The 72,089-nt window shown below is 36.5% G+C and overlaps 2 long non-coding RNA genes across 2 annotated transcripts; both read right to left on the bottom strand.

The window, feature by feature from the left end:
* Positions 1–18,007: 18,007 nt before the first annotated feature.
* On the bottom strand, positions 18,008–49,396 carry LOC145002035 (uncharacterized). The gene is made up of 2 exons (XR_013661786.1): positions 49,302–49,396; positions 18,008–18,247 (listed from the first exon to the last, which is right to left on the bottom strand). It is a non-coding gene; the product is annotated as an uncharacterized LOC145002035 (long non-coding RNA).
* Positions 29,436–30,602, bottom strand: LOC145002213 (uncharacterized). Its single transcript, XR_013661856.1, has 3 exons — positions 30,011–30,602; positions 29,862–29,945; positions 29,436–29,776 (listed from the first exon to the last, which is right to left on the bottom strand). It is a non-coding gene; the product is annotated as an uncharacterized LOC145002213 (long non-coding RNA).
* Positions 49,397–72,089: the final 22,693 nt, after the last annotated feature.

The following is a 72,089-nucleotide window of genomic DNA, read 5'->3' as shown; positions in this document are numbered from 1 at the left end:
AAGGGGTATTTAGAAGATAATGGTCTTTGTGATAATTATCTTGGTCTGGTTACGTGTTGGTTATGAGGTTTATCTGTGTGGAGGTTATATTGTAAAAGTCGAAATGAGTGTTTGTTAGTTTCACATTTTTAGTTATTTTACTAAGTCAGTTTTATGCGAAGCGTATTGTAATAGAATTAGTATATTTTTTGTACACTCAGGTTCCCAATAAATAGGGACTGGGAATAGAAGTAGAGGATAACTTTTGGAACTCAAATATCCTTTCTGCTTATTCATGTAATCAGTCTTTATCAATATAAGATCTGATTAATATTTAGTCTTCGTGTTCTTACATTTCAATCACTCAAATCATAATTGCTTTAATAATCTCGATAACAATTCTTTTTAATTGGTATCAGAGCAGGATTGAAACTGCATCAATCTGATTTTCGTGTTAGAATCATTTGCTTTTTGAATAGTAACTTTACTCAAAATTTTCCATGCATTTTGGTTTTTGAAAATCAAATTTGATCTTCAGATTTGAATTGATTCTGTCTTTGAATTGTTTAGTCGAGTAATCGATTAGCGATTTGTGATCAATTCAGTTGATCAATTCTGAAATTCATCAAGTTTTTCAAGCTTTCTGAAAATTTATGTGTTCATCAATGGCGAACTTCAACATGGATACTATGACTTCCTTCTCTCACTTTCTTGGTTCCTCAACCAAAATTCCAATGTTAATTCCTGAATACTATGATCAGTGGGCTGATAGAATGGAGGATTACTTAAATGGAATTGATGAAGAACTTTGGAATTGTATCGATGGAATAGTGCAAACTCCTGCTAATGTTCAACCAATTGGACCATCAACTACATCTGCTGAAGTTGCTGAACAACAAAAACGTTTGAAGAATAATGAAAAGAGGTGCATGAGGGAACTAAGAGGTCCTCTACCTCCTGTGGTTTACAATTACATCTGTAGTTGTAAAACAGCCAAGGAAATCTGGAACACTCTAAAAGAGAAGTATCAAGGTAGCGAAAAGACAAAGATCAACTCTGTGAAGAAATGTCTAGATGAACTGAAGGAATTCAAACAAAAGGATGCTGGAACTCTTGAAAATTACTATGATCATCTGAATGAGCTTATGTTTCGCTGCAATAGGTATGGAATCACTAAGTCTCTCACGGAGTTCAATTTAACATTCATCATGGGCCTTCGCAAGTGTAACACCCCAAAACCATGAACGGCGGAAACGTTCTGGGGCGGAGGACGTCATGTAAAGTATCACCACACAGTATAACAGTAAATAAGCAAACAACATCATCCATTGCATTAAATATATAATTTTAATACAAGTGTGTTCTGTACAGTTATAGACACCAAAAATGTAAATCAAAATAATAAGGTGAGTCTTGAATGCACTCCATCTTCTCAAAAGCTGGCCTCGGTACCTGTCTACTGATGACCTGAGAATACAAGTTATTTTGAAAGAGTTTATCAGCATTAAGCTGGTGAGTTGATAAGTATTTTAGTGTCAGTGGTTGTATCAAAATGTTTGAACGTAGTCATAAGTATGAATTTGTAAACGTTTGTAATTGTTTGTAAATGTTTAAATTTCCTAGAAAAACCTATATTTTCTATTTAAAAGTAGCCTTCTACCAAGGCGTAACTGTTTTGTATGCTCGTTTACTATAAAAGTGTGTAATTTAGTCAAGTGTAACTATCATTCTCAAAATATAGTTTGTACATTAATTTTTAAGTGAAAAGATCACTAAATATGTAAAGGGTAAATTAATGTAGTACTGTAGTGTTGTATTATAGGAACTACTGCTGGACTAACTACCTTAAACTGGATTTATGTTAAGGCTTCATGTGATTAGTTGTACCATACTATAGACTAGATAAACAACGACAAATGTAGGTCGTAAAATATTATGACGTTTGGCACCCGCAGACCTGTAGGTCCGACTGTAGCTAGCAGCAAGGTGTAGGATAGTCAATCGAGTATAGATTTATATGAAAACTCACGCTCTCCCTCCAAGAGACTCTGCAACAACTCGGGCCATGACATTTAAGGCATGCTCCAATACAGTGGATCACAATTCTGTCAATGTATATATGTATATGTAATGTATTGTTTACTTGTTCTAGTATCATTTTATATGTTCTCATAGTATAGTTGTATATGTTCTCCTTCTAGTATAGTTGTATATGTTCTCATAGTATAGTTGTATATGTTCTCCTTCTAGTATAGTTGTATATGTTCTCATAGTATAGTTGTATATGTTCTCCTTCTAGTATAGTTGTATATGTTCTCATAGTAATAAGGATTGACTCATGAATGAAGTCACTCATTGATCTAACAATAGTATGTGTATGATCCTGTGTTACCCCGATGGTAACTTACAAATGATGTAACTAGTATGTATTAACATGGAAGAACTTTTATGACCATATATGTACACATGATATATAATTAATATTGAAACAACCTTCGGACGGCTACCCGATATCCCACCAAACCACATCCAAATCGAGGAAAATGAAATAGGGCGTGCAGCCTTCCTAAGCCTTTTAAACATTGATTATATAACTATACATATACGGGCATGCGATTTATAATAAGCATAACAAAGTTTAAGTCAAAGTGTTTGATAAGTAAAATAGTTTGTAAAACAGTTGGAAGTAAAACAACTTTGATAAACAGATTGAATAGTAGTAAAATCATTGGTTTTATAGTTATTAATCACATGTGATTGATGTAATAACTATAAGTATTCAACTTGTATTCCCCCCCCCCCCCCCCCATAAAAGCATTTAAAACATTTAAAAGTATTTCAAGGTTAATTAAAGGGGTATGAACTCACTTGTGGTAAGTGGATTGGATTGAAGTGTCGGTTACGGAGTTAGGTGACAAATGAAGACTTGTACACACACACGAACCTAGTTATCATATAATGAATATATATAACTAATTAGCCTCATTATAACTAATAAAATGATTTGGGACACTTTAGAACATGAAAACACTTTGTTTCAAGTGTTAAAGATCACAAGGATTGCATCCAAGTGCTAGTAGGGCAAAACTAGGGTGTTTGGGGTCCAAGGGTAAACTCCTCGGGAGTTTATGGTCTAAATGACCTTTACCCTAGGAATTTACGGTAGTAAACTAAAGGGTTTACGGTCTAAACTCCATTTCTTGCAACCATGAGTTGTTTGGAGGTTTAATAAGTCCATTGAAGCAATCTTGCTAAGTGGTTTAGCCTTTGGAATGGACTAGGGCCACAAAACATCCTCCTTGACGTGTTTACGGCCTAAGGGTATTTTCCCTTGGGTTTACTACCGTAAACCCTTATGGGAAAGGATATTGCCTTTATTTCAAGTCCTTATCACAACTAGGTAAATGTCTAAGTTAGCTTTTAGGGCTAAGAAAAGAATATGACTCATTTAAACACCTTTTTGGGTGTTTACGGTTTTTGGGATATCATTAGACCGTAAACACCTATAAATGGTGATGTTTGGTGTTTTTCAAAGCTTAAACATATCAATGGAAGGTTTAAATATGTTAAGGTAAGTCTTAAACTTCAAACTAGGGCTAAACATGGGACTTAAGTAAATTTTGGGGGACTTCATGGTGTTTACGGCCCAAGCATCATCTTGGACCGTGAACACCTCAAACATGGTGTTCTTGACCGATTTTATTGGTGATTAATTGATATACTAACTTACAAGCACTCAAGGATGGAAGTACTTACTATAATGATGCTTGATTTGAGCTAAAAGGCCAACAACACTTAGTGTGTGTTCTTGGTGTTTTGGAAAATCTAAACAAAAACCAGAAATGAATGGATGAATAGATGCGAGATTAGATTAAGTGTTTTACTAACTTGAAATGGTTAGAACACTTACAAGTTTGAAGATTTGGAATTAAATCTTGGATGATACTTGAGAGAGTTTTTGGAGTTTACTCTTTTGACTATTGGGGAGTAAACACAATTGACTAGTTTTTGGGGAGTAAACTCATAAATATGTATGAGTTCACGGTTTTTGGGTAAGTTATAAACCCAAAAAATAAAGTTTGGTCGGGTGTTTCTAGTACGTGAAGTGTTTGCGGTTTTCAAAAATCAAAACTCGAGACGACACTTTCTTTCACTCGTTCATTTAAAAATAATATTAAAATAATCAAACGAACTTTATATTTCTTAAAAATAAGAAATAATGATATTAATTTATGATACGAAGTGGTTGACTTTTAGGGTTTGACCAAATGAAAATTTCGGGTTGTCACAGTAAGGAATGGTGAAGTGTGAGTGTGATCATTAAGAATCAACAGAGTTTTGATACAACTCACTTGAATGATCTCTACAATCAGCTGAAAACACATGAAAGTGAAGTTTCAGAAATGTATGAAGAATCAAAACAGAGTATTGGAGGTCCTTTAGCTCTTGTTTCAAAGGTATCGGAAGTTGATGTTAATGAAAAAGATGGTTCAGATAATGAAGGATTTTTGATGAACTCTGATGATGAAGCTGTGGCATTCTATTCAAATAACAGAGTTAAGAAATTTTTCAAAAAGCCTTTTAATACAAAAGGAAAGGCTAGTGATGCGAAGAGTGGAGTCACAAAAACTGGAGAATAGGAGAGGAAGAAAATGGAGAAAGCTTATGAGAAACAAAAAGATGCGAAAGAAGTGAAGAATCTGAAAGGTGACTCGGGAATTTATTGTCACTACTGCAATGGTCTGAATCACTTCGCAGCTGATTGCATGTTGCGAAAGAAAGAAGAAAAGAAGGAAAAAATTAAAGACGAAGAATACTATTCAAAAAAGATTGAAGAGTTGGGCGCTAACAAAAAAGGAGTGTCTCTAGTTGCGAAGGGTGAATCTGATGATGAAGAGAGTGGAACGTATCAGATCTGGTCTTCAGGATCCGATGACAAAGAAATGAGTCATCCTACACATGGAGTTATGTTCGCAAGTTTTGAAGATTGCGAAGAGGATATTTCAGGGAGGTGCTTCGTATACAAATCCACGGACAAATCACCCATGACCACCAAGGTACGTGATATACTTGAATCTTTTAATATTCCTTTATCTTCTTATGATGCTGAAGTCACTTCATTTGATGATATTGTGGCTTATTTTGATTCTGTTATTGTGTCTGCTAGTACTGAAGCTCAAAATTTGAATATGCAACTAGGTGAGACACGAAATGAATTAGAAATAAAAAGGAGCATACTAGAAAAACTTGAATTACAAATCAAAAATGTAAATTGTGATAGGGATAATCTTACAAACGATGTTAGGTTGTTGCTAGCACAAAGGAACATATACTGTAATTCTGCCAAACAAATGTATGCAAAATTAACTGCTTTACATCATTCTTCTAACATTAGCAAAGAACAACATAGGAAACTTTTACCTTTTCTTGAATATGAACGTGAAAAAGTTGATGTTGTTTCTTTTGCTTGCGAAAGCACAATTGCTCATTTTGACAAAATACCTGATGATGGATATGCATATGGTATTGTCAAAATTGATGAATTTTTGAATGCTGATGAGTTGGTTAACATTGTCAATGAAAGTTTGACAACGAGTGAACAAGTGAAAATATTAAAGAAAACCGAAACCTCGACTCTTGATTCTCATCTCAATTATGTTGATGTCAATGACAATTCAGACAGTGTGAGTGAGATCAGTGAAATAGAAGAGGAAGAAGAGGTTCATTGTTCTAAATTGTCAATCATTAAAATCACATCTAAGATCAAAGGTAAATAAATTATAGTTGATTCATAAGTAGAGGATGAAACTAAAAAAAACCCTCTACTTCGCAACATTGTAATTTTGATAATGTGGAAGTTGAAAGCTGGAAATCTGATGACACTAATGAAAACCAAGAAGATGTGAAAGGTTCACATGAAATACCCTCACGAGTTGTGGTTGATCAAGTGTTTGAAAATATAAAAGAATTTAATAAAATTTTAAATGAATAAGGCGCACATTATTTGGAAACCAACACTGTGGTATATCCAAATTTTGTATGCACTGATAAAACAATTTTTCCAAATCAAGTTTTTGTCACTACTGCGAATGCTGAGAAAATTCATCCTGAATTCAACAAAATGATTGAAAAAGATAATCAAAGGTCAACTACTGAAGGTTTTTTCGCAAATCAAAACACAGAAGAAAACAATTTAACTAAAAATCCTTATGTGTTTCAAAAACAAAAATCATCACAAAAATGGGTGGTTAAAGGTGAAAAAGCAAACAAAGTTTTTGAAAAAGTTGAAAAACCAAAGGCTGAAGTGAAATTAAATTCTTATGAATTCAAATTGATGGTTGGAAATTATTCAACAGAAAATAATGTTTCAAAAAGAAAAACAAGAAAAGCAATCTTTTGGCAAGTTGTGTTTAACGATAAACCAAAAGTTGAAAAAGAACAAATTTCAAAAACAACATCATTAAAATTTCAAAGCAAAAATAAACAAATAGATACACGTTTTCACAAACCAATAAATTCTATTGACAAAATTTCAGATATTCGCAAATATGACAACAATCGAAAATTTGAGACTTCGCAAAAATTTGTAAATAATCAAAAGTTTCAAAATGTTGGCAAATTCACGAATACTTCATCAACTTTGAAAAATTTAACCCAAGCAAAAGTGAAATTTTCACCAAAACAACCACATTTTTCAAATCCTTCAGTCTCAAAACCGACTAAAGTTTCGTATACAAAAGGAAAATTTGATGTAAGTACGATAAATCATTGGCTTGAAGGGAAAGGAAGACAATATCAAAGTGGGAAGTTTTCAGAGCAACAAATAAAGAATGCATTTGACAATTTCGTAAATAACTCTTCCACTGCTAGTTCACTATCTCATAATTCGCAAGTTTCAGTTCAAAAACAGAAACCAGTTATCAAAGCTGCGAATGTTGTGAAGAGTGAGATTACAATCAATGGAAATCCAAAACTATTGAATGACTATATTTAAATTTCTAGATCTAATGATGTTGATATAATGGATTCTGCCACAAACAAAGCGAAAACATGGTTTTTAAATTCAAAGAATTTGTTTCATTCTACTAATGTTGGACCCAACAAGTCTTGGGTTCCTAAATTTTTTCAATAAATGCAGGTGAAATGTGACGAGCAATATGATGCGAAATGGTATATTGATAGTGGTTACTCTCGTCATATGACTGGAAGAAAGGAAAACTTGCGAGATTATAGAAGCTTGGAAAATGCAGGAGTAGTCAAATTTGAGAATAATCACAAGTGTCAAGTGAAAGGCTATGGGAAAGTCACCAATGGACAATTCACTGTTAACAGGGTTGCTTATGTTGAAGGACTTCAACATAACTTGATTAGTGTGTCACAACTTGTTGAAGGTACTGGAAACCAGGTTGTCTTTAATGAAGAAGGAAGTATCATTTCAAATGCAAATACAAATGAAGTACTTTCAAATCTAAAAGATATGGTGATATGTTTACACTGGACATCAAACCAATCGTGAGAAAACCTGTTGTGTGTTTACTATCAAAGGCAACTAATGATGTCAGCTGACTTTGGCATCGAAGATTGTCGCACTTGAACTTTCACAATATTAACAAACTTGTCACTAAAGATTTAGTTCGAGGTTTACCTACACTAAAATTTGACAATGATTCTCTGTGTGCAGCTTGCGAACAAGGAAAACAACATCGAAAAGGTCATCCAATTGTGATAGATTCAAAAATTGTGGAACCATTGGAACTTCTTCACATTGACTTATGTGGACCGTCGACTGTTGCTACATTTAATAAAAAGCGGTACATTTTAGTTATTGTGGATGATTTTTCTTGATTCACAAGGGTATTTTTTCTCAGGTTAAAATCTGAAGTTGCTCAGACAATGATTGAATTTATCAAAAAGATTGAGCTTAGTCTGAAAAAGAGTGTTCGCAAAATTAAAAGTGATAATGGTTCTGAGTTTAAAAATCAAATTCTTGATTCTTTTCTCACAAGCAAAGGCATTTCGCATAATTTCTCATCACCATATATTCCTCAACAAAACGGTGTTGTTGAAAGAAGAAATCGATCTCTAAGCGAAGCAGCGAGAACAATGTTAACATATGCGAATCTACCTCAATATCTTTGGGCTGAAGCAGTTTCAACTGCATGCTTTACTCAGAATAGATCATTTATTCATCGCATATTCAATATCACTTCATATGAAATCATCAACAATCAAAAACCTAATGTCAAATTTTTCCATGTTTTTGGTTGTAGGTGCTTCATAATGAATCTCAAAGATAATTTGACAAAGTTCCAAGCTAAAGCTGACGAAGGTATATTCTTAGGATATTCGCAAAATTTAGTAGCATACAGGGTGCTACACAAGCGAAGAAAAAAAGTTGAAGAGACTTTCAACTTAACTTTTGATGACTACTATCGTAAACAAACGGATAGTAAATTTGAACATAAATCAATACTTGTCGATTCAAATACTCAAATTGATAATTCTAAAATACATGGTTTTGATTATGACTTATTTTCGGAACTCCTGACAGGGCAATTGATGCAGACACGAATGTTCCTGATAATCAAACATCAGAATCCTCAAAACATAATGATGATTCAACAATCACTACAACGTCGATAACTTGCGAAAGTGTGACTGGAGTTAATGTGGTAGAGCAAACTTTCGAGGGGGAGAAAGAAAATATGAATCATCAAGTTGAGGGGGAGCTTTTGCAAAATCAACAGGAACATCATTTTGAGGGGGAGCATCATGATGAACATCATGTTGAGGGGCAGCATCATGAAACAGAGACAATTAATCTTGATGAAAATGATGAGTTTCATGAACTAAATGATAATTTTTTTGTTGCAGGATCTGAATATGAAGATATGTATGAAGATGCACCATTAGAATTAAATCCAGATTATCCACCACTTGAGAAATGGACAAGAAATCATCCAAAAGAACAGGTAATTGGAAATCCACAAGATGGTGTGTTAACAAGAGCTTAAATTTGTGCGAAAAATGAGGTACTAAATGTGAACCAAGAACTGTGTATGTTTAATGTCTTTATTTCGAAAATAGAGCCAAAGACAGTAAAGGATGCTATGGAACACTCAGATTGGGTTGTTGCTATGCAATCTGAACTGCCTGAATTTGAACGAAACAAGGTTTTGAGATTAATTCCTAAACATTCTCATGTTTTAATTGTCGGATTAAAATGGATCTTTAAAAATAAAACCGACAAAGATGGCAATATTATTCGAAATAAAGCTAGACTACTGGTTAAAGGATATTCACAACAAGAAGGAATAGACTATGAAGAAACTTTTGCTCCTGTCGCAAGACTCAAAGCAGTTCGCATATTTTTAGCTTATGCAGTTCACGAAGACTTTGATGTTTTTCAAATGGATGTTAAATGTGCATTCTTAAATGGAGAACTTGAAGAAACAGTGTATGTTGAACAACCAATTAGATTCATAAATGAGGTACATCCTGATCATGTCTACATTCTTGACAATGCGGTTTATGGGTTAAAACAAGCACCAACAGCCTGGTATGCAACACTTACAAATTTCTTGAAACAATCTAAATTTAAACAAGGATCAGTTGACCCCACATTATTCCAAAAGAAATTTGGGAATCATCTCATGCTTGTTCAAATTTATGTTGATGATATTATTTTTGGCTCAACTGAACCAGTATTGTCACTTGAATTTGAAAATCTAATGAAAAGTCAATTTGAAATGAGTATGATGGGAAAAATCAATAATTTTCTTGGTTTGAATATAAGACAGAACAGGGATGGAATTTTAATCAATCAAGAAAAATACACAAAGAATTTGCTTGAAAAGTTTGGAATGACTAACAGCACAAAATTGCGAGTACCAATGGTAGTGGGAACAAGACTAACTCCTTCATTAGATACTCCTGCTGTGGATTTAACTCTTTATCGAATATGATAGGGTCCTTATTGTATTTAACTGCAAGTAGACCTGATATTATGTTATCGGTATGTAATTGTGCTAGATATCAAGCTAATCCCATAGAACCTCATTTGATTGCAGCGAAAAATATTTTTCGCTATCTTAAGGGAACAATTTCGTTAGGACTTTGGTATCCTTCGAAAATGGGATTTTTCATTCAAGCTTTTTTAGATTCTGGTCTAGGAGGATGTACTTTGGATAGGAAAAGTATGAGTGGTGGATGTTAATTATTGGATGGGAAGTTGGTAAGTTGGAAATCAAAGAAGCAAACTTGTGTGGTTATATCAACTGCTGAGGCTGAATACATTGTTGTTGCTGCTTGTACTTCGCAAATTATTTGGATTCAGAGTCAACTTCGTGACTATGCAATAAACATGAAAAAGATTCCCTTGTATTGTGATTCGCAAAGTGCAATTCGTATTTTTCATAATCCAGTACAACATTCAAAGACAAAACACATTGCTCTTCGATATCATTTTATCAAAGATCATGTGGAAGATGGGAATATTGAAATTCATTTTGTTAAAACAACTTAACAACTTGCTGATATTTTTACTAAACCTCTTGATGAAAAATCATTTGTAAGAATTTTAGCAAGTTTGGGGATGATTGATGCGACTTCAATTCCAAAATATCAAGCATGGAAGTGTCATTCAGCGGTTATGAGTCGGAATTGTTCAGATGTTACTGTTCATACAGAGGCTTCTCATGGCTTCGCATCCACTTTTCTTCGCGTTTGCGATCATAACAACTAAGGTTAGGTTTAGGAATCATTTTGTAGTTTTTGTTTTTGAAAAATTAAAAATCCAAAAAGATTTTATGATTATTCTTTTTTGTTTTTGAAAAATCAAAAATCCAAAAAGATTTTATTTTGTTATGTTTTAAATTTTGAAAAATTCAAAAATCACAAAAAAAAAAAAATAAATAAATAAATAAAAAAAAATTGTTAACCTTGTTCTTTAAGGATTGTGTGTTTTTAGTTAGTCCAGTGCTTAATGCGAAGAGGTCATGCTTGTATGTTTCTATGGGAAGGTACTATTTCTTTCAACTTTGTATTAGTTAGGATGTCCATAGAAGCATGCTTCAACATGTTGTCTCAAGCCTCATATGACTTTATGTGTACGAAAGGAAAGCCTTAATGAAATTATCACATGAAAATTTCTTCCCAATAAGGCTTATATTCGCATTAGTCAAAAGAGCTACATTACTCTTCTCAAATGAGTTAAGAGTTTTCTGTTTGGTCCACATATAACAGAGGTACATTCGGTCTTATAACCAAGCTTTTTCATCATAAAATTCTTCACACAAATCACACATAAAGACGTATGTCCCAGAGGTCTCTAATCCAACCCATCGAGACTTAGATATACAAAAAAATTATGTGTTAATGATTTGACATCATGAGTCCTTGATGGAAGTGAAACCCAAACATCATAAACCTTGAGGAATTGACGGGGAACATAGTTCCATATTTTAACGAAACTTTTGTTTCAGTACCAAAAATTTCTAAAATCCAAATCATATTCAATTCGCATGAGTGGTCTTGATCAAACATTTGCAACCCACAATGTTTGTTACCCAACAAGATCCACTACAAAAAAAAAAAAATTGAATATGATTTTTGTGTGAGTTTTATTCAGAAATCCTAGTCATGATAGATATTTTCAAAAGCCAACTCGTCACTGACTACACTGGTCATACAAGTAATTTCATTTACAATTTCTCACCCTATGTTAAGGTTGATATGCAATGAAATTTGAAACCAACACAAAATATCTTTTAAAAGAAGCCCTTTGATACTTATCAAAAAGTATTCGATTGTAATTCACGGGAAACTGCACAAGTTGTTGATCATCTCTCTTGATGATTAACGAAGAAACCTATGCGTGGGGTTCAACTGCATTCGTGTCAAATCGAATATTTGACATCATAGAATTCAAAAAAAAATTTGATTTTGTTTCTCATCTTATTTCTTTGGCACAATGCACACACGAAATCCTTGAGGTTCTAAGTAATACCAACTTAGGTTGACGATTTCGCAAATCTGGCATATGATTTCACTTTACATCCCAAAAGTGAAAGAGCATTGCCTCCATGCAAAGGGTTCTAACGGTTACAATTCAACAAAGGAATATTGACAGGCTGTGTATACGTGACGAATGGTATTCGGTCCTGGTTTCAAGGAGATGTGACAATTGTTTTTTCACACATGGCTAACTTTTGTAGTAATAGTCCAATTTTCATGGTGCCACATTGGATAACATTAAATGTATCCCGGTTTAATTTCAAATGGATTTGAGTAACCTATAAAAGGGGGATCCAGATCATTGTATACGGTTACGCGAACAAAACTCTCATACTCCTAAAAAGCTTCAAACTTTTTCAACTTCGTCCCTTTCAAACCCTAACAATGGCTGGCACTTAATCAAACACTGATGAAGTTCTCTCACAGTCACTCCTGAAGATTCAAAGCAACAACTATATGGTTGATCCAAATGTCTCATCCTACCCAGAAGGATTGAAGATGCTAATTATTTCCTTGAAAAGATCTCCTTTGTCTACTTCAATGTTCAAGTTCTTCTCAGTTCCGATGACTTGGTTGTCATTAGCAGCATCATCGGCTTCATACAACCATGCTACTGATGTTCTGACCTTTAGTCTGATAAACAACAAAAAGGTTAAACTTACCAAGAAGTTGTTCATCGATTTCTTGAACATTCCTAACAACCCTCCATTTTTCAAACCCATTAATTCTCAAATTATCCACATGTTCAATGAAATGGGCCATCAACCAACACTTGAGAAGATCAGTGAATTTAGAAAGTCAGGATTACCATGTATGTGGAATTTTCTGTTTGGTATTTTTCTCAGATGCTTAACAGAAAGAACAGTTGGTCTTGATAGGGGGTGTATGGAAGTTTATGCCATGGTAATGGGCTTATACTATGATATTAATGTGGACTATGCAACTCGGTTATGGAAGGAGTTTGTTAAGAGTCTGGAAAAGATGAATTCAGAAAAATGAATTTCATGCGCAAGGTATTGGAGCCTTATTCTGGAAAAGGTATATGAAAAGGAGGGAATTCAAGTTCCAGAGGGTGCTGATGTGGCTGAATTTTCATTATATCAATTTCCTAAAGAAGTGAAGGATGATGAAAATATTTTTACTCATGTTGATCGCATTCCAGATGCGATGCTTCGCAAAGTATCATCCACTCACAAGGTGTTGATACGTTACATGAAGACTTTTGATCCAGCTGTGGAGACTGGAATTTTATTATAAGTTGCTGCCAAAACCCCAAAGAAGAAGAAGGCTACCAAGACTGATGCAACTGCTCAATCTTCGAAACAGGGTCAAGAAGAGGAGGTTCAAACTGAGGAAACCTCGTCAAAATCGAAGAAGGAAACAATACCCTCAAAATCATGGGTATTGAAAAAGTTTCGCAAGACTGAAGTAAGCAGTAAGAGGGTAACAGTTCACGATATTCCAGCTCCTGTCTCTCCAGGATCAAAGAGGCAATGTGCTCAAGATGTTGCGAAACAATTACAACAAACATTGTTGAAAAAGCGGAAGCTGATTATTAGCAATGAGTCTTCAGATGAAGAGGTGGTTCCAGACACTCCACAAATTTCTTCACCGGTAATCACTTCTTTTCCACTTGTGTCAAATATTCGAGTTTCCCAAATTTCTTCACAACCACTTGAAATAGTCACTACCAAATCAGTTTCTAAGGAGGTACCTATTTTTGATACAGTTGTCAACGTATCTGATACGGGGGCACTTATCACAAGTGTTGAAACCACTTTGCCAATCATCCTACCAGTCACCTTACCCAGTTCTTTACCACTTGTATCATTTTCAACTACTACACTATCCACAACCTCATCCATTTTTTATCATCCTCTACAAAACCCATTTACAACCCTATTTCCTTCACAATCACCTTAAACTCCTCAACCTTCGCAACCGATGACTGATAAAGAAACCGAAGGAGGAGCTTTTGGAAGAGTATTTGAAGATATTCACTTTGATTCAGAGGAGGAGGATATACCTGATTATATGTTTATGACAGAAAGCAGTTCAAAATCCTGAATCATAAGTTGAATGCCATTATTCAGTCACAAGCTGATTCTGGCAGAATATCATCTATCTCAGCAATGGAGGTTGATGTTATGCTGAAGGCTGCTGAGAAGAGAATATTGGATAAAGTTGATCAGAATGACAAAAATAATGAGCTTTGCATTACAGCTAAGGAAGTTCATTCAATGGACTTGTAAAAGATTTACAATCTGTTGCAAAAGAACGCCATGTTCTGTTTGTGCAGGATGTAAAGAAAATTCAGGAGGATGTAAACTTCAAGCTTGAAGAGTTAAAGATTGAACTTGCGAAGGAGCTTCAAGATATTCATTCTCAACAGATTGAAGTTCAAAAGAAGGTTGATGCAGTTGTCTCAGACGTCAACAAAATTATTACTGCTCCTATCATTACTGCAAATCATAAAGAAGAAATGACAAAGTTTGATCAGTTGATTCAAATGGTGAATGACTTGAAGGCCTTGATTTCGCAATATTCATCTTCATCTATTCTTACTCCTGAATTCTTGAATCTCAAAGTAAATACTTTGAAACAAGAAATTCAGAAGGCACTGGCTCTGATTGCGAACTTCTCCTCTTTACTACCAACGAGTGCCCCACCTGCTTTCATAGGGTGCAAGGGGAAGAGAAAATTTCAAGTAAAGAGGATGATGTGAAGACAGTGGGAAAAGTAATATCTACTCAGCTCAAATATATTGTTCCAATACTTACGATGCCAATTTCCTCAACAACAATAACCACAAGACCAATTGCCAAGGGAATATCGATTGGGGCAAAAGAAGGAAGTTCAAGTGCGAAACCTCAATCTGAGATTGATATTGTAGGAAGAGGAAAAGGAATTTTGTACAAAAAATCGAAGGAGGAGAGAAAGCTGAAGTAGAGGCTGAGTTGGAAACAATGAGACAAGTCCAAAGCATTATGAGACAAAGGGCAAGTGATCCTCCGACAATGAACAAACGAGATCCTGCGAAGCTGTACTCTTATGAAACTATAGAGTCAAAAATTGTTGGAAAAGAAATGTATGAATTCGAGAAGAAGCCAAAGAGAAGTTATGATATTGCGAATTCAGACAACTCTCAGTTAGATTTTCCAATTAACGAAATGCTCTTCATCATAGCTCAATTCAAGATTAGTGAGAAGTTTGATAATCCTGATGAATACATACACATGAAAATCAGATTTCATGCTGTATTGGGGAAGAATCCAGATGAAGTATGGTATTTAATGAAGATCAAAAAGGTGTTAATGGTCAAGAAAGATACGAAATTTGAAGACATGCTTCAGAATTTTCGTTATTTTGTTATTCGAGCTGATAACAATCAATATGACTTCACAATTGCCGACTTCCCTCTGATGAATTGTAATGATTTGATTCAAGTGGCTCTCATTTTGAAACATATGGAAGAAAATAAGCTCAAAGGGTCTGAGACTGAAGTGTTCAAGATTGGGTTCGCACATGCCAAGACGTATCTTGTCAATTACTTTGATTGTTTGGCTTTAACTGATGTAGAATTGGCAACTACTTTGAAAAGGAAAGTGAACGTTCCTTGGGAAGAAACCTTAACCCAGTCAGCATTATCAAATTATGTTGTTGGGGAAATATGCCTTAAACCTTTCGGCATGGTGTTTTTGGGAAGAGATACAAAGGGAAAGCCCAAGGAATTTTTGTTTAAGGTCTCAGAGGTTGAAAGATATAATTCTTCGCAGTATACGTACTTTATTGTTCGTATCAACAATTACAAAAACAATAATGAAGGAGAGAAGAAGGAGCTCAAGAAGGTGATTACCTAGTATGGAGAAGTGCGAAAGACAATTCACTCAGCTATTCAAAGGCTTAAGGACTGAATAGCTTCGACGGTTTACAAAGGGGGAGATTGTAGAGGTTCAATTGTAAAAGTCAAAATGAGTGTTTGTTTAGTTTCGCATTTTTACTTATTTTACTAAGTCAGTTTTATGCGAAGCGTATTGAAATAGACTTAGTATATTTTTTGTACACTCAGGTTCCCTATAAATAGGGACTAAGGATAGAAGTAGAGGATATTTTTGGAACTCAAATATCCTTTCTGCTTATTCATGTAATCAGTCTTTATCAATATAAGATCTGATTAATATTTACGCTTCGTGGTCATACATTTCAATCACTCAAATCATAATTGCTTTAATAATCTCGATAACAATTCTCTTCAATATGGATGGTATTTTATGTGTATGGTAGGGATTAGTTTCCCTGACAGTGGTCCTTAGGACCCAAGGGTAGGTCAGTACCCGGATATACCTTACTGTATGTTTATACTTGTTGATTGTATGCTAGTGGTAGGGGGTGCAATAGTCCCTAGTTACCGGTTGAAAGATACCGATGACGGATAGAGGTTGAAAGATTCTGATGTTGATTACCGGTTGAAAGATACCAATGATGGTTACCGGTTGAAAGATACCGATGAAGGCTACTGGTTGAAAGATACCGATGAAGGTTATCGGTTGAAAGATACCGACGATATTGTATGGTATGTGGTATGATGGGGTAACTCACTAAGCTTTGTGGTTACAGTTTTGGTTTTAGTTTCAGCTACCTCTTCGTCAAAGGGAAAAGAGTCGGTGGTGTAGCAGCGCATCACACACACACACACATATTTTCGCAAGAAGTTTTTGGGACCGTACTCTGATTTTCAATACTTATGATGTTATGGTTAGAAATACAACATTATGATTTTGTAATGGATGTTTTATTGACAGTGTTTTCGTAAAATGTTTGTTAAATGCGTTAATTCCAAAATGAATTTTTTGGGCCTGAAAATTGGGTCGTTACAACTCGTCGAGTTTCCCTGAAGCTCGTCGAGTTCATGCATGTCCAAATGTTGCGGAAACCCTAGCTGACTCGCCGAGTCCAAGCAGAAGTCCATGCACGAAAATCTTCATTGGACTCGCCGAGTTGGCCATGCAACTCATCAAGTCCCTTCAGTCCTTTCTCCATTCAGATGCTTTTTAAGCCATTCCAAAGCTTAATATTGCAGATTAAGCTCCTATGGCATCTTTATCATGTAAAGTTTCAAACTTTACGCACATGTAAGGTTCTAATGGCCTAGAATGTCAAATCCAAGCTTGTAATGGGGTTTAGCTCACAAGAGAAGGTTCATCCTTGCTTAAGCTGGAGACTTTATAAAGATAGAGACCAAGTTAAGCTTAAATCAAAAGTTGCAACTTCAGATCCTATCCCATACCCAAAATGGCTAACAAAAATATACTAGAAAATCCCTAATATTCAACATAATGAGATCTAGAAGGAAAGAAGGTCAAGGAAACGACTTGTTACCTTCAAACTGATGCCAAGAAACAGAAGTGCCAGATCCACTATCTCCTCTTATACTTAAGGTCTTCTCCTTATAAACCACCTTCCAAGATGAGACTCGGGGTGTTAGAACCTCCTTAGTTGAACCTGAGGAGTTGAAGTCAGAACAAAGCCCTCGATTACGATGATTGCGATGATGTCCAACTTGATTACGTGAAAAATGAAATAAAAGCATACACAAAGCCCTCGATCACGTGAAAAAACGTATTAAAAGCATTCACAAAGCCCTCATTTGCGATGGTGTCGCCGAAAGGTCATACACTACAAGAAGATTAGGCAACAGCGGCAACATGTGTCGCCGCTAAAGGATAGATGGCTCGCCGCTAATACCTTTAGCGGCAACGTGTCGCTGCAAATGCATCGTCGGCATTGTTTCATTGCTAATATGCTTATTGTAGCCGCTAATACTCATAGTCGCAGCTAATACTGGGTTTCGTCGCTAATCTCACCCATCGCCGCTAATAGATTGTCGCCGCTAACACGTGCGTGTCGCCACAAAAGTTGTCGCCGCTAATACTCTTTTGATTTTTTTTATTTTTTTTAGTTTATTTATTTAACATTAAATTTATAATCAATACAAATATTAATCCATATAGCATTTGAATAATCTTATAAGTTTTTATAGAAATATTAATACGTATTATACAATCAATCCAAAATATTAATCCATACCACATTAAGTATTCTTCCAAATTACAAAATGTTTCATAAAATCCTAAAGTAACTACTCGTCCTCATCATCATCTCTTTCATTATTTGGTGGCGGCAATGATCGAAACCACTCTTCCAATGTTGCAGAACAGGCCGGGTCCTATAGTATTGTTTGCAGCATTTGCAACTATAAAGAAAACAAAATATATTAACAACATATCAAAATAACATTATAATTAATTATACCATTCTACAAAATATCAACATATCAAATACACTTAAACATACATCTTGTAGAAACTAGATGTTGTAAAAGTCGAAATGTTTGTTTCTTTAGTTTCGCATGTTAGTTATTTTACTAAGTCTTCATTTGTGTGAAGCTTACAGTTCAGGACTTAGTATATTTTTTGTACACTCAGGTTTCCTATAAATAGGGACTGAGGTTAGAAGTAAAGAGATCGAATGCACGAGTAATTCATTACTCATTCGCAATTTCTCTTTGCTTATTTTGTAATCAGTTCTTCATCAATATAAGATCTAATTAATATTTACTACTTGTGTTCTTACTTTTCATTCATACAATCATGATTGCATTCTAAATCTCGATAACAATTCTCTTCAATTGGTATCAGAGAAGGATTTCAAACTGCATTGATCTGATTTTTGTTTTAGAATCATTTTCTTTTTTAGTAGTAACATTACTCAAAGTTTTCCGTGCATTTTGGTTCAGAAAATCTCTCTTGATCTTCAGATTTGAATCGATCCTGGATTTGAATTGTTTAGTCTAGTGATCGATTAGCAATCGATGCTCAATTTATTTGATCGATTCACAAATACATCAAGTTTTTCAAGCTTTCTATAAATTTCTCGTGTTCATCAATGGCGAACTTCAACATGAACACCATGACTTCTTTCTCTCACTTACTTGGTTCTTCAACCAAAATTCCAATGTTAATCCCTGAATACTATGATCAGTGAGTTGATAGGATGGAGGATTACTTACAAGGAATTGATTAAGAACTCTAGAATTGTATCAGTGGAAAAGTTATACCTCCTGAAAATATACAAACAATCGGATCATCTGCTTCTTCAGTTGATGTTGTTGAACAACAGAATCGCATGAAAAAGAATGAGAAAATATGTATGAGGGAGCTAAGAGGTGCTTTTCCTCCTGGTGGTTTACAATTACATTTGTAGTTGTAAAACAGCCAAGGATATTTGGATCACACTGAAAGAGAAATATCAAGGAAGTGACAAAACAAAGATCAATTCTGTTAAGCAATGTCTTGTTAAACTTAAGGAATTTAGACAAAAGGGTGTTGAAACAATTGAAAACTACTATGATCATCTGAATGAGCTTGTTTATCGTTGCAGCAGGTATGGAATCTCAAGATCTCTTATGGAATTCAATCTGACATTCATTATGGGTCTTCGCAAAGAATGGCGTAGTGTGAGTATGATGATAAAGAACCAGTAAAGTTTTGATACAACCACCTTGAATGATCTCTACAACCAACAAAAAACTCATGAAAGCGAAGTTACATAAATGCTTGAAGAAACGAAACAGAGTCTAGGAGGACCTTTGGCTTTAGTTTCAAAGGTTATTGAAATTGATGATGGTGAGAAAGAAGAATCAGACAATGAAGGTTTCTTAATGAACTCTGATGATGAAGCAGTTGCATCCTATTCAAACAACAGAGTTAAGAAATTTTTCAAAAAGCCTTTCAATCCAAAAGTAAAGTCAAATGATGCGAAGAGTGGTTTCATAAAAGCTGGAGGTGAGGAAAAGAAGAAATTGGAAAAGGTTGAAGAAAAGCTGAAAGATGCGAAGGAAGAGAAGAAACCAAAAGGTGATTCTGGAATCTATTGTCATTACTGCAATGGAGCAAATAACTTCGCAGCTGATTGTATGCTGAGAAAGAAAGAGGAGAAGAAAAGCAAAATCAAGGATAAAGCCTACTACTCAGAAAAGCTTGAGGAGGTGCGCGGGAAGGCAAAAGGCTTGTCATTAGTTGCGAAAGGGGAGTCTGATGATGAAGAAAGTGGAACTTATCAGATTTGGTCTTCAAGATCTGATGATGAAGAAATGAAGCATCCAACTCATGGTGCAATGTTCGCAAGCTATGAAGATAATTGCGAAGAGGAAGTTTATGGACGATGCTTTGTGTCCAAGTCCACTGATAAATCTCCAATGACCACCAAGGTACGTGCTATTGTTGAATCATTTAATATCCCTTTATCTGCTTATGATGCTAAAATAACTTCATTTTATGATATTTTTGCTTATTTTGATTCTGTTATTGTGTCTACTAGTACAGAACCACAAAATCTAAAATTGCAACTAGTTAAAACAAGAAGAGAATTAGAAATAAAACGATGCAGAGTAGATAAACTTGAATTACAAATGGAAAATGTAAATTGTGATAGGAACAGTCTAGACAAAGAAGTTAGGTTGTTGCTAGCATAAAGAAACATATATTCTAACTCTGCTAAATGTTTGTATGCGAAGTTAACTGTTTTACATCATTCATTAGAAATAAGCAAAGAAAAACATAGGAAACTTTTACCTTTTCTTGAATATGAACACGAAAAAGTTGACGTTGTTTCTTATGACTGCGAAAACACAATTGCTCATCTTGACAAAATACCTGATGATAGATTCGCATATGGTATTGTCAAAATTGATGAATTCTTGAATGCTGATGAGTTGGTTGATATTGTCAATGAAAGTTTGACAAAGAATGAACAAGTGAAAATCTTAAAGAAAACTGAAAATTCAACTCTTGATTTTCAACTCAATTATGCTGATGTCGATGACAATTCAGATAATGTGAGTGAAATCAGTGAGATCGAAGAGGAAGAAGAGGTTGATTGTTCTAAATTGTCAATCATTAATATCACATCTAAGGTCAAAGGTAAAGAAATTATAGTTGATTCAATAGTAAAGGATGAAAATGATAAACTCTTTACTTCGCAATATTGTGACTTTGATAATCTTTAAATTGAAAGCTGGAAGACTGATGACACTGATGAAGCCAAAGAAGAAGTGAAGGATTCACATGAAACACCTCAACGAGTTGTTGTTAATCAAGTGTTTGGAGATACAAAAGAATTCAAAAAAATTCTTAATAACAAAGGTGCACATTATTTGGAAACTAACACTGTGGTTTATCCAAATTTTACATGTACAGATAACACAATCTTTCCAAGATGGTGTGTTGACAAGAGCTCAAGTTCGTGCGAAAAACGAGGTACTGAATGCGAACCCAGAGTTATGTATGTTTAATTTTTTTTATTTCCAAAATAGAGACAAAGACAGTAAAGGATGCTATGGAACACTCAGATTGGGTTGTTTCTATGCAATCTGAATTGGCTGAATTTGAACAAAATAAGGTTTGGAGATTAATTACTAAACCTTCTGATGTTTCAATTGTCGGATTAAAATGGATTTTTTAAAAATAAAACTGACAAAGATGGCAATATTATTCGAAATAAAGCTAGACTAGTTGTTAAAGGATATTCGCAACAAGAAGGGATAGACTATGAAGAAACTTTTGCTCCTGTTGCAACACTCGAAGCAGTTCACATATTTTTAGCTTATGCAGCTCACAAAGACTTTGATGTTTTTCAAATGGATGTTAAGTGTGCATTCTTAAATGGAGAATTAGAAGAAACAATCTATGTTGAACAACCACCAGGATTTATAAATGAAGAACATCCTGATCATGTCTACATCCTAGACAAAGCAGTTTATGGGTTAAAACAAGCACCAAGAGCCTGGTACGCAACACTTACAAATTTTTTGAAACAATCAAAATTTAAACAAGGATCAGTTGACCCCACATTATTTTGCAAGAAAGTTGGGAATCATCTTATGCTTGTTCAAATTTATGTTGATGATATTATTTTTGGCTCAACTGACCCAGCATTGTCTACTGAATTTGAAGATCTCATGAAAAGTAAATTTGAAATGAGCATGATGGGAAAAGTTAACAGTTTTCTTGTTTTAAATATAAGACAGAACAGGGATGGAATTTTAATCAACCAAGAAAAATATACAAAGAATCTGCTTGAAAAGGTTGGAATGATAAACAACACGAAGCTTAGAGTACCAATGGTAGTAGGAACAAGACTAACTCCTTCGTTAGATACTCCTGCTGTTGACTTAACACTTTATCGAAGCATGATAGGTTCTTTATTGTATTTAACTGCAAGTAGACCTGATATTTTGTTTTATGTGTGAAATTGTGCTAGGTATCAAGCTAATCCTAGAGAACCTCACTTAACTGTAGTGAAAAATATTTTTCTCTATCTTAAAGGAACAATTTCGTTAGGACTTTCGTATCCTGCGAAATCGGGATTCTTCATTCAAGCTTTTTTAGATTCTGATCTAGGAGGATGCACTTTGTATAGAAAAAGTACAAGTGGTGGGTGTCAACTATTGGATGGAAAATTGGTGAGTTGGCAGTCAAAGAAGCAAACTTGTGTTGCTATATCAACTGCTGAGGCTGAATACATTTCAGCTGCTCCTTGCACTTTGCAAATCATTTGGATTCAAAGTCAACTTTATGATTATGCGATAAACATGAAAAAGATTCCCTTGTATTGTGATTCTCAAAGTGCAGTTTGCATTTGTCATAATCCAGTACAACACTATAAGACAAAACACTTAGCTCTTCGATATCATTTTATCAAAGATCATATGGAAGATGGGAATATTGAAATACATTTTGTTAAAACTACTGAACAACTTGCTGATATTTTTACTAAACCTCTCAATGAAAAATCTTTTGTAATAATTTTAGCAGGTTTGGGAACGATTGATGTGAATTCAGTTTCAAAATCGATAACGCAAGAATGAAAGGTCCATTCAGCAGCTCTGAGACAAAACCATTCAGAAGTTACTGTGCATTAAGAGGCTTCGCATTGCTTCGCATTCTCACATCTGGTAACTAAGGTTCCATTTCATATTTTTTTTTAACAAACTTGAAAAATCAAAAATATTTTCTTTTGTTTTGTTTTTATTTTCTAAAATCCAAAAATCCAAAAAGATTTTATTTTGTTATGTCTTTATTTTCGAAAAAGTCAAAAACCACAAAAATATTTTTTGTTCTTTAAGTTTTGTGTGTTTTTAGTTTTTGTCAAGAGCAGAATGCAAATAGGTCATGCTTGTATATGTTTCTAAGGGAAGGTATCATTTCTTTCAACTTTGTACTAGTTAAGATGTCCCTAGAAGCATGTTGCATCATGTTGACCCAAGCCTCATATGACTCTATGTGTGAGAAATGAAAGCCTTAATGAAATTATCTCATGAAAATTTCTTCCCAATTGGGCTGGTATTCGCATTAGTCAAAAGAGCTACCTTACTCTTCTCATATGAGAAAATACTTTTATGTTTGGTCCACAAATAACAGAGGTACATTCGATCATATAGCCAATCTTTTTCATCACAAAATTCTTAACACAAATCACACACAAAGATGTATGACCGAGAGGTCTCTGATCAAACCAATCGAGACCTAGATATACAAAAATTATGTGTTAATGATCTGACATCATAAGTCCGTGATGAAGGTAAAACCCAAACATCTTACAAATCAAGGAATTGATGAGGAACATTGTTCCAGATATTGATGAAACTTTTGTTTCAGTACCAAAATTCGAAACTCCAAATCATATTCAATTTGCATGCGTGGTCTTGAACAAACATTCGAAACCCACGATGTTTGTTATCCAACAAGATCCAATAAATTAATTTTTTTTATGAATATGATTTCCGTGTGAGTTTCATTCGAATGTCCTAGTTATGATAAACATTATCAAAGCTGACTTGTCACTGACTACACTGGTCATACAAGTAATTTTAGTTACAATTTATCACCTTATGTTTAGGATGACATGTAACGAAATTTTAAATCAACCCAAGAATTCCTTTTAAAACAAGCCCTTTGATACTTATCAAAAAGTATTCAATTGTAATTCACGGGAACATACACAAGTTGTTGATCATCTTTCTTGATGATTAATGAAGCAACCTTTGCTTGGGGTTTACTGCTTTCGTGCCAAATTGCATTTTTGACATCACAAAATTCCAAAAAAAAAATTCTTGCTTCTTATCTTATTTCTTTGGAACACTGCACTCACGAAATCCTTGAGGTTCTAAGTAATACCAACTTAGACTGAAGATTTCACAAGTCTGGCATATGACTTCTCTTTTCATCCCAAAAGTGAAAGTGCCTTGCATCCATGCGAAGGGTTCTAACGGTTACAATTCAATAAAGGGAATATTGATAGGCTGTGTATACGTGATGAATGGTATTCTACTCGGTTTTCTAGGCGATGTAACAGTTGCTTTTTGATACATGGCTAACTTTTCACAATAATGGTCCAATTTTCAAGGTGCCACGTCGGATATCATTAAATGCATCCCGCTTCAAATTCAAATCAATCAGGGTTATGTATAAAAGGGGGTTAAAGAGGGTGTTATACGGTTACGCGATCAAACACAAAAAAAATTCCCAAATTCTCTGATTCTTTCTTCTATTCGAACCCTAACAATGGCTGCTACTCAATCCAACACTGATGAAGTTATTTCACAATCTCTTATGAAGATTCAAAGCACAAACTACCAAGTTGATCCGAATGTTGTTGGGTTTTGAGCATTCTAACACTCCTAAGTGTACATGCAACCCTAAATACCTTGGATCTATGTTTTCTCTATTATAAATGCAAATAAGAACATCCAAGGTATTATCCTAATCTAGCATACAAAACAATGAGTGTAACAAGATAGAATACATACCTCTTTGATGTAGAAAGTCTTCATGAAGCTTGAGTGCCTAGCCCCAATAGTGTGGAAGCCTCAAATGGAATCACAATCATCAAAACACTTAGAATAACTTGAGAGAGTTCTACACTTCATGAAATCGGCTAGCCCTCTTCTTCACTTTCTAATGTGATTCTAGTGTATATTAGTGGCCGATTTTTGTCAAGAATAATATCATTATATAGTGTTACAATTAGGGTAAATCCTTAATTGTCATGGCTTTCCATTTCCTTGGATCCATGGGTTCAAATACACCATGGAGCATCCATGGACCATCCTATGGGTTTTAGCCCAACTTGATTATCCATGGAGCATTAGCCCATTATATAAGTATGGATGATTTACACAATCAACCCATATATTTAATTAGTCTTCTTTTGATCACTTAATTAATCCTAGATTAACTCTTGATCAATACTAATTAAATAATCTTATTATTCGTATTATTAATATACTAGAACTTATAATATATTAATAACCATAAGTGTCTTATTTCTCTCATTATAGTCTATCCAAGTGCATGATGGTATGCAACCCAAATGGACCATGTCGGGTCGGGTCAAGTCTTACCAATTATAGTTATGGACTTAGACATTAATCCAACAAATGTTTCATCCTACCCAGAAGAATTGAAGATGTTGGCCGTTGCTCTAAAAAGGTCACCATTATCAAATGCAATGTTCAATTCTTTTCCTGTTCCTATGTCTTGGTTATCAATGGCGGCATCAACTGCGTCATACAACTATACAACTGATGTAATCACCCTCAACTTGGTGAATAACAAGAAAGTTCGTCTTACCAAGAACATGTTCATCAACTTCTTGAACATTCCAAATAACTCACCATTCTTTAAGCCAACAAATTCATAGATTATCTTCATGTTCAATGAGATGGGTCATCAACCCACTCTTGAAAAGATAAGTGATTTCAGAAAATCAAGCCTACCATGCATTTGGAACTTCTTATTTGGAATCTTTCTCAGGTGTTTGACCGGGAGGAGTGTTGGGTTAGACAGGGGACGAATGGAGGTTTATGCCATGGTGATGGTTCTTTATTATGATTTAAGTGTTGATTATGGAACTCAGCTTTGGAAGGAGTTCAACAAAAGTCTAGAAAATACAAGTGTTGAGAAGGGGATTTTGTGTGCAAGGTACTGGAGTTTGATTTTAGAAAAAGTATATGCAAAAGAAGGCATTCAAGTTCCTGAAGATGGATAAGTTGCATAATTTTCTTTGTACCAATTTCCAAAAGTTGTTGAAGATGATGAAAATATCTTTACAAGTGTCGTAAGAATTCCTGATGCAATGCTTCATAAAGTTTCGTCTACTCACAAAGTGTTAGTTCGCTACATGAAAATGTTTGATCATAATGTGCAAACTGGAGTGTTGCTTGAAGTCAATGTTGAGTCCTCAAAGAAAAAGAAGCAAACTCAAAAGAAAGGCAAACAAGAACCTTCTAAAGTATCGAAGGATGAAGGGGTTGAGAAAGATGAATCATCCAAAACGAAGAAGGAAACTATACCAACAAAATCAGGGGTATTAAAGAAGCTTCGCAAATCAGCACACATGACAACTACTTCGAGTAGTAAGGGAGCTATTTTTAGAGACGTTCCGGCTCCAGTTTCTCCTGGTTCAAAAAGAAGAAGAGTTGCAGAGGTTGCGAAGCATATTACTCAAAAGCTTTACAAGAAACGAAAGTTGATTATTCGCAATGAGTCATCGGATGATGAAGTGGTTCCAGAAATTCCACCTGTTTCCCTTTCCACAACGGTAATTGTTACTCTTCCAATTACTTCGCAAATTTCCACTACCACATCCACTCCACTTGAAGTTGTTACACACACCTCAGTTCCCGAGGAAGAACTTATTTCTGATAAGGTTGTTAACGTATCTAATACGGGGACACCTATCACAAATATTGAACTCACAGTACCAATTACTTCATTACCACCATTTCCTCTTCCAAATACACATACTACCACATCATGCATATTTGATCATCCTTTGAAACATCCCTTTACTACATTGTTTCCATCTCAATCACCTGAAACACCACAACCTATATCTTCGCAAGCTCAGTTTGATGAAGAAACCGAAGGAGGAGGTTTCGGAGGAATGTTTGAATCCATACACTTTGATTCAGAGGAGGAGGAAATACCTGGTCATATGCTAATGTCAGGTAAGCAATTTAAAATCCCGAATCGAAAGTTGAATGCCATTATTCAATCACAAGCTGATACTGGTACAAAGTCATCTATATCTGGATTGGAGGTTGAATCTCTGATCAAAGCTGCAGAGAAACGTATTGCCAAAGTTGATGACTCTGACAAGAATAATGAGCTTCGCATTCAAACTCAAGGAAAATCTTTTGATGGTGTTATAAAAGATTTGAAAATTATTACAAAAGAACGACATGTTCTTTTTGTACAAGATGTGAAGAAGGTTAGGGAAGATGTTAACTTCAAAATTGAAGAGTTAAAGGCAGAAATTGCAAAGGAGATTCAAGACCTTCATTTGCAAAATTTAGAAGTACAAAAACATGTTGATATTATTGCTGAAGCAGTAACCAAGCTTGCTACTGATTATCAACCATCTGCTCAAATGATCGAAGCCAAGCATCAAGAGAATAAGGAGCAGTTTTCAAAATTAATTCAGTTGATTACTGAATTAAAAAGTTTTGTTTCGCAGACTTCTCAACAAACGATTCTTACTCCGTAATTTTTAACTCTCAAAGTTAATACTTTAGAGAAAGCTATCCTAAAGGCATTGGCCCCAATTTCCAATTTTACTTCGATGTGGCCAAAGAATGCCCCGCCTGCTTTCACAGGGGTGCAAGGGGGAGAAATAAAAGGAAGTAAAGTTGAAGATGCAAAAACTATTGGGAAGATTCATTCCACTCAAATCAAAACAACTCTGCCAGTACTCACGAAACCAATTCCTTCAACAATAGTAACAACAAAGCCAATTCTCAAGGGAATTGTCATTGGTTCAATTAAAGGAGGAAGTTCGAGTGCGAAACCTCAAACAATGGTTGTTGGAAAAGGCAAAGAGGTGCTTATTGAAAAGTCAAAAGAAGAAAAGAAAGCAGAAGCTGAAGCTGAAATGGAAAAATTAAGACAAGTACAGAGTATTATGAGGCAAAGAGCAAATAACCCACCAACAATGAACAAGGGTGATCCTGCGAAGTTGTACTCATATGAAAACATTGAATCTAATGTCGTGGGAAGTCATCTGTATGAGTTTCAGAAAAAGCCCAGAAGAAGTTATGATGTTGCAAATTCAAACAGATGCCAACTTGATTTTCTAATCAATGAGATGATGTTTGTAACAGCGCAGTACAAGATCAGTGAAAATTTCAAAAATGCTGATGAATACACTTCAATGAAAATAAGATTCCATGTTGTACATGCGAAGGATCAAGATGAGGTTTGGTCATTGATGAAGATTAAGAAAGTGCTTACTATCAAGAAGGATGAACTGTTCAAGAACATGCTTCAGAATTTTCGATATTTTGTTGTTCGAGCAGATAACAAGGCTGTTGATTTTACTATTGCTGACTTCCCATTGATGAATCTGAATGATCTTATTCAAGTGGATCTGATACTGAAAGAAATGGAAGAAAATAAATTCAAAGGATATGATACAAATGTGTTCAAATTTGGTTTTGCACATATCAAGAAATTCATAGATAACTACTATGATTGCTTGGCGTTAACTAATGAAGAACTTGCATCAGTTCGTGGAAAACAAGTAACAGTTCCTTGAGAGTCTACTCTGTCGCAAACAGAATCGAAGAAATATTCAGATGGTGAGATATGCCTTAAACCTTTTGGCATGGTTTTCGCAGGAAAAGATACAAAGGGGAAGCCTGAGAAGTTCTTGTTCAATGTCTCAGAGATTGAAAGATACACCACTTTGCAATATACGAATTTCATAGTTCGTATGAATAATTGCTCGAAGAATAATGAAGGAGACAAGAAGGAGCTTAAAAACATAATTACTTGGTATTCAAAAATTAGAAGAACAATGAATTCAGCTATTCAACATCTCACAAACTAAATAGTTTCGACTGTTTACAAAGGGGGAGATTGTAGAAACTAGATGTTTTAAAAGTCGAAATGTTTGTTTCTTTAGTTTCGCATGTTAGTTATTTTACTAAGTCTTCATTTGTGCAAAGCTTATAGTTTGGAAGTTAGTATATTTTTTGTACAGTCATGTTTCCTATAAATAGGGACTGATGTTAGAAGTAGAGAGATCGAATGCACGAGTGATTCATTACTCATTCGCAATTTCTCTCTACTTATTTTGTAATCAGTTCTTCATCAATATAAGATCTGATTAATATTTACTTCTTGTGTTCTTACTTTTCATTCATACAATCATGATTGCATTCTAAATCTCGATAACAATTCTCTTCACATCTATTTTCCATTATAGCATTTACTTTCCAAAATTTTACCAAACTACAAAATATCAAAATATCATTATACCATTCTACATTCCATTATAACATTGTACTTTCCAAAAATTACCAAACTACAAAATATCAATATATCAAACCATAACCATTTCCATTATAGCATTACTTTCCAAAAATTACCAAACTACAAAATATCAACATATCAAATCATAACCAACAAATCATTATAGCCTTCTACTTTCCATTATAGCATTTAGTAACAATTACCTGTGATTGTGGTTGTTCTTGTGTCGTTGGTTGTTCTTGATGGTACATGGACACAACGGTAGGGGATTTACACCCAATGCCTCTGATATGTCCACGTCGAACACCGAATATTCTTTCAAAACTATCTTTTATAGCAGTTGGTGCAAGACCGTTTACCTCAGAAGTAGCTTGGGTTCGTTGGTTTATCTCATCGAGTAAAGCATTCTATATTTTTTTAAAAATAATAAAAATCCTAAAAATTAGATTACTAAATAAACACTTATATGAAAAATACAAATTAACCACTTACGTATTGTTGCTCGACTGCACGACTATAAAATACCCCTTGGCGATTGGAATTAACCTTACAAAAAGTTGCGATTCGACTGATATCCTATTTAACATTAAAATTTAGAATACTTATACTTTAAATAAATATTTAACTATATCATAACTTACTTCTTTGAAACATGCATTAATGTATGAGCTTGACCCCCCTCTGTTTACAGCTACTTGTTTTGCGCAACATTCTTTGTTTGACACCGAACGCCTTAAAATTATGGCGTTTGAAAATGTTCGACTGCCTTCGCCCAATTTTCATGTGACATACTCTCGTTTTTCTCTCTTTCTTTCTTCAATCTTGCGAATTTTTTCCAACTTGGTGGACTAGGAATTGCTTGTTGGATAAGTACTAGACCCTCCTTCCCCCAAGACCGCCACAGCCCCAAAAACCGGTGACCTTTAGCTACATTACGAAATTGCCCCCAATCAAGGTCGAATTCCTCCTATTTTTTATGATTTTTCTGTTTTGGTGTTAATTTAGATGATAAATTGTGAGTATTTTTCAATTTTGTTGAGTGATGATGTTTGTATTTTGAGATATGAAGTGCTTATTCATTTTGTTGGATTATTTTGTTGGATTGTATGCATTTTGTTAGATTTTGTGTTTTTTCAGATTTGTGAGAATTTTATTATGCATTTTGTGTATGTTTTGTAATTTATGTTTAGATTACATTGGATTAAAAATGAAAATTGACATGAATATATATATTTGTTGGATTGTAATTTATATTTGTACCACATTGCCTTAAAATGTAATTTAGATGTATAAATTTATATGAAATTGGATGTATACATTTGGCTTAATAGTACGAAATTGGATGAAATTGGAACATGCAAATTGGATGAAATTAGAATATGCAAATTGTATGAAATTAGAATATGCAAATTGTATGAAATTGGATGTATACATTTGGCTTAATTGTATGAAATTGGATGAAATTGGAATACGCAAATTGGATGTATACATTTGACTTAATTAGGTTATTAATAGCAACTTACTTCTAGTAATGTATTGTATATGGTTTTAAAATGCTTAATTTTTTAGTGACTTAATGTTTGGCCAACTTAATAGCAACATACTTGTAGTGACTTAATGTTGGTCATTACAACTTTAGCTTTAATTAGGTTACTAGTAACAATGTACTTCTAGTAATTTTAAATTAATTATAGAATAAAATTGAATTAATTTAAAAAAAAACATTAAAAAATAATAAATTAGTTGTAAAATCAACTTAATGTAGTCTTAAAATCAAGTTAAAGTTAATATTCAAATAAAATAAAATTAGTTTAATAAATTAAACTAATAACAAAAAAGAAATATTCAATTAATTAGAAAATCTAATTAATTTACCTTAGGATCAAATTAAGTTACCTTTATAAAATCAAATTAAATCAATTATAAAACCAACTTAATAGCAACATACTTTTAGTGACTTAATGTTGGTCATTACAATTTTAGCTTTAATTAGGTTATTAATAGCAACGTACTTCTAGTAATTTTAATTTAATTATAGAATAAAATTAAATTAAATTAAAAAAACATTAAAAAAATAATAAATTAATTGTAAAATCAACTTAAAGTAGTTTTAAAATCAAGTTAATGTTAATATTAAAATAAAATAAAATTAGTTTAATAAATTAAACTAATAACAAAAAAGAAAATATTAAATTAATTAGAAAATCTAATTAATTTACCTTTAGAATCAAATTAAGTTACCTTTATAAAATCAAATTAAATCAATTATAAAACCAACTTAATAGCAACATACTTTTAGTGACTTAATGTTGGTCATTACAACTTTAGCTTTAATTAGGTTATTAATAGCAACGTACTTCTACTAATTTTAATTCAATTATAGAATAAAATTAAATTAATTTAAAAAAAACATTAAAAAAATAATAAATTAATTGTAAAATCAACTTAAAGTAGTTTTAAAATCAAGTTAATGTTAATATTAAAATAAAATAAAATTAGTTTATTAAATTAAACAAATAAAAAAAATATATTAAATTAATTATAAAATCTAATTAATTTACCATTAGAATCAAATTAAGTTACATTTATAAAACAAAATTAAATCAATTATAAAACCAACTTAATAGCAAAATACTTTTAGTGACTTAATATTGGTCATTACAACTTTTGCTTTAATTTGGATATTAATAGCAACATACTTCTAGTAATTTTAATTTAATTATAGAATAAAATTAAATTAATTTAAAAAAAACATTAAAAAAAATAATAAATTAGTTGTAAAATCAACTTAAAGTAGTTTTAAAATCAAGTTAATGTTAATATTAAAATAAAATAAAATTAGTTTAATAAATTAAACTAATAACAAAAAAGAAAATATTAAATTAATTATAAAATCTAATTAATTTACCTTTAGAATCAAATTAAGTTACCTTTATAAAATCAAATTAAATCAATTATAAAACCAACTTAATAGCAACATACTTTTAGTGAATTAATGTTTGTCATTACAACTTTAGCTTTAATTAGGTTATTAATAGCAACGTACTTTAGTTTTAATTAGGTTATTCCGTGTTGGAATACTTTTTGAATCATCAACTTTATGAATACTCTACTTGATTTTTTTTCCCATAAAGTAAACCTTAAACACTAAATTATGTTTCATTTGCATCATGTCTATTGATAAAAGCTGGAGTACTAATCCACATCGTCAATCTCCCGTGTTCCAGCTAGGACTCGACAATTTTGTCGACAGATCCATGTTACACCTAGATTGCAAAGGTGAAACCAGATGTCCGTGTGAGAAATGTGATAATCATTACTTCATGAATCCGAAAGAAATAAGACGCCATGTTCGTATATATGGTTTCAGCCATGAACCTTTAATCCCTCCAGTCGTAGATGGCGTATCGCCAAGCAACGAGATGGCTGATGTTCTTGATGATATTATATGGGAGTCGAGAGAAAATGATATAAACCTCGATGAAGGAACCTCGAATACAGGGGGTAGTGGTGTCGATGATGATTTTGAAAAGTTGTTAGGGGCAGTCGAAACCAAGTTATATCCTGGATGTACGTTTTCATTCCTTGAGTTTTTTGCAAAGCTGATGCATATGAAGGTCAACAACAAATGGACTGATAGTTCATTTTATCAACTCCTTGAGTAGTTGCATTTGGCATTTCCACCAGATAACAAGGTTCCCCGTTCATATTATTTAGCAAAAAAGAAACTGAAGAAGTTAGGTTTGGGGTACGAGTCAATTCATGTGTGCAAAAACAATTGTTTTCTCTTCTGCAAGGAACACAAGTCATTGTAAGTTTGTCCCGTTTGTAAAGAGAGTCTGTGGATTGATAAAAACACCAAGGATAAGAAAGTTGCTAATAAGGTGTTACGGTACTTTCCAGTGGCCCCTAGACTACACCGTTTGTATTGTTCACGGTACGCTTCCAAAAATATGATATGACATAGTACTGGGAGATCAGAAGATGATGTGAAGCGTCATCCCATTGATGGAGAGTCATGGCAAAAATTTGATGTGGATTACCCTGACTTCTTGAGTGAACCTCGCAACATACGACTAGGGCTAGCAACTGATGGCTTTAATATATTTGGTAACATGTGTAATCCGCATAGTACGTGGCCGATTGTACTCACCACTGATAATCTGCCACCATGGCTTTGTATGAAAGAGTCAGCATTCATGTTGGCCTTGTTGATTCCCGGTGTAACATCTAGATTTTCAGGGTTGTTATTGTGCAAGTTAATTTTGTGATTAGAGGAGAGACTCGACGAGTTGAGGGTCTAACTCGCCGAGTCAAGTCGGGTTTTTCTCGCGGGTTTAATGGGTGGACTCGATGAGTCCAAGGAGGGACTCGCCGAGTAGGTGCTGGGTAGAGAAACCCTAAAGTCCAGGGTTTGGGACCTATTTAAAGGCGCTTATAGCCTCCTTGGCCACTCCCCACCAGAGTCTTCGTTCCTTGATAGAAACCCTAGAATGATTGGTGACCTAGAGAAGAAAATGGCTTATTGGAGTTTGATTCTTGGAAAGGAGGAGCAAGGGTGTTACAAGGATCTCAGAGGAGAGTTAGAGGATCAGTTTCATCTTCATTGCAAGCTCCAGATCTGGTATGAGCTCTTCCCTTCTTTGTTTTGTATGGATTTCCTTAGTTGATTAAGTTAGGGCTTCGATCACCATTTAGATAGGGTTGTGGGTGCATCCAAACCCTTTTTCAAGTCATGTGTAGATCTGGACCTTGTGAGGTCCAGGGTACCAGAAAGTAGGCAACCATGTAAGAGTTGTTTGGGAGCTTTGAAGCTATGGAGCTTCAATGGAGTCCAAATGGTCTATTGAGCAAAATACACCATGCATGAGCCTCAAGTTCAGACCTTTACGTGACTATTGGGTAGTAGGAGGTTAGATCTATGAGTTTGGGTTGCGGATCGGAACTCAAATGGCAAAATGAGCAATCTGTAGGAGCCAACTCACCGAGTCCATGAGGTGACTCGACGAGTCATAGCTGGTCTGGCCGACTAGCCTTAACCCAGTGTTGGCTCACCGAGTTAGGGGTCAACTTGGCGAGTTGAGTGAGACCCAATTAGAGTTCTGATAATACAAGGGGACTCAACGAGTCGTAATGACACACTCGACGAGTAGGCTCAAGTGTGGACTGTTGACTTGAGTTGACTTCTATTGACTTTGGGGTTTTGGTCAATATAAGTAATGGGGACCTAGGAGGGGTAAAATGGTATTTTACCCACTTCCTGATTAGAGAGGGAAAGAGTAATCGTCGGTTTAATTAAAGTTGAGATTACGAGTGTTAATTAGAGATATTGCCTTATGTGTTAGGCGGCGAGTTCGAGATTCAAGAGTGAGGATAATGCTTTCTGCTTGCCCGGTGAGTCTTCTCACTATACTTTACCATGAGTGGTAATTAGAGTTATATGACATAGTTATTATATGTTATTTATGTGATGTGTTGCACTGTATTATTTCTATGTTATTTATGTTGTGTGTATATCAGAGTTTACAGAGTTGGGACCGGAAGGTCCACAGAGTTAGGACCAAAGGGTCCACAGAGTTAGGACCAGAGGGTCCACAGAGTTAGGGCCCAAGGGCCCATAGAGTTATAGCCTCGAGTGGCTAATATGTGTTATATGTGGTATTTTGGGGAACTCACTAAGCTTCGTGTTTACCGTGTTATGTGTTTGAGGTTTTCTCAAGATCACGGGACGACACCGACTCGATTGTACACACCAGAGGAAGAGTTATGTTTTTGAAGATCCTGGATTATTAATTATCAGAATATGTAGATGTGTATTGTAAATTTAACAAAAATGAGATTTATGAAAAGTGTTTTAAGAATTAAGTGATTTTAAATGAAAATTTTAGTTTTTGAAAAATTTACATCGTTACACCAGACCCTAAAGCGCCTGGAAAGGACATAGATGTTTTCCTTAGGCCGTTAGTGGAAGAGCTTAAGTTTTTATGGCAATCAGGCGTACACATTAAACACGCAGCGACAAACACATTCTTCATGATGAAAGCTATGTTGTTATGGACAATAAACGACTTTCCAGCTCGTAGTAGTTTTTATCGGGCAGGAGCGGACAAGGGTATAGAGCATGCCCGACTTTCAATGAAGACACTCCTTCGTACCGTGCAGTTAATAAAGTCATTTATATCGGTCATCGTCAGTTCTTAGATGTTGATGATTCATTAAGGATGAGTTTGAAATTTAATAGGCAACCAGAGACAAGACCCGCTCCGAGAGACTTTACTAATGAAGACATACAAGAGCAACTAGGACGTCTAATACTTCGTAAATCGGGTAAACATCCTAACACTCTCAACGAAAACATGGATCGGTAAGGATTCGCGTTGAATTGGTCGAAACGTAGAATATTTTTTGAGCTCGAGTATTGGTCTTATCTACAGATGAAACACAACATAGATTTGATGCATGTCGAGAAAAATGTGGGTGAGAGTCTTTTGGGTACTTCTATGATGAATGATAAGAGTAAAGACACATCAAATGCACGTGAGGACTTGAAAAATCAGAATATCCGGCGTAATCAATGGTTGCAAAAAAAGGGTAACAAGATCACTAGACCACATGCAAGCTACTCATTCAAGAAACCTGACAGCAAAATATTTTTTCAATTTATAAGAGATGTTAAATTTCCTGATGGGTTTGGATCTAAAATCAATAAGAAAGTGTTAGATAATGATACTAACATTATTGGGTTGAAATCTCATGACTATTACATTCTTATGCATCGTTTGATACCGATTGGAGTTAGAGCGTTATTGGACAAAGAAACTGTTGGATTAATGTCTAAGTCCATAACTATAATTGGTAAGACTTGACCCGACCCGGCATGGTCCATTTGGGTTGCATGGCATCATGCACTTGGATAGACTAAATGAGAGAAATAAGACACTTATGGTTATTAATATATTATAAGTTCTAGTATATTAATAATAAGAATAATGAGATTATTTAATTAGTATTGATCAAGAATTAATCTAGGATTAATTAAGTGATCAAAAGAAGACTAATTAAATATATGGATTGATTGTGCAAATCATCCATACTTATATAGTGGGCTAATGCTCCATGGATTATCTAGTTGGGCCAAAACCCATATGATGCTCCATGGATGCTCCATGGTGTATTTGAACCCATGGATCCAAGGAAATGGAAAGTCATGACAATTAGGGTTTGCCCTAATTGTAACACCATATATAGATATTATTCTTGACAAAATCGGCCACTAGTATTATTCTAGAGAGGGCTAGCCGATTTTATGAAGTGTAGAATTCTCTCAAGTTATTCCAAGTGTATTTGGTGTTGTGTGAACCATTTGAGGTGTCACACTTAGGGCACTAAGCACTCAAGCTTCATGAAGACAAGCACCATTAAAGAGGTATGTATTCTATCTTGTTATATTGATATTTTGTATGCTAGATTAGGATAATACCTTGGATGTTCATATTTGCATGTATAATAGAGAAAACATAGATCCAAGGTATTTAGGGTTGCATGTACACTTAGGAGTGTTAGAATGCTCATAACCCAACAATGGTATCAGAGCCTAGGCTTGTTTTCTTGTTATACCTGCAATAGAAGCTGAAAAATCGAGTTTTGATGCTGTCAGCCCAGCTGACTCGCCGAGTCCATAAAGGGACTCGACGAGTCCAAGGCAAAATGCATCCAACTCGCCGAGTTGAGTTCATGTACTCGACGAGTTCGACCCCAGACAGCATATCTTCGAGGTTTTGGCTAGAAATGGACTAGGAACATTACCCTAAGTTGTTTTGAACTTATAAACTTGTTTTTAAATGTGGTAATGTTCATGCTAATCCATTTTTTAAGATAATTGTCAATAGATTCATGTTTTGTATTAGCTTAAAGGTTAGACTAATTACATGAAAAAGTTTGATTTGAATTATCTTGTTCTTATGAGTTGCTTAGATTAATAGAAAAGTTGAGTGAAAAAGTTGTTTTCAATCCAAATTAATCTAAGAGTTGAGTATAAAATGTGTTTGTGTAACTTATCCTTAAGTTACATGAAGAGTCACATTAAAGACTCATAAAACTCATAAAGTTGGCAAAGGTTACAAAAAAAGATGAAGAGTCTTGTCCTTAAGTTATGGAGGTTCAAGAGTCATTTCATTAATAAATAAATAAATAAAATATGTAACCTTAATTAATTCCATAAGTTATAAAATAAAGAAAATATTAATTCTTTATTAGTTTAAAGTCTTCCATAATTTGTCCACAAGTTATGGAACTTGAAGAGTTTTTGGATTAAAACTACTTTAAATACATAAGTTATGGAATTAATTAGTTTTGAATAGTTTCAAAACTTGCCCTCAAGTTTTGGAATTTGTAAAGTTTTCTCCTATGAATACTTTAATTCCAAGTTAGCCCTTAGAATTTTAAAAGTTAAAATTCAACCCTTATACTTTATAATATTATAAGTTAATAATATTTATATGTATAAGAGTAAAGTCGGTCTTACCGCTAGTACGCCTCATTCACGAAGCCGGTCTATAAGGTGGGTATAAGGTTGTTGCCTATAAAATGGGAACTTAATGGGTGTTCACTCTCACCCACCGCTCGCTTGACTGGTGGAGGGTCGTTAGCCGAACGGGTTTGACATGACTATAATTCTCCCTTCATTAAAAGTATTAATGATAAATACTAAGTAACTAAACTTTTAATAATACCCAATCTTAGTTACTTAGAAAAATGTGAATAAGGTGCTAATCCACGAAATTACACTTTGCACTTTGTTTGAGTCGGTTAGTGGAGCGCGTGTGGTTAACCGGCACACTAACTCGTATTTAACAAGGTAGGCAAAGGGTAACTTAATGTTTATCATAGTATCGATGGAGCGTGTGTGGTTAACCGGCACATCGATTGAGGGATAAACACTTAAGGGTACCCAGTAATTTGCATGGTTACTTCACACCTTGTTTTGTGATCCTCGGCATCCCAGTCACAAAACCTGAAGGGCACACTCGAGATTGAAACATGCCATTGAACAGTTCAATGAATCTCAAAAGATCTAGGAGTTTCAAAACCAATTAAAACCTAATAATACATTTCGTTTATTTTGGTGGAAATTGGTGAATCGTCATTCACCTACCTTCAAATTGTTTTATAGCTTGGAGTACGGCATACCTCTTCTAAGTTATAAAATAGTTTGTTGGGTCCTAGCCTTAATATTTCATATTGGGTGTCATATTAAGGACTTTAAGATCAACTATCTTGAATATCTCCCATAACATGTCTGGTTTAGACATTTATGATCTTCCCAAATCTCTTGAAACAAGCTTTCCTAAATGAAGATGATGTCCCATGGATATCATACTTCTCTCTCCTCCTCCAAATTATTCTCCCTACCCCACAAGTTCTTTAAAAGTTTAAAGTCACTCGAGCCTTATTGGCAAGTAAAGGTCTTGGTGTGGTCACATCTTGGAGATGTAGTCACATATTGACAAGCCGGGAGAGTTGGGTGTCAATGTCTTGAGAAAGTTGGTGGTTCAATCACTTTCTAAGTTACATAGTGAGTTCCTTTGGGACACCTATGAAATAGACTATGACAAGACCCTTAATGATCTTATCTATTGTTAAGATCAACTTCCTGAAACTTTATGGACATTGACAATAGTGACACAGGAAATCCAGGAAAGCATTCTCTTCCCAATGGAAAGGGATCGGCCATAGTCAACTCGGTTGAACATATGGTAAAGAGAAAAGCTAAGTCTGTAATAGTCCTGTGTACCATTATCAAAGGGTCCATATGCTTATATTGCTAAAGGAAGGGTCATTAGCTGCGAAGCTGCCTAATTTACCTAAGGATGTTAAAGTCAATAAGATTGACTCTACTTCAGGTAAAGTCCACTAATCTAACTCTGTTAAGTTTCTATTCTGAGATTCCGGATACATGATGTGACTGGGTCACATGGTAATGTTTTAAGAATCAAAGAAAAGTAAAGGAACTTAAAGAAAGAATATGCTGAATCTGATCGCATAGATGGATTTCTATCACGTAGTTTAAAAAATCGGATTCTTGAGCTACTTCTTAGGAGTTATGAGATATTGCTAAGGAATAGATAACAACAAGTTTTCATATGGATTGTAAGGATAAGTTTTTTCCGCATAGTTTTAAAATAAAAGAAAAATTTTGATTTTATTTATTTAAAAAATATATATATATATATATATATATATATATATATATATATATATATATATATATATATATATATATATATATATATATATATATATATATCCTTACAATGGCATTTGAGGAAAAAAAAATTTGTTGCTTGTATGATTCCATTAATAGCAAGAGTGGAAATATGAAATTGATTCCTTCATTTGTGGTAATGTCTAAATTTACCAAACAAGGAAAGATTCTCATCATCCAAAGTCTCAATTGGACCGAGACTTGGAAGCATGCAAGTTGTATAGCATGATGAATGAGAACTTTCAAGTATTGGAAAAATTAAGACTAATTACTTATTCACATGAATGTGTAAGTCAAGTAATGGACTAAGGGATCGAGTACATAGTCATGTGCACTGATTAAGTCCACCACAAAAGATGTAAGGCTATTCGTCATAGTTTACTAAAGCTCAGTAAATATGATTATACTTACAAGCTTAAGTGTAACTCTGAGACATTGGAAAAAGGTTCCAATGTATGACAGAGCGAATAAGAAGAATCAACTGAGGCAGAAGGATAAAAGTTTCTCAAATCTGAAAAGATGGGAGAGTACTTTAGTATCAGCTTTGTGATCATCTTAATGATTAAGAAACCATATCAAAATTTGTTCTCTAAGAAAGTCTTAGTGCATTCTTATGACTAAGAAGAAGGGATCTTGAAATTGTTGAAATGGTTAAATCAAGAAGATGAGTCATACTTCGTTCCAATACAAGTCTTGGAGTCATACTCGAAGATTGTAATTTGAGTGACATGTCTTTAAGAAGGTTTAAAAACACTTATCAAATGTAAGAGTAAAAGTTTTCTACTCTTGTACATTTGAAATTGGTAAGTTGTGATGTTTTGGATAAAACAAAGACCAACTAAGGCCAATTGTGTGAAGTGTTTGTCTTGATTAGAATCCACACTATCTCTTGGATGTTTGACAAGGAAGTCTTATAGGTCAAGAGGATAGTGGGAGTCTTAAAGGTCTTGAAATTCTCAAGAACTAATCAAGAATGAAACCTGAAGTTCTTCACTAGCACACGACTTGAGGTTTGTAACCTATCGTGTTGACACATTCTGTGCCCATTCCAATTAAAGTTGGCTTTGCATATGAGTTCTTAGAGTTCTCAATTGGTTGCACAACAACTTGGAAGCAATGGTAGGCCCTTGAGCTGCCAGGTGGCAAGAAATTAAGATTGAGTTCAGTCCATATGAGTTTGGATTTGTCATTATCCTTGTCTTGTGACTATGGTTATGATAATTCACATGGATAAGAACACATACACCATTAAATCTAAGTGTCATAAGGTTTCTCTCCGATTCATGAAAATGATGGTGAGGAAACACTTTCACTAAATAGATTTTAGCTAGATAGCAATTGTGATATTTGCATTCTCAAAGTCGTTAGTGGAGCGCGTGTGGTTAACCGGCACACTAACATGGACTTGTGAGAAATGGCAAAGGTCAAAACGATCAAGACTATGATTACGGCATCCCTTTTCATAGCTCTTAAAATTGTTTTGACACGCCCATAAGCTATCTAAGGAAGGTGTATGTTTTTGATAAAGTCTTATCAAAACAATCTAGTATCAGAAATCTGAACTTTGGTAAGAAAGTCAATAAAGTATTGATTTCTAGAAGTCGAGCTTTCTGAGTATATGTCAAAGCTAGTGGGAGCATAATAATCATCATGTTAGTGGGAGCATGATAATTACGATAAGTATTGCAAGCTAGCAATGTTAATTATAGAAAACAAAAGGTTTCAATTGGGAAAAAGTTGTTTTGCTATAATTAAGGGAGAGGAAATTATACTTCATCTCAAATCTATAAGCTTAGATCGTGAGGTTTTAATCATTTAGTCAAGGATATATATGAATTTCATGTTGGAATGGCTCAACATAAGGAAATTCTGTATATGGGTCCATTATTTGCGTTCTTAAATTCGATTATGATTACGGCATCCCTTTTTCATAATCTGAATTATGAGAACTTGGCAAATTGAAATGGAAATGTTATAGCAAAAGACTGGTTTAGTCTTTATGTGAGACATCATGAATCTTGTCCCATATGCTTCAGATATAGGACCGATTACATGTGCTATATTCATCCTTTCTAAAAATTTCCAAATGCCTAGGGCATTAAGAAGGGAAAAGGTTTAGAACTGGATATGACTAAAAGGATTAAACAATTGTCGAGGACAATCTAAGGTTTACCAAAGATTGGTTTCTCAAGGACAATTGGAAGTATAGTGATAATTCTGAAAGGACCATATTGACATAATCTGTAAGGAGGCAACTCTTGTTCAGAAGTGATAGTTGAAATGGAATCTGGAAATGTTTCAAAGTTAGAATTTTCAATCTGTGTAAGATTAAGGAAACTTAATGCAAGAAGGATGGTTCCAAGGACTTGATCTCCTTTGGAATGCTCTGTAATGATTGTTGTTAAGTCTTTCTGACTTTGTGCATAATCATTACAAGAGGATCGATGCATATAAGTTTAGAATCTAACAGATTTCAGTAAATGACATGAATTTGGAATTCATGCATTTGCAGTTGGGAGTGTGAAAAGAGAATCATTGAAGTTATGTTCATTTGATCTAGTTCACAAAATAAAGATCATAGACAAACATATTATGCATACTTGGTGTATGGCATGACTATTGTTTAGAAAAACATAGTGTGCATGCTTGGAGCATGGGACAACTATTGTTTTAAATTCAAGAATAATGTTGATAGCTGAAACAATATACAATGAATAATGTGTAATCATATGGTGATAAATAAAAAGTGTTTTATTTATATTCATAAGTTCTGAGACCATATTGGATTCAATTATTATTGTGTTTCACTTTGCATGTTTTGACTTCCCGAATAAACTAGGTTATTCTTCCGGAATGACTAAGTTATTCAAACCATCCACAGTCGGTCATATGTTGGAAGTAGATATGAATTAAGACTATCATGGGTTGGCTTGTAGAGGTCTAAGTTGTTGGACAAAGGGCTACAACACTCATGAGTGCTCATAAGTTCTGAGTATTGGATTCAACCCGCGCTCATTGGAATCACTTCATGGATTTTATCACGAGTGATCATGAGACGATAATATCTTATATTCTTCAAACCTAGAGATATGAGTTGTTACTATGAGTTGGTTGTACATTGATTGCACGAAACTGCATTTGGTAACTCGGTGCTATAAAACGTGTCTTTATGTATGATTCAACAAGTAGTAGAACAAGCCATATGAGTCGAAGTTTATCCATTCCTTTTACCTTCGGGATGAAAGCGATATCTGTGGGCCCCTCGATGATTTGATGATGACAAATGGAAGTGCTCGGCCGGGCCAGGACTGATTTGATTTGTTCAATTAGTCAGTCGTCATAAATCGGAAATCGGGAAACAACAAATGGACAGAGAGAATGATTATAATCCATGTCTCAGTCTATATGATATCTAGAATGGAGGAATATATGATCCCTTATCTAATGGACAAGTCATTGACAAGATCAGAGTTCATCTACAAGGTCAGAGTTCGACAGAAGCTTTTGAGAGCTACAATTGCCAGTTGGTTCCTGAAGTCATATGCAATAATAGTTTTAGACTTATCCAAGTGGGAGACTGTTGGATTAATGTCTAAGTCCATAACTATAATTGGTAAGACTTGACCCGACCCGGCATGGTCCATTTGGGTTGCACGGCATCATGCACTTGGATAGACTAAATGAGAGAAATAAGACACTTATGGTTATTAATATATTATAAGTTCTAGTATATTAATAATAAGAATAATGAGATTATTTAATTAGTATTGATCAAGAATTAATCTAGGATTAATTAAGTGATCAAAAGAAGACTAATTAAATATATGGATTGATTGTGCAAATCATCCATACTTATATAGTGGGCTAATGCTCCATGGATTATCTAGTTGGGCCAAAACCCATATGATGCTCCATGGATGCTCCATGGTGTATTTGAACCCATGGATCCAAGGAAATGGAAAGTCATGACAATTAGGGTTTGCCCTAATTGTAACACTATATATAGATATTATTCTTGACAAAATCGGCCACTAGTATTATTCTAGAGAAGGCTAGCCGATTTTATGAAGTGTAGAATTCTCTCAAGTTATTCCAAGTGTATTTGGTGTTGTGTGAACCATTTGAGGTGTCACACTTGGGGCACTAAGCACTCAAGCTTCATGAAGACAAGCACCATTAAAGAGGTATGTATTCTATCTTGTTATATTGATATTTTGTATGCTAGATTAGGATAATACCTTGGATGTTCATATTTGCATGTATAATAGAGAAAACATAGATCCAAGGTATTTAGGGTTGCATGTACACTTAGGAGTGTTAGAATGCTCATAACCCAACAGAAACTTCTACACCAATTGTAGATCTTTGTATGTTTTTCAAGCAAATTTGCTCTAGAACACTAAAGGTGGAGGATATGAGGAAAACAAAAGAAGACATTATTAGAATCTTGTGCAAGTTAGAGTTGATTTATCCGCCAGCGTTTTTCGACATCATGATTCATTTAGTTATGCATTTACCTGATCAAGCGATTGCCGGAGGCCCGGTATGTATGATATTGATGTATCCGTTCGAAAGGTATATGATAAAACTAAAAAACTATGTCAGAAATAAGGCGAGGCCGGAAGGTTGTATAGCTGAAGGTTATATTGCTGAACAAGCTTTGACATTTTGTTCGATGTACCTTCGAGAATTCAATCGCCTTGAAAGAAACAAAGACGTTGTCATTGAAAAAAAAAAGTTTTGGATGTTTGAGTCCAAGTGTCGACCGACGAGCGCAACGCAAATCAAACATCTTGATATAACTGAGAAACGTAATATAGAATGGTTTATATTGAATAGTTGTCAAGAAGTCAGACAATACATCGAGTAAGTGTTCTTACTTTTAATTATCTTTCATTATTTATTGTTACTTTTTTCCATTCATCAATTATATATATATATATATATATATATATATATATATATATATATATATATATATATATATATATATATATATATATAGAAAATTCAAATCTGAACCTCCTGAAAGTGACCGAATTTCCCAACCGGTTTCTTGAAAACGTAATAATACTTAACAAACAAATATCTTTCATAAATTTAATGAATCAAGAATACATAACACATCAACATATGTTTAATAGGTTTATCAGATGGAAAAAAGAAAACTCTCCTAAATTCCACAAAGAGTTGTCAACCCTTTCAATGGGTTCACAAATGGATGTTTCTACTTACACTGCATGCATAGTCAACGGTGCTAGGTTTATGATACTTAGTTGTGATGCACAACGCAAAACGCAAAACTCTGGGATTCTAGCAGCTGGTGAGAATGGAGAGAAATATTATGGCCATTTAGAAGAGATTATGGAGGTGCAATATCCATATGATTATTCGACTGTAATATTTCGGTGTAAGTGGTTCGATACGGGAGATATTCCTGATGATAATTTCATAAGTATCGACATAGAAAAAGAAGCGTGCCAAGACAATCAACTCATATATGCTTCGTAAGCCAAACAAGTGTTCTACATCTGCGAGCCTGTTAATCATCGACGAAACCAAAACAACAACGCTCGTTGTGTCGTCGAGCATGTTAATCATCGAAATATTTGGGATTTACAATCCGACAATGCTCGTGTCCAAAATGCTTACAGTGACGCTGTCCAAGATGTCGATAATGTGGAGGCCGAAAATGTTGACATAGTTCAAAACAACTCTTCATCTCGAGCTAGACTTTTTATCGACTTCTCACAATACTTTCAAAACAATATTGACGTAGCTCAAAACAATGTTGATTATGACGATGAAGACGAGACTAAAGTACCTCCGCCAACGTGTAGAATCGATAATGTTTCCGATGAAGAGACTGATTATGATGACGGCGATTCTGATTATGATACAGATGCAGAAGACATTGAAGTATATAATCAAGACTTTGATTAAAAAAATCAAAATTTTTTTTGTAATAGAAACTTTATTTGAAATGTACCTTTAATTCATATTGTTTGTCTAACTTTTATTTATGTTGTTTGTCTATATTGTATATCTTACAATTTCGCAGGGTAACTAACTTTTATTCATATTGTATTTCTATATTGCACATCTTGTAATTTATAGGCTGCAGATGAGGTTTACTTGGGCGACACTCTTGGGCATGATGGCCGATGTAATGGGGCTACATGGAGGTGATGGAGTCGGGGATCCACCACCTCTAGAAGACTTTGATCGTGGTCAGCATGAATAGGATGGTGAGCTTTATTATGATATATTTATTAACTATATTTATTTTTTATAATAAGTTATCGTGACTAATATTTTTAAATGCATTTTTTCAACCGAGCTTCCAAAAAAAAGAAGGGGCATGTCAAAAAATATCGAGTTGGGAAAGTTGACAAGGGCAAATAAGGGAAAGCCCGTAGATTTGGATTTCGATAGGGAGATCACATATTACCCTGTCGGGAAGCGTGGTAATTCGTTCACACATTAAATTGGGAGGTATTTGTGGAACAATGTCCCATTCAACGTATCTAGTTGGAATAATGTTTTCCCCGCCTTAAGGAACGCAACTGTTGTACATCTAAAGGTAACTTAGATGCAATTTTAAGTTTAGTTGTGATTGTTATTTAATTAACTAAATTTTTTGTGTTTTGCAGAATAAATTTGATTTGGACAAAGTTAACATGGATCCGGAGCGTGCTCAACTGTTGCGGAGCATTGATTCGAGTCTTGCAAAAGTTTACAGAGGCTGAAAAAGTAAAGTTCATTCTTATTTTAAGGAAATCGGGGGGCCTGCATATATCCAAGCCGCATTAGCAGCTCCCCTAACGGTATGTCACATGAAAATTGGGCGAAGGCAGTCGAACATTTTCAAACGCCAGAATTTTTCAGACGTTCGGCGTCAAACAAAGAATGTCGTGCAAAACAAGTAGTTGTAAACAGATGGGGATCGAGTTCATACAGCAATGCATGTTTCAAAGAAGTAAGTTATGATATATTTAAATATTTATTTAAAGTATAAGTAATCTAAATTTTAATGTTAAATAGGATATCAGTCGAATCGAAGTTTTTCGTAAGGCCAATTCCAATCACTAAGGGGTATTTTATAGTCCTGCAGTCGAACAACAATACGTAAGTGGTTAATTTGTATTTTCATATAACTGTTTATATCGTCAAAGGTATTTAGTAATCTAATTTTTATGATTTTTATTATTTTTAAAAAATACAAAATGCTTTACTCGAGGAGATAAACCAACGAACCCAAGCTACTTTTGAGGCAAGCGGTCTAGCACCAACTGCTATAAAAGATTTTTTTGAAAGAATATTGGGTGTTCGACGCGGACATATCAGAGGCATTGGGCGTAAATCCCCTACCGTTGTGTCCATGTACGATCAGGAACAACCAATGACACAAGAACAACCACAATCACAGGTAATTATTGGTAAATGCTATAATGAAAAGTAGAATGCTATAATAATATGTTGGTTATAATTTGATATGTTGATATTTTGTAGTTTGGTAATTTTTGGAAAGTAATGCTATCATGGAAAGTAGAATGGTATAATGATATGTTGGTTATGGTTTGATATGTTGATATTTTGTAGTTTGATAATTTTTGGAAAGTACAATGCTATAATGGAAAGTAGAATGGTATAATAATATGTTGGTTGTGCTTTGATATGTTGATATTTTGTAGTTTGGTAATATTTTGGAAAGTAAATGCTATAATGGAAAGTAGATGTAAGTTTAAGTGTATTTGATATGTTGTTGATATTTTGTAGAATGGTATAATTAATTATAATGTTATTCTGATATGTTGTTAATATATTTTGTTTTCTTTATAGTTGCAAATGCTGGAAACAATACTACAGGACCCGGCCTGTTCTGCAGCATTGGAAGAGTGGTTTCGCTAATTGCCGCCACCAAATAATGAAGGAGATGATGATTTAGGACAAGTAGTTATTTTAGGATTTTATGAAACGTTTTGTAATTTGGAAGAATACTGAATGTGGTATGGATTAATATTTTGGATTGATTGTATAATATGTATTAATATTTCTATAAAAACTTATCAGATTATTCAAATGCTATATAGATAAATATTTGGATTGATTATAAATTTAATGTTAAATAAATAAACTAAAAAAAATAAAAGAAATCAAAAGAGTGTATTAGCGGCGACAACTTTTGTGGCGACACGCACGTATTAGCGGTGACAATCTATTAGCGGCGACAGGTGGCATTAGCAACGACACCCAGTATTAGCGGCGACTATATGAGTATTAGTTGCGACAATAAGCGTATTAGCGACCAAATAATACCGGCGACGCATTTGCAGCGACACGTAGCCGCTAAAGGTATTAGCGGCGAGCCGCCTAACCTTTAGCGGCGACAGGTGTCGCCGTTGTTGCCCAATCTTCTTCTTGTAGTATTATGCTAGAATTGCCACTTTTGAGGTTTGTGACGTGGTCATCAACTAAAACGGTATATTTACGGCTTTTCACAATGCAATAGCCGACGTAACTTAGATAATATTCATTTCGTGTGGCCAAGAATATAGGGATATCTTATAAGTGTGTCCCAGCTCATACTAGCTAGTGAAATAATCGTTATGTCAACCCTCGCGGATATTGCATCGTCAAAAGTTGACATTATATCTGGCTAATCATAAAATGTTACAAACTTTATAAGCAAGGGGTCTTACAAAAAGAACGCCCCCTCCATCTATTCCTTCTACCAAACCATAATATCGTCTGTTACTCACTTGGTTACTAACTTTGATTGATGCAACATGCATCCCCAACCCAAGTTTGTCTTTAGCACATTAAATCTTAAATGACATATAAACAATCTTTGGTATCTTCCTAAATTGCGAGTATTTAAATCTATTTTGATAACCAAATTATTATGCTATATCAACGTCAAAAAGATGATAGGAGAGGAACACTAAAAATATATTAAGTACCATTGCAATATATACGATATTAAATATTTGAGGTTCTTGGATAATTTTGTCCTCTATATTACCTCTTAATCTCTGAAATTACGTGCATTAGCCGAAGATATCATTCCTTATATTCAGGAAGTATTGCTATAGTTGGGAATACAGTTAAAGATCTCGTGTTATTGTCATATCCTGCTCATCTTGGACTCCGATTCTTGTGTTACTCTCACAAGTACGAAAGTTTTTTTTTCTTAACAGAAAAAATTTATAATAAAATTAGCGAGAGGCCAGGGTTGAAAGAGCGTTACAACATACATTCACAAGTAGGAGTATAATATTCCATTGTTACCCAAAACCCATAAACTCCCTTAAACTCGCTGTCGAAAACAATAAATTTTGGACAAGAAATTGTACACCCATATGACCGCGTCCAAAACTCTAGAGTCTTTAAATTAGTGTCAAGGATTATTCCATATATGTAAATGACCAATATATAACACTTAGATACGGTGGTTATAGCGTTCACGCTGTCAACTAAGAAAAAGAAAAGCGTATAACTAATTAGAAACCTTAGAAGTATCAACAATGTACGAAAAAACAAGATAAAGCAGAGATGGTGATCATAGCTGTCTTGGTAAGAACCAAGGCAACATTACGTTTACAACACTCTGAAATTACAAATTATGAAAATGAAAACAGATTAATTAAGAAAAAGAAAAATCTAACCTGGAGTAGATCTTTGATTATATTCCATATGAGCATTTTGATATGAATGGAGATGTTGAGCATTTCGTTATGAAGGGAGATTTTGGGAGCTCTATTGCAATGTAGCGAATACAAAGAGAGAGGTGGAATAAATAGGCTTTAGGACCACCGTATTCGTATGCAATACGTAAATACGTAAAATCTACAGATAAAGGTGTTGCTATAAAGTAAAATACGTAAAACTTACAGATAAAGGTCTTGCTATAAAGTGATATGATGTACATTGGGGTGGGGACTAGCAATGACTAAAGTAGGAATAGGTTTGAACGAAATGATAATGAAAGTACAGATAAAAAGGGTAAACATAATCCGTACAACTGTCTTCTTTTGTCTTAGGCTAAAATGAAGAACAATACTCGTGACATCAATGTCTATAACTTTCTTCTTTTGGTTACAAAAAAAAGCAAAGCCTATGGCAATTCGACACCTATTCACATAGTAACCAAATGAAAACATTAAGATATGATATACACACAACCCATATGTTTTTTTCGAGAAGCATGTATATTTGGAAAAATGACAAGTAAATAAAACAATAAATTTTAAAAACAAGTATTTCAGATCATAAAATGTGTATATCTAAATAAGTAAATATGATAGAATATTTTTAAATTCTTTTTTCGAGTGTAATTACATCCAACAACACAAACTTTAAGACTTTAAAATCTACTATATCATTAAAAGCAATATGAAAAATAAAAGTGCTCGAAGCTAAGACATTTAATAAATAAGTCTTAAATTCTATCTACTCACTAGTTTATTGCTCGCAAGACATTGAACTCAACTGGCTCGATTCCACGTATTTGCTTTTGGTTGATAAATTAGATAATATTTGTGTTTATATTTGTATTATCATGTTGTGATGCCATTTATGAATAGCAAATCACAGGTAGCTTGAGTTGTTATGACTAAAAATTGTTTATCACTCTTCCAAGGACATGAAACAGTTTTTTGGAGACCAGTTCTAATCCTTGAATAATGAATATACATCATCTTTTGATGTTGACACTCTGTTGGGCTAATAGGTACCTTTGTTTGTTGTAATCGAGGTGGACGTAGTTTAATCTTGGTAACTGGGCAGGTCCAACAAGGTGGAAGATTCTGCTGCACTATTACACGAACATTTTATCTCAAGAGGCTCTTATTTAATAGTTTTCAAATTTACACTTAATCATACAACCTTTTGAGTTTTTCATATTCATTCCAATATTCTATTCTTTCTGGATGAAGGACTTGCATATTTTTCCAAATATGCATTCATAAAGAGGATAATAAAATCCTATGGCGCCATGTTGCTTTTCAATTGCTAGAGCGTAACATCCTTTCTATTATAATTTTATTTTGTTTTTCCTAATTTTGCACTCCTACCCAAGCAAGCTCCAAGACATGTCTTCAGACATTTTTTTACCCAACTTTTTATATTTTTATAAGCTTTAAAATGCTATGTAAATGACAAAACATCTAAAATGATTTCTAATAAGGTTTTTAAAAAATATAATGATTTTGATTATGTTAGACTTTCACGAACAGTAGAAATTCAAGTGTCAAATGATAGAACATACATACGAAAATTAGATGCAAGTGGATCTTCGCCTATCCACAAATCCTATCAAAAAGGCATCTTTCACCTATCCCCAATCCTAATACGACATACATACTGATTACCAAAACATATGTTTGTCAGCTAGATGAGCATACAAAAAACTCCATTCCAAGGATATATGCTTGCCCTTCTTGTGATCAAAGAAATGCACCCACCATCTAAAACATATAGAGTTTTTATAATTGAAACCCATAAAATATCAACCCAATGATCAAATCTCCATCACCAACGTAACATCATAGCCCTACTAAATGAAAAAAGGCTCCCTACTACCAAACCCCCTCATCATTGGCTGCTACTCTGTCCCATTTAACATATTGAATACGTCTCTAATCTAGAACTGCACCCAAAACAAGTCTAGCCCTTAAATCCTCTAAACCTCTCAAAACTAAAAGAGCTGTAAGAAAAATGTAACACCGTAAATTTCAAAACAATTTTTCAAATTTTTTATAAAACGTAATTCATTCAATATTCAGAAAACAACCATATTTAATTATCCAATTCAAGTAAATACAAAATCCCAAGATCTCAAAATCATAACTCCCATGCGTGTGTACTGATCAAGCCGGCGCCTTCCCGCGATCGTCACTAGTACCTAAAACAAATAACATCAAACACTGTAAGCACAAAGCTTAGTGAGTTCCCCAAAATACCACATATAACACATATTAGCCACTCGAGGCTATAACTATGTGGGTTCGTGCACCCAAACTCTGTGAACCCTCAGGTTCTAACTATATAAACATGCACAACATAAATCACATAGAAATAATGCAGTACAACACATAACATGCATAGCATACAAATACTATATCACATAACTCTGGTTACCTACTCAAGGTAAAGTATAGTGAGAAGACTCACCTCGCGTGTCTCGGTAAGTCGTGAATCCTGAAATCACAAGTGCTCGATCTCCCGAGCTATAGTCCTCCTAAATCACAATACATCTCTAATTAACACTTTCCCAACTAAGGTTGACTACTCTTTAACAAGCCAACTTAGGTCAACGTTGGTCAACGATCAACGGTCAACTTTGACCGAACTCGGCGAGTGCACTATAGCGACTCTGCGAGTCTGAGCGTATGCACTGATTTCACTGAAATCCTCCCTTGATACGTCGATTATTATCCTAACTCGACGAGTTCCACCTGGCATGAGTTGTAGGGCCACCACGACTCAACTCGCCGAGTCTCAAGAACAACTCGGCGAGTCCAGCTTGATTCAGTCCACCTGTACACTCTGACTCCCCCCTGGCTCACTGAGTCAACCCTCTCCAAATCGGCAAGACCACTCACTGTGTGGTCGGAAAATATTCATACTACTCGCCGAGTCTGTTCTTCGGACTCGGCAAGTCCGTGCCATGCAATGACTCAAACTTGCTCATAAGGTCAGATCCAGCCCATTAACCCATAGATCCAGTCCTTCCAAGCTTATTTAGCACGTAAAGTCACTATCTTGATGCACATACAATATCTATATGGCCATATATGATGCTTTTGACCCATAAACTACAACTCAAGGTCATAAACTCCATTGCCATACATAAAGCTTGATGAGTGAGGCTCTCTGGACCTCTATGGATCCAGATCCATAGCCTCAACACAAGAAGGGAACTATTTGGCATCAAATCAACCCAATAATGTCCATAAGAAACCCTAAATCCCATTATACTTCACAAAACAGAAGATAAGCCAAAATCATACCTCTAGATCGATGATCTAAGCTTCAAATCCACAGTATAGCAACCTCCTTTTCTTCCTCTTGCCTAGAATCTCCTCCTACTTTGCTAAATGACACACACAAGGTCAAGAAATTCTTCCTTTCTCTCTCAAAACGTTCAAGCACTCAAGGGTTTCTCTCTAAGGGTTGGGTGAGCACAAATGATGACCATAAGGCCCTTTAAATAGGTCTCAAACCCCAGAATTTAGAGTTTCACCACACAGCATGGACTCGCCGAGTCCGGACATGAACCCGTGCCCAAAACTGCGATCCTACTCGGCGAGTTTGAGCTCCAACTCGCCGAGTCCACTCACAATTCCCAAAAATAAGCCAAAAATAAATACCTGGAAATTCCGGGTTGTTACAATTCTCCCCCACTAGAACTAGACTTCGCCCTCGAAGTCTTATTCTGCAAATAACTCTGGATGCTGCTCTCGCATCTCACACTCCGGTTCCCACATCATCTCGGACCCCTTCCGATGCTGCCACTGAACCAAGACCAAAGGTACCTCCTTGTTCCTCAGAACTTTGATTTTCCGATCTCTGATGGCCACTGGTCTCTCAGCATAATTCAGGCTCGCATCCACCTGAATATCATCTAATGGAACCACTGCCGACTCATCGGCTATACACTTCCGCAATTGCGACACATGGAAAGTGTCGTGAATCTGCCCTAACTCTGCTGGCAAATCCAAGCGATAAGCTACCCTGCTTACCCTCGCGACTACCCGAAATGGTCTGATATATCGGGGCCCTAACTTGCCCCTCTTCCTGAATCGAATAACTCCCTTCCAAGGAGAGACCTTCAGGAGCACAAAATCACCGACCTGGAACTCAAGTTCGAACCGACGTCTGTCCGCATAACTCTTCTGTCGACTCTGAGCAGTCAGTAACCTCTATTTGACCTGCTGGATCTGCTCTATCGTCTGAAGTACTATCTCCGTGTTTCCCATAACATGTTGCCCGACTTCTCCCCAGCAAATGGGGGTCCGACACTTCCTCCCGTACAACAGCTCAAAGGGTGGCATACCGATACTCGAATGATGGCTGTTGTTGTAAGAAAACTCGACCAACGGCAAATACGTATCCCAACTTCCCCCGAAATCAAATACACATGCTCGGAGCATGTCCTCAAGGGTCAGAATCATCCGCTCACACTGTCCGTTTTTCTGAGGGTGATATGCGGTACTAAAATGCAGCCTAGCACCCAACTCCTCATGGAACTTCTTCTAGAATCTGGAAGTGAAACGCACATCCCGGTCGGAGACAATCGAGATCGGCACCCCATGCCGAGATACCACTTCCCTCACATATATCTCTGCTAACTTCTCTGCGAAAGAACTCTCACGGATGGCAACGAAGTGAGCGCTCTTCGTCAACCTGTCCACAATCACCCAAATTGCATCAACTCCCCGAGCAGTCCTTGCCAATTTGGTGATGAAATCCATGGTGATCTGTTCCCACTTCCATTCGGGAACCTCCAATGGCTGCAACATACCATGCGGCCTCTGATGTTCGGCCTTAACCTTATGGCAGGTTAAGTACCTCTCAACGAACCACGCAACATCTCTCTTCATACAGGGCCACCATTACTCTTTCCTCAAATCCAAATACATCTTAGTGGCCCCTTCTGGTTTTCCGACCTCACTGCCTCAGCCTGTGTTCCTCGAATGGTGTCCAGCACCGGAGTCATCACGATCAAACGCAAACATACACCTCGCAATGGGGCACTCTTCGCCCGACGACTCAGGGCGTCGGCTACCACATTAGCCTTGCCCAGATGGTACAGGATCTCACAATCATAATCCTTAACCACATCCAACCACCTCCTCTGCCGCATATTTAGGTTGGACTGATCCATCAAATACTTCAGACTCTTATGGTCAGTGTATATCGTACACCGAATCCCATACAAATAATGGCGCCAAATCTTGAGGGCGAACAACACTGCCCCCAACTCTAGGTCATGGGTGGGATACCTCATCTCATGAGGCTTCAACTGCCTCGATGCATACGCTATCACATGCCCTCTCTGCATCAGCACCGCTCCCAACCCCAAAATCGATGCGTCACAGTATACAAAAAAGTCCTCCATTCCCTCCGGGAGGGCTAACACCGGGGCCTCGCATAACCTTTGGCGAAGCGTCTCAAAGGAGGCCTGCTGCTCGGGGCCCCATGAAAAAGCAACACCCTTCCGGGTCAACCTAGTGAGTGGCACTGCGATCTTAGAGAAATCCCTGATAAATCTCCGATAATAACCGGCCAACCCTAGAAAACTCCTGATCTCGGAGGGTGACCTCGTCACCTCCCAAGTCATCAATGCCTCCACTTTGGCCGGATCGACCAATATCCCATCAAGGTTAACAAGATGTCCTAGGAACTGGACCTCTCGCAACCAGAAATCACACTTGGAGAATTTGGCATAAAGCCTCTCCGATCTCAGAACTCCGAGGATCTCCCTCAAATGCTCCTCATGCTGCTCCCTAGATCTCGAATATACCAAAATGTCATCAATAAATACGATCACCGACCGATCCAACATCAGCCTGCATACCCGGTTCATGAGATCCATGAACACTGCTGGAGCATTGGTGAGCCCGAAAGGCATCACCACAAACTCATAATGCCCATAACGCGTCCTAAACGTTGTCTTCTGGACGTCCTCATCTTGTACCCTCACCTGATGGTATCCAGACCTCAAATCGATCTCGGAGAACCAAGATGCTCCCCGCAATTGGTCTAACAAATCATCGATCCTCGGCAACAGGTAACGGTTCTTGACCGTCAGCTTGTTAAACTCTCGGTAATCAATGCACATCCGGTGTGAACCATCCTTCTTCTTTACAAACAGAATGGGCGCTCCCCACGGCAAGCTACTCGGCCGAATAAACCCTTTCCCCAGCAGCTCCTGAAGCTGCGAGGATAACTCTTGCATCTCTGGAGGTGAAAGACGATAAGTCACCTTAGCGATAGGCGCGGCCCCCGGGACCAAATCAATACCGAACTCTACTTGCCTCACGGGAGGCACCCCCGACAACTCCTCTGGAAAGACATCCGGGAACTCACGCACTATAGGAACCTCCTCCACCGACCTCGGCCTCCTGGAATCAACCCGCGTATCTAACACGTACACCACAAAACCCTTAAAGACCTGCTATAGACACTGCCTCACCCTAGCGGCCGAACAAAATGCTGATCCAGAACGGGTACCCTCGCCGTACACTGTAAGAACTCCCCCACTAGGGTCTCGTATAGTCACTAGCTGCCACTCGCAGTCGATAACCGCACCGAACTTGCTCAACTAGTCCATGCCCACGATGACACAAACATCCCCCATGTTAATAGGAACCAAATCAATCGGGAACTCAACACCGAAAATCTCGAGTACGCACCCACGGATCACCTGCGTGGCATATATCGCCTTCTCATCAGCTATGGAAACTCTCAGAGGCCGACTCAGCGCCTCACGACTAACACTGATGTGTTGACTAAAAGCCAAAGACACAAAGGACCGACTCGCACCCGAGTCAAATAATACCAAGGTAGGTACAGAATTCACAAGAAAAGTACCTACGCATAACATAATATGAGCATAATATTTCAACATTATAATAAATACATACCAACCACGACATCGGGCACTGCGCGGACCCCCTCCGTGGTCAACTGAAACGCTCTCCCACATGCCCTCGGCGCCTCGGCCTTCACTGGCCCACTCCCGATAGCTCTGATGGCGGCAGGGGCAGATCCCTGAGCTGATCCCCGCAACTGCGGACACTCTGCCTTCCGGTGTCCGGTCTGGTTGCAGTGAAAACATACTGCAAACCCCTTGGAGCAGTCCTTGGCCATATGCCCCTCCTTGCTACATTTGTAGAAAGATCCCGCTTTACACACTCCATCATGACCCTGGCCGCACTTTCCACAAGTGCGGCCCTTCTGGCTCCCTGATTTGGGATCAATGGGCTTGGCCCACTTGGTTGCCAGCTGGAATTGTGCTGGTCGTCGATCCCTCCCATGAGACTCAGCCTCCTCCCTAGCCTGAGTCTCCAGCTCGATCTCCCTCTTCCGGGCATTTGCCTAAAGCTCAGCAAATGTCTGGTATGAGGATTTCGCCACGAACTCCCAAATGTCCCGTCTCAAAATACTCAAACATCGACTCATACGTGCCTGCTCAGTGGACACGTGCTCACGGCAGAACATCGACCTCTCATGAAACATCCTGGTAATCACCGTAACAGACTCAGTACCCTACTTGAGGGTCAGAAACTCCTGGGCCAAACGCTTTTTCTCCAACTGGGGAACGTACTCATCTCGGAACATGGCAGTGAACCTCTCCCAGGTCACTGCCGCAAGCTCAGTAGGCGAAAAGTGTGATGTGACAAACTTCCACCAGTCATTCGCTCCCAAGCGAAGCTGGTTCAGCGCGAACCGTACTCTCAAATGCTCAGGAGATGAGCAAGTGAAGAAACACCCCTCTATGTCAGAAATCCATCTCATAGCTGCCACCGGGTCCTGGGTCCCATCAAACTCTGGTGGTTTCGTGTTGCTGAACTCCCGGAACAACAACGCGTCACCACCCTGTAGCCTAGCAGCTGCAACAGCTGCAGTGGCCGCCACAACCGCAGCCTAAGAAAAAGCGGCATAACGCTCGTCGAAGGTCTCAATCAGCGCGGTTGTAATAGACCCGAACATCTCTGGTATCTCTGCCTTGATGACCGCAGCCACCTCCTCATGAATGATCTGTCGGATCTCCTCATCACTAGCCCCGACACCCTCCGGCATATGACGTGTCCTCACCATGATCAACCTCTGAAATACAACATACGATAAATTAGAATCCGCTCGAGCATACTCACACTCGACAACCCATCCCTCCTTGATCCTTGGTATTCCGAAGATTCTTACTTGGACCGTGCACCGCCCTAGTGCTTTCAGTAGTACGGGGCCAATACTACTGTCCACACCGTCTCAGTACACACCCTAAATCCTTCTCTTTGGATCCCAAATTCCAAGTACTCTATCACTCTCTAACAGATCTCTCATAAGCTCCTCGCTGCTACCTATTCGCTCTCAAGCATCTCATAGCAGCTCACATCTCCCTAGGCTAAGGCATCACAAATCAGGGCACTCTAGTCCAAATAAGTATACCTAGCCTACTCTAGCAAGAGAATACATCAGATCAATTTCCATAAACATATAATAAGGGTATTTTGGGAAATCACCGTTCAGGCGCTGACTGATCGTACACACGTTTCTTCTTTGAATTTCTCTAAAAATCTTTTACTATTAGAAAATTTTAATTCTCTTTTGAAAATATTTTCCAAATCCTCAGTTTGAGTTCAAATAGTCCCGAAGGTGTACCCTAATCCCTCAAACCAAGGCTCTGATACCAAATTGTAACACCATAAATTTCACAACGAAATTTCAAATTTTTTATAAAACATAATTCATTCAATATTCAGAAAACAACCATATTTAATTATCCAATTCAAGTAAATACAAAATCCCAAGATCTCAAAATCATAACTCCCATGCGTGTGTACTGATCAAGTCGGCGCCTTCCCGCGATCGTCACTAGTACCTGAAACAAATAACATCAAACACTGTAAGAACAAAGCTTAGTGATTTCCCCAAAATACCACATATAACACATATTAGCCACTCGAGGCTATAACTCTGTGGGTCCGTGCACCCAAACTCTGTGAACCCTCAGGTTCTAACTCTATAAACATGCACAGCATAAATCACATAGAAATAATGCAGTACAACACATAACATACATAGCATACAAATACTCTATCACATAACTCTGGTTACCTACTCAAGGTAAAGTATAGTGAGAAGACTCACCTCGCGTGTCTCGATAAGTCGTGAATCCTGAAATCACTAGTGGTCGATCTCCTGAGATATTGTCCTCCTAAATCACAATACATCTCTAATTAACACTTTCCCAACTAAGTTTGACTACTCTTTAACAAGTCAACTTAGGTCAACGCTGGTCAACGGTCAACTTTGACCGGACTCGGCGAGTGCACTATAGCGACTCGGTGAGTCTGAGCATACACACTGATTTCCCTGAAATCCTCCCTTGACACGTCGAGTATTCTCCTAACTCGACGAGTTCCACCTGGCATGAGTTGTGGGGCCACCACGACTCAACTCGTCGAGTCTCAAGAACAACTCGGCGAGTCCAGCTTCATTCAGTCCACCTATCCACTCTGACTCCCCCTGGCTCACTAAGTCAACCCTCTCCAACTCGGCAAGACCACTCGCTGTGTGGGCGGGCAATATTCATACTACTCGCCGAGTCTGTTCTCCGGACTAAGCGAGTCCGTGCCATGCAATGACTCAAACTTGCTCATAAGGTCAGATCCAGTCCATTAACCCATTGATCCAGTCCTTCCAAGCTTATTTAGCACGTAAAGTCACTATCTTGATGCACATACAATATCTATATGGCCATATATGATGCTTTTGACCCATAAACTACAACTCAAGGTCATAAACTCCATTTCCATACATAAAGCTTGATGAGTGAGGCTCTCTGGACCTCTATGGATCCAGATCCAGAGCCTCAACACAAGAAGGGAACTATTTGGCATCAAATCAACCCAATAATGTCCATAAGAAACCCTAAATCCCATTATACTTCACTAAACAGAAGATAAGCCGAAATCATACCTCTACATCGATGATCTAAGCTTCAAATCCATAGTATAGCAACCTACTTTGCTTCCTCTTGCCTAGAATCTCCTCCTTCATTGCTAAATGACACACACAAGGTCAAGAAATGCTTCCTTTCTCTCTCAAAACGTTCTAGCACTCAAGGGTTTCTCTCTAAGGGTTGGGTGAGCACAAATGACGGCCATAAGGCCCTTTAAATAGGTCTCAAACCCCAGAAATTAGGGTTTCACCACACAGCGTGGACTCGCTGAGTCCACTCTTGGACTCGCCGAGTCCGGATGCGAACCCGTGCCCAAAACCACGATCCTACTCGGCGAGTTTAAGCTCCAACTCGCTGAGTCCACTCACAATTCCCAAAAATAAGCCAAAAATAAATACCGGGAAATTTCGGGCTGTTACAAAAAATTGACATCGACTAGATATCTAATCACCCTAAAACAGACATAATCAAAGTAAGTTATCTTCCAAAAGAAGACATTTATCCTTACAACCCGATAGCCTACTCTGAAACCAATCAAACACAAAAGACCACGCAGAAACCTGAATTATATTTTCACCCACTGGAACACCAACAATAATAAGAGAAAACTCAGCCACAATTTTGTTGGAATAGTGTCTAAGGCTATAACTATATTCGGTGGTGCATGGTCCTTTTGGGTTGCCTTCACCATAGCAACTTGAAGGATGATTTATTAAGAGAGAGTAAATATTATAAGGAATAATATTTGGCTATTTGATTAATATAAGTCATAAATTAATTGGTATTAATTTGGTGACTTAAAGAGATTAATTAAATAAGAGGGTATAAACTGTCAATTGTTTGATAGTTAAACTTTAGACTGTAAATCCATTAAGATATACCTTGGACGGATTCTAAGAGCTTTAGGATAGCTCAAATCGTCCATAGGGTTATCTATGGAATGGATTTGGATAGCCTTAAGAGAAGATTATCCAATTAGGGTTTAGGGTGAAACCCTTAAGGAGTCTAATAGTATAAATAGACCCTATGGATGAGGGAGTTCGACACATAACCTTAAGCAAGGAACCTCTGGTCGAATTCCTCCCCTCTCCTCTCTCCTAAATCATCTTGCTTGCTATTGGTGTTTGTAAGCCATTAGAGGAGTGACAATTGTGACTCTAGAAGCTCCAAGACAAACAAGATCAACAAGGGATTCAAAGGTATGATTCTAGATCTGTTTCAATATTGTTATTTAACCTAATTAGCCATTATAAGTCTTGGATTCAAAAGCATGTTTATTAGAAAGCCTAGATCCAAGCATTAGGGTTTTTGCATGCGCACATAGGAAAGTTCTTATGGCTAAAACCCATCAGTGGTATCAAAGCCTAGATTGGTTTTCTTTAAATTGTTGCTTGAATAACTGGAACAAACCTGCAAAATTCGATTTTTTGGGTTTTGAGTGACTGACTCGGCGAGTTCCAAGGTGGACTCGTCGAGTAGGCCTGACTCGGCGAGTCCCCTTGTGCACTCGGCGAGTCCAGGCGTCAGGAATGGCCAGATTCGGGATTTTTTCATAATTATCTTATGGAAACTTACCTTAATCATATTAGATCAATGTAAATCCGATTTTTTGATAAATATGACTATTATCTTGATCTAATTAAAGATATTTATCATCCAATAAAATATTTAATTTCCTTATATGATAATGATTAATTATTTTGGTAATTATCTTCAAAGAAATCAAGATAAATCAAATAAAGATAATTAGAATATTAATTGTTAATTGGAATTATTTGTTATTTGATCCTTCATGTTTTAAATGTTTAAAACCTACCCTAAAGTTTTGAAATTTATATTTGTGATTAAAAGTTTTAATTTAGACAACTTAAATTTCAAACCCTAGATTTTGAAAAGTTTAAAATGCAGCCCTATACTTATATGATATTACTAGAATAATATATATATGTATAACTAAATGCTAGTCTTACCGTTAGTAGGCCTCATTCACGAAGCCGATCTATAAGGTGGGTATAAGGTTGCGGCCTATAAAATGGCGCTTAATGGGTGTACACTCACACCCACCGCTTGCTTGATTGGTGGAGGGTCGTTAGCCGAACGGGTAGGATAGGGCAACCTCATCCTCTCATTAAAAGTATAATAAGAAATACGAAGTAACTAAATTTTTTTTTAAAATTCCCAATCTTAGTTACTTTAGGAAAAGTGAATTGATGCAATCCCATGAAATTACACTTTGCACCTTGCTAAGATGTTAGTGGAGCGTGTGTGGTTTACCGGCACACTAATTGGTTCTAAGCGAAGGTGGCAAAGGGTGATTCATTGTTCATCATAGGTCGATGGAGCGTGTGTGGTTTACCGGCACATCGAATATGTGATCGTTACAATGAAGGCACCATGTGAATTTGCATGGTAATTCACACCCGCTTTGTGATCCTCGGCATCCCAGTCACAAACAAGAGGGGCATATCGAGATTTAAACATGCCATTGAATAGTTCAATGAATCTCATCCGAACCTAGGAATTCTCGAAAATACTTAGGACTAATAGTTTAAGTTTTGTGATGGAGAATTAGTGAATCGTCATTCACTTACCTTCAATTTATTTGCATGTTAGATTACGGCATCCCTTTTCTAGTATGTAAATGTTATTGTTGGATCCTAGCCCTAATTTTTCTTATTGGGTGATAATTAGGGATTCTTATTCTAATCAATCCTTGTCCTTTCTATAGATGTCAAACGCAAACAACGCTGCTGCTAGTTCTTTCACGTTGATGAGCCTTTGCCAAAAGGTCACCTTCGATGGAACGAACTTTAGCGAATGGATAAGATACATTCGCACCATTGCTCGTTATGAGGATAAAGAGTATGTCCTCGATGAGAAGCTCAAGAAAATCAACCCCGAAGTTGCTACTCCCACCGAAATCACCGCCTTTGAAACTCATGAGCGAGATGCAACGAAAGTACATTGCATCATGATCGCCACCATGAACTCCGAATTCCAAAAGTCCTATGAGGACATGTATCCATACGAGACGCATCAAGACTTGTTGGAGAGGTACCACCAAAACGCGAGACAAGAGCGTTATGAGATTTTCACTAACATGATCTCCGCTAAGATGGGTCATGGAGAATCTCTTACCGTGCACCTGCAAAAGATGCAAAGGTATGTCGATCGCCTTCGCAAATTAAATGTTGACTTCGGTGAAAACTTGGCGATCGATATGGTGCTTCACTCTTTGCCTCCGATGTACAACCAATTTAGGATGACCTACCACATGAACAAAGAGGAGGTCACTCTAAGTAAACTCCAAGGTCTCTTGAGGGTTGCTGAGAGCAATTTCAAGGACAAGTCTGTTGCACCAACTCCCAATCCATCCGCTGCTCCTGTCTTGGCTATTGGTCAAGGGAAGGGAAAGAAGAGGAAAGCTTCTTCAAATAACTATCGAAAGGTGAAAGCCCGAGATGGTTCCTCTTCTAGTGGGACCAAAGTTGATCCCTCTAAGCCCTGCTCTAACCCGAAGGAGGCAGAGTGCCACCACTACCACAAGATAGGACATTGGAAGAGAAGCTGCCCGGATTACCTGCAAGCCATCAAGGAAGGAAAGATCAAGCCATCTTTCGCAGGTATATATGCAATCAAATCTAACGATTCTAATCATGCTATTTCTTGGGTTCTTGACACCGGTTGTGGTTATCACATTTGTTCTAATGTGTAGGGACTAAGAAGAAGTAGGGATGTGGAGCAAGGAAGGATCAATCTAATCATGGGGAACAGAAGATCGTCACCTGTGACCAAGATTGGAGTGTATTCTTTAGTGCGTAAGAATAGTTTAGTTTTAGATTTGAACAATTGTTTCTATTCGCCAGAAATGGCTAGAAACATCATTTCATTTCATGGTTTATATAGACAAGGATTTAGATTTTCTTTTAATAATGAGAATGGTTCTATTTTGGCTTATCTAAATGGTGTCTTTTACTTTGAAGCTATACCATGTAATGGAATATATGAAACTGTTATGATTGTTGATAACTTAGGAAATGATGTTTTGAATATTGATTCTTCCACTAGTATGGATAAAGCATCCTTGTGGCATTGTTGTCTTGGACATGTCAACAAGAAACGCATAGCCCAACTCCAAAAGGATGGAGTGTTGGAGTCATTCGACCTTAGGGAAGATGACACATGCGAGTCTTGTTTACTTGGAAAGATGACTAAGTCACCCTTCACGAGTACTTGTGAAAGGGGTGAGGGATTATTAGACCTAATACATACCGATGTATGTGGACCTTTTAGATCAACCACGAAGGATGGGAACCGCTTCTATGTGACTTTTACCGATGATTATAGTAGATATGGGTATATCTATTTAATCAAGCAAAAGTCAGAAACCTTTGAAAAGTTCAAAGAGTTCAAGAATGAAGTGGAGAATCAATTGGGCAGGAAAATCAAGATGCTTCGATCTGATCGAGGAGGAGAGTACCTAAGTCTTGAATTCCACGATTATCTCAAGGAGTGTGGAATAGTTTCGCAATTGACGCCTCCTAGGACACCGCAGTTGAATGGTGTGGCAGAAAGGCGTAATCGAACCTTATTGGATATGGTTCGCTCTATGATGAGTCGTGCTTCACTACCTATCTTCTTTTGGGGGTATGCCTTAGAGACTGCCGCCCATATCCTTAACCGAGTCCCTACTAAGAAGGTTGCCAAAACACCTCACGAGATGTGGACGGGGAAAGCTCCCTCGTTGGCACATATCAAGGTTTGGGGTTGCGAGGCTTTCGTAAGACGAGATACTCACGACAAGCTTGAACCTCGAAGTGAGCGATGTATTTTCATCGGCTACCCGCAAACTTCCTTTGGAAATCTCTTCTATAGACCGAAAGATAATGTTATCTTTGTTGCGAGGAGAGGAGTTTTCCGAGAGCGAGAACTCATAAGCCAAGGAGACAGTGGGAGGCAAATCGAACTTGAAGAGATTCAAGAGTCGATTGATGAAGGAACCTCTACCGCTGTCATTCAACCCGAGGAGGAAACTCCGGTTGAACCGATTGATGAATCCTTACCTCTTAGACGTTCCGATAGAGTTAGAGTTCATCCCCAGTTTTATGGTTTTCATATTACTACCGAAGGGGACACGTATATTAGTGATGGTACACTAGTAAATCTTGATGAACCTAATAGCTATAAGGAAGCCATGGCAGGCCCGGAGTCTGCGAAATGGAAAGAGGCGATGGATAGCGAGATCCAATCCATGTACGATAACCAAGTTTGGAATTTGGTTGATTACGTGCCCGAACGTAAGACCGTAGGGTGCAAGTGGATCTTCAAGAAGAAGACCGACGTGGATGGGAACGTACACACATATAAAGCGCGTTTGGTTGCGAAGGGCTTTACTCAAACTCCCGGAGTTGACTATGATGAGACCTTCTCAACAGTTGCGAAGATTAAATCTATTAGAGTGATGCTAGCAATTGCCGCATTTCATGATTATGAGATTTGTCAAATGGATGTCAAGACCGCTTTCCTTAACGGAAAGTTGGCTGAGGATGTTTACATGGCTCAGCCAGAGGGGTTTGTGGATCCGAAGCATCCGAATAGAGTGTGTAAGCTTGAGAAGTCCATTTATGGACTTAAGCAAGCGTCTCGCAGATGGAATCTTTGCTTCGATGAGAAAGTAAAAGAGTTTGGATTTGTACGAAGCGAAGACGAATCTTGTGTATATGTCAAAGCCAGTGGGAGTATAGTAAGCTTCCTCGTTCTATATGTCGATGACATATTACTCATAGGAAACGACATCCCGACTCTGCAGGAGGTTAAGTCCTGGCTTGGGAAGTGCTTCGCTATGAAGGACCTCGGAGAGGCTTCTTACATTTTGGGAATAAGGATAGTAAGAGAAAGAAGTAAGAAACTAATTGGACTTAGTCAGAATACTTACTTGCAGAAGGTACTAAAACGTTTTAGTATGGAAAACTCAAAGAAGGGAGAACTACCGATACAAGGAAATGCCAAGTTGAGTAAGACTCAAAGTCCGAGTACCGAAGCTGAGATAGCGGAAATGAGCCGAGTACAATACGCTTCCGCAGTTGGCTCAATCATGTACGCTATGACTTGTACTCGCCCTGATGTAGCCTTCGCTTTGAGCATGGTTAGCAGATATCAAGGGAACCCTGGCAAAGCACATTGGATTGCGGTGAAGAACATCCTTAAGTACCTTCGGAGGACGAAGGAATGGTTCTTAGTCCTTGGAGGGAGTGATGACTTGAAGGTGCGAGGGTATAGTGACGCCAGCTTTCAGACCGACAGGGACAACTACCGTTCGCAGTCGGGCTGGGTCTTTACCCTAAATGGAGGAGCAGTGACATGGAAAAGTTCCAAGCAAGAAACCGTAGCTGATTCAACGTGCGAATCAGAGTACATCGCAGCGAGCGAAGCGTCGAAGGAGGCAATATGGCTGAAGAACTTCATCAGTGATCTTGGAGTTGTGCCGGCCATAAAGGAGCCCATGGAGATTTTCTGTGATAACGAAGGTGCGGTTGCCTTGACCAAGGAACCGAGGGATCATGGTAGATCTCGACATATCGACAGAAAATATCACTTCATTAGACATCGCGTAGAAGAAGGACAACTCGTAGTGAAGAGGATATCATCAGAAGATAACCCAACAGATCCGCTTACGAAGGGACTGAGTAGGGTTAAGCACTTGCAGCATGCTAGGAGTATTGGGCTGAAGGATGATATTAGCATAGATTAGATAGTATTAGAAACGTATAATAGATAAATGTAATTGACATTTGATGATTAAATAAAGGAGTTTTATTTATGAGTAAAGTTACTGTCACATGTTAATTGTTTAACTATTGTTTCACTTTGCATGTTTTGACTTCCAGAATAATTGAGTTTATTAGGAATAATCGAATTATTCGAATGGTCCACAATCGTTCATATGTTGGGAGTAGATATGAATGAAGATTGTCATGAATTGGTGTGTAGAGTGTCTAAATGGTGTTAGACATAGCAAGGGTTGCTGCAACGTTCATGAGTGCTTATGAACTGGTTTTGAGCATTGGAATAAACCCGCGCTTGCTGGAATCACCTTATGGAATACGATATAAAAGGTGATCGCGAGACGATAATATCATATAGTCTTAAAACCTAGATATATGCTTTATTATTTGTTAATTGATTGTGCATTGATAATGCGAAAAACGCATCAGTAACTTGATGTTATAGAACGCATTGTTGTGTATAGTTGGTTAATGAATAAGTAAATGCATATAAGTCGAAGTTTATCTGTAAATTTTATCCTAAGAGGGTAGAAGAGATATCTTGGCCACTCGATGATTTGATTTGACTTATGTGCCGGGCCCGGTCAGAACTGAATTGATGTGTTCGATTAAGTTCTATGTCAAATAAATCGGAGATCGAGAAATCTAAATGCTAGACTAACCATTCCATAGGATTGTCAGCATGATATCTAACAGAGGACTGTACGATCCCTTATCTAAAGGACAAGATTGATTAGATCAGAGTTGACAGCGTCTTTGAGAGCTACGATTGCAAACCGTATTGTACTTGTATAGTTACTAGACTTATCCAAGTGGGAAACTGTTGGAATAGTGTCTAAGGCTATAACTATATTCGGTGGTGCATGGTCCTTTTGGGTTGCCTTCACCATAGCAACTTGAAGGATGATTTATTAAGAGAGAGTAAATATTATAAGGAATAATATTTGGCTATTTGATTAATATAAGTCATAAATTAATTGGTATTAATTTGGTGACTTAAAGAGATTAATTAAATAAGAGGGTATAAACTGTCAATTGTTTGATAGTTAAACTTTAGACTGTAAATCCATTAAGATATACCTTGGACGGATTCTAAGAGCTTTAGGATAGCTCAAATCGTCCATAGGGTTATCTATGGAATGGATTTGGATAGCCTTAAGAGAAGATTATCCAATTAGGGTTTAGGGTGAAACCCTTAAGGAGTCTAATAGTATAAATAGACCCTATGGATGAGGGAGTTCGACACATAACCTTAAGCAAGGAACCTCTGGTCGAATTCCTTCCCTCTCCTCTCTCCTAAATCATCTTGCTTGCTATTGGTGTTTGTAAGCCATTAGAGGAGTGACAATTGTGACTCTAGAAGCTCCAAGACAAACAAGATCAACAAGGGATTCAAAGGTATGATTCTAGATCTGTTTCAATATTGTTATTTAACCTAATTAGCCATTATAAGTCTTGGATTCAAAAGCATGTTTATTAGAAAGCCTAGATCCAAGCATTAGGGTTTTTGCATGCGCACATAGGAAAGTTCTTATGGCTAAAACCCATCAAATTTAACATCCTGTTTCCCGTTATTTCTTATTTTAGGTTCGTAGGCTGGAAGTTAATTTTGTAAAAGCTTTGGGCATGAAGGAGGTAAATATTAGACCTTGTGGAAGGTGGAATGATGGTTGAGAGATCAAACCCTTGAATTATGTTTTTGGTCGAAGGGTAAAGAAGGAAAAGTCATAGGCTAGGTTCTTTCATGAAATATGAATTTTTGTTTGAGAAGTTTTTAGTCCAGGATATTTAGATAATTGTGTAGAGCTCTTCAACACCTTTCCATGGATATAAAGAGAATTCAAAAAGGAGTTGGAACAAAGAAGTTACAACCATTTGAAGTCATGACGATTTTGGGTTAGTCACGTATGTTGGGAGTACATTAAGTGTACTAAGGCATCCCTAGTATGTTGGGTGTACCATAAGTACGATGGGCATATATGATCAATGCCTAAAGCCTATTTTCATGGTTTGAGCCATCTTTAAGCTCCTTAACTTCCCCAAACCCACTTCATTCTCAGTTTCCACCTCTCCAAGACCCTCTCATGAAACCCTAACCCTAGTTTGAGCCTTGTGAGAAAAAAGTTGTTTTTAAGTGATTTGGAGTGTCCTTAGTGCACCTTGGAGTAGAAGGAAGTCATTGAAGAAGCATTGGTTGCATTGGAACTTGTAGATCCATACCTTGTTCACCTTGATCTTTCATATGGAGGTATAAACTTTGAATCTTGTTGGTGAAATTGTTAGATCTAGCTAGTTTTGGGTATCATGAGCTTTTGGTCACTTTAAGTACATAAACTTTAGATCTTGGAAGTTTGTCACCTTGTTATGGATAAAGTTAGAAACTTTATCCATGTAAACATCATACTGATTCAAATCCAAAGGTTGGAAACTTGAAATTAACGGGTTAAGTTGAAAAAGATGCACTTTTGGTTTCTTTATGACTTAAAGACTAGATCTTATTTAGTGGGACCATTCTAATGGATAAAATTTGAAACTTTATCCATTATGGAGCTAATAGGAACGATGAAAATGTGATCTTGGTCCTTTTGCCACTTCCATGCAAGAGTTGTGATGTTTTAATGGATTAATAAGTTAGGGTTTTTTCTTTTGGAGTTTCCCTAGCCATGGAAAGTCATAAAGGTGGAAACTTTATAACTTAAGACAATGTTTTGAGCTTAGATCTGAGTTTGGGTGAAAAGCCCCTAATGGATTAATCATTTAATAGAAAAGATGGAACTAGCTCGAGTACGTTGGGCGTAACTTTCGTACGTTCGGTGTACTAAGCCATCCCATGTCTGTAGGGCATAAGTTGTGTATGCAAGGCGTACTCAACCAGCCTTGGACTTTGACTTTTGCTTACTACATTGACCATTGTATTTTTAACCAAATTTGAGTTTAGGTCAAACTTGAGGGTTGTGGTTGGTGATTAAGATTTTATGTGGTTCTGATGTTAGTGGATCCGCGGAAGTAAGCATCACAGCAGAGAGTGTATCATAGTGTTCTCGGGTTTTTTCATTTCAAGTGAGTTTCGCCTCACTATACTTGTGGGTTGAAGGCACCAATGTCGAACCACTAGTTTTAGCTATCTGATAGTATAGGGATGGCAGGGACTTTATATAGTTATGTAGGATAAAATGGGGACTCTTGATCTAGGCACTTTTACATGTTCCTTGTTTGGTTGTGGTGCCAGAATAGGATCACTTATATGGGTATCTATCTCACCTCTGAATATATATAATCATGTATTCCTTTGATTGTTGATATTTAGTATGCATCTATGGTGTAGTGATCTGTTATATCTGTACCTAGTATCGAGTATGTTGCTTTGCTGTAGTGATCTAAAAAATTGTATGTTATCTATACTTGTTGATAATCATCTAGTGGAGTGCGCTAGGAACTGTCTGTGGTCATCTAGGATAGCCTCAGAACTCTTGATCTAGGCTTTCTTGCATGTTCCTTGTTTGGTTGTGGTTGTAGAGTATTATCATCTATCCTAGTGGCCATTACACCTCTGGTTACTTATGGTTATGCATTTCATGGATTTTAGCTAGTAGTGGAATTGTATGCTGTGAGAGGACTAGTAGGTGGTGGTGAGCTGTATGATTGATGTTTGCATGTATTATGTGTTTACTTTATCCTTTATAGTTTATATGTCGACATATGGTAGTAGTGGGTTGAGGCGGTCCTACTTTGTGATGTAGGCCAAGATACCTGGTACGGGTCGGCTGTAAGCTGAAGGCATGAAGACTTGGGACGATTGGTTGGGTTGAGACAGTAGGCCAACAAACCCTTGTATTTTGGCCCGGATAAACTAAAGGCCTGCAAGGTAGTCCAGTCAGGCCGAAGGCCTGAAGAACGGTCGTTATACACACTTATATGTTTATCATATTAGGTATTTTGGGGTAACTCATTAAGCTTTGTGCTTACCAAGTTGTTTATTGTTTGAAGTATCATCAGTCAACATGGGAAGGCAAATGCATGACTCTACACATTCATTAGCAACAATGAAGATTTCACGCTTTAATATTACTTTGAGTTATATAAATGTATTTGCAGTAAATGGTTTTCTCCTTAACGGATTTAAAATTTGGGCAGATTTACTTAAATCAAATGAATTTTTTTTTTTTGGAAAAATGGGGCATTACACACAACACAACCAATCCTGTCAGCAATAGTAGAAACCTAGTTAATGGGCACGCACAGTCTAATTTTTTTTTTTTTTTTTTTTTTTTGCAAATTGAATTTAATCCATGGAGCCATAAAAAAATATTGGAGAATGCAGATGAGACTATTCACATTCTCAAGATCCCAGGTTAAAATAACCACGACATCATCCACATAAAAAAGGTGAGAAATCTCTACCCTAAAATAGAAATTCCTCTAAAAACATTATTCAATTGGGCCCTAATAAAAGCAACACGCAACACCTCCATCACCAAAATGAAAAATAAAAAGAGAAAGAGGACCTACTTGTCTCAAACCACGATGGATTTGAAATTCATCAGTAGGATAATAGTTCACTAAAATGGAAACCGTGGTAGAAGTCAATAGTTATTTAAGCCACCAGCGCCACCTGAGTCCAAACCCCATAATTTGCATGATCTCTATAAGAAATATAGCGTGCGCGCACGAGAGAGAGAGAGAGAGAGAGAGAGAGAGAGAGAGAGAGAGAGAGAGAGAGAGAGAGAGAGAGAGAGAGAGAGAGAGAGAGAGTCATAGGCTTTCTCAAAATCAATATTAAGGAACAACAATGGACTTTCAGATTCCTTGCTCCAAGACACCACTTCATTGAGGAGAAAAGGATCATCTAAAATCTATCTACCTTTAACGAAGGCAGCCTGCCCAAAGTTGACGATATTATGAATGACCTCCCTCAATCTATTAGCTAAAAGTTTGCCATTAATTTTATATTGGCACCCAATGAGACTAAAAAGTATAAAGTCATTCGTAGTTTTTCGGTCGCCAACTTTTGATATAATCATGAAGAGATAAGCCTTAAAACCTTTCAGAATAGATGAGTAATGGAAGAAGTGGATTACACATGCCTCTATATCATCTGCTACTTGATCCCAATACATATTCAAGAACCTAAAAGAAAAACCATCAGGACCCGGAGCCTTTGTGGAACTACGATCTGAAACTACTCTTTTAATCTCTCCGAGGTAAAAGAAGACTACAGAAAATCAAGTTGCGAATCAAATAAAACTTTGGGTCCTCTACACTCTTACAAAAAGAAAAAAAATCATTTTAAGCATTCATTTACCACAAAACTACCAACTAAAATACATAAAAACTTATAATATGTTCATGAAAGAATGTGTTTTTATTGCGTATTTACTAAAATCCCTCTAATATTTTTTAAACATATATATTGTGGATTTTTATAATCTAAATATTAAAAAGAAATCCAAAACTACTAACGGAGTTAGGATCGAAAAAGTTGGATTCCTTAAACAACAAGTTACTTTTATATTTAAATTAAACGGTAATTAGGGTAGTCATTATCGACCCAACCCTAAAACCAACATGAACACAAACTGAAAACAAAAAGGTTTAGGTTTGACGCGACAACCCGCCTATTTCAAGGGTCAGGTTCGGGTTATCTGCTTAGGTTCTCTGGCCAACCCGCCAACCTACAATGTATATAGAATTTTTAAAAAATTTTAATTTTTATTTATTAATTGGTATTTTCTTGTAGCGTATCCTAGAAGGCTAGAATCAAGAATCCCGATTTGTAAAACCTTTTTGTTATTTACGGTTCCCCTTTCCATTGTCTCCTCCATACCAGCTCGCCCCTTCCTTTCATTGGACACTCGACATTGATGTCGATGAACAAAAGCTTTATCATTGTCATCAGATGTCACTCTTCTCCCTTCACAAAACCACCATCACAAGAGAAGAAGTCCACCTTCAATAGGTAGTTTCAATTTGATTTTTTT

This window comes from Lactuca saligna, chromosome 6 (assembly GCF_052625555.1).
Source record: "Lactuca saligna cultivar CGN05327 chromosome 6, ASM5262555v1, whole genome shotgun sequence".
Classification (NCBI taxonomy): domain Eukaryota; kingdom Viridiplantae; phylum Streptophyta; class Magnoliopsida; order Asterales; family Asteraceae; genus Lactuca; species Lactuca saligna.
The sequence above is the reverse complement of the archived record's forward strand: the minus strand, read 5'-3'. Positions and strand labels throughout refer to the sequence as shown.